This window comes from Stegodyphus dumicola, chromosome X1 (assembly GCF_044657685.1).
Source record: "Stegodyphus dumicola isolate Sdum_Otavi_A_Nest chromosome X1, ASM4465768v1".
Lineage (NCBI taxonomy): Eukaryota > Metazoa > Arthropoda > Arachnida > Araneae > Eresidae > Stegodyphus > Stegodyphus dumicola.
In genome coordinates, this window is record NC_140780.1 from 106,442,027 (window position 1) to 106,514,115 (window position 72,089).

The following is a 72,089-nucleotide window of genomic DNA, read 5'->3' on the forward strand; positions in this document are numbered from 1 at the left end:
CTACAACCAAACTGGGTATCAGCGAAAAAGAAAAATGCTATTCCAAGGGGAAATCCAAACAACTAACGTTAGAACACACATGCCAGTCAGAGGAGGAAGTTACAGAAGGTGCAAATATTGCAGCACAAAAGTAAATCAGAAGCGTACCAAGGTGTTATGTTCAACATGTGGTGTTCCCTTGTGTGCTGCTCCATGTTATAAATAAAAATAAAAATTAAACTCAGTAGAAGTAGTTCATTTGGATATATTTATATCTGTAATTTTATATTATGAATTTTATATTAATCATCGATTTTATATTATATGTATATTTAAATAATCAAGAATAAATAGTTTTCATCAAAAATACATGTTTATTTGTGATATTTTTTGTAATTATGATATTTTTCTTTTGCACAACTCAGTAAAATGTCATTGCTTATACCGGGCGGTGTTAAATATGTTACCGCCCTTATTATAAACAACAACAACAGAATTTCAAAAATAGTATTTTTGGTCATAAACGAGCTACTTTTCCCTAATAGTTGCATAAAATATGAATTTTGAAAATAAATGGCCTGGGCCCGATAAAGGGTTAACTTAGTCGTAATTTAAAATTCGTTACTCAGTGTCTTCTCTTAAACTTTTATTTTAGTTAAATAAAAAAAGGTCTTTTACACCTGTCATACGTGTCGTAATTCAAAGAAATTAATGTTCTGGTCTGTGCTACCAAAGAAGACAAAACTCCAAATCTCTTAAAAATGTATAATTGTACAACATCAGATATATTTGTTAATTCCTCCAAAATTAGGGAAAAGAAAGTACCAGAATGTACAAGGTCTTCCAGTTGCCAGTATGCATTCTGAGAGAGTTTCTCAATCCGTCTCATAATTGTCTGCCTTGATATAGCAATTTCGTCTGCTTTCCTTTCAATATCTATATTACCAAGATGGCGTACAAATATTTGGAGACAAGGCTTAACAATTTCTTGTCCATCAGAAAAGGGTTTCTTTCTTTCGTTACTACTAAAGCAAATCCATATGACGCTTCTATCATTGCTAAGTGTTCACAACTTAATTTAACAAATATACTTCGTTTTCTTCTGATTTCTTCCTTTTTCTTAGTCACGTATTCTTTTCGTAGCTCAAACCCAAGAATAAATTTTTTTTCTTCTATTTAAGTCTGATTCTATTAAGATCCTGTCTTCTATTATATGAAAAAGTACTTTTACAAACAATGCAAAATGGTTTTCCTGGTTGCTATAAATAATAACTCATTTCCCCCTGTTCATTAAATTCACACCTAGTATCACTTTTTGCTCTTCTTTTGGTCATTTTATTTTGAACAGTAATGTATAAAAGGAATATTAAAAGCATTAAAAATGTACAAAACTCTAAAATATGTTGAAGGACAAATATATCACAGTTACATACATCGTATTACACACACACACACACACCAAAAAACAAAAAACAAAACAAAAAAAAAAAAAAAAAAAAAAAAAAAACCCACAAACATGCAGCAGAACGCTGTCGCAAAACCTGCTTTAAAACTCGACAGTAGGATGGGTCACTCTGAAATAATCATCCGATGTGCTGACTGGAGTAATCACCCATTTGTAATCATCCAGTGTGCTGCGTTTGGCGTTTGCGTTGCGGCTTACCCCCTCTTCCGTATAGGGGATTATAAATATACACATGTCTAAACACCGAGGCAAGTGAGCAGAAGCCACTCAGTTTGAAATGAGATATTCCTCTGTGAACAGAACCCACTTTATAAAAAGATCCATTATGAAAGGAGGAAAAATTAATCCACATTGATAAAATTCTGAGAAAAGCATGTGTGAGAAGCTCCAGATATTTATGTTCCCTGCATGGGATGCAACCACGTAGGAAAGTATTGGTAAGGACCTTTCTTTCCTCCGTGGATGCAATTGATTTCGTAGATGTGTTGTAAGGCCAATTTACACCTGTCCGAGCGACACAGCGCGCTCCTCGCTACGACTACTTTGACAATATAAACGCTCACTTCGTCCGAATAGAAAAGTAGGGAAGATGAGTCAGCAAATCCGTTTCTACTTTTAACCAGCTGAAAATCTATCCGGGCAGTAACCCTGAGTTTGCAGAGACGTCGTGCCCAAATTTTCGTCATATCGAAATGCCGAGATAGAGCGATAATCTAACTATGGCATTTTTAATGCATATTCATCTTCTTAAGTATTATGGGATACTTCACTACCTAAATATACGACTATTATTTACTAATACCTAAATATAACGTGGATATGATTAGTGATCAGAATGAATTTAAGTTTTTAATATTGTAGACAAGACATAGAAGAAAACTGCATTAGGGTCTTGGATTCAAAATATTTGTTTTAAACATATTTATTTCTGAATTTTCTTTAATAAAAAAAAACAATTAAATTATATGTATTACTCAATAAGTCAATTCAACTACCCAATAAGTCAATTCAACTGCCCAATAAGCCAATTCAACTACCCAATAAGCCAATTCAACTACCCAATAAGCCAATTCAACTACCCAATAAGTCAATTCAACTACCCAATAAAATACAGTTTTGAATTAAAAAAATAAGTGAAAGGGCAAACATTTATTTTGCTGATATAAATTTCGAAAAATCAATTTCTTGGCCAGTTGCATCTAATGAAATATAATCTAAAATTTTATTTTATGGACTTTCATTTTTATTTGAACCATTTACGAACGATCAGTCGGAAGTATTAAAATAAAAATTGTCGACAGAAGGCGTATGAGGCTATTATTAACATGTTAAAATTTGAGGGTGTTGGAGAGTTCAAGCAAAAGATTAATAATTTTCGCTCAAGCTTCATACACAGAAAATGGCCTCAAACACTTCGGGAATAAATATGCTGATTGTGCATTTTGGCACTCGAAATAAATATTGCAGAAAACTGTACGAGTCATCCGTTTTAATTTTGCTCATCTCGAAAGAACGGTATTTTTTTAATGAGTGACCATTTACAATAAATTTCCAAATTATCCTTCACCTATTCTGATGAAATTTTTTTAACCTTGGATATCCTCGTCCCGAAGTTCATTTAAATGTTGATTTAATGCTCCCAATTTATCCCGGCGAGCTACACAGTCAGTTTTTTTTTTCAAAGTTTTGATTCCTTTTCTTCTTCTTTTTTTAGAACAGAAATTAATTCGTTGGAAACTCTTTCTCAAACTTCAAGCAGACTTCTACGTCGATATCCATTTTGCAAACAAATGGAGGTGAGTTGTCAGTTCGCTCTGATTGGTGTAAACAATCTATCAGAGTACAGGTCCGTTCACTCGGTTCAAGACGCTCGGACGAAGGGCTCGCCGAAAGTCACTCGAGGCTCACCCGGAGAAGTGTAAACCGGTCTTTAGTCTGCGGGAATTGGTTAAGGAAGTTAAGGTTACTTCAGAATTCTCTGGATTCTGAAACGTGTTTGTTATCTACTATACCGCACACTAATCTTATATATTCGCGAATTTTGTACGCAAAAGGTTTTGTATTTAACTAATTAAAGGAATGCTTTATTAATGGTAAATTTTACTTCCCGATAGCGAATTAAAGAATTATATTTTTTAGCATATACAATTCTTCATTTACTAATAATATTTTTTATTATGAAAAGTGTAATTTATTTTAAGAGATCCCGTAACTGGACGTATGCGTAGAGTATCAGCAGATATTTGGAGACTAAGTTAAAAGTTATATGTTGAAACTTGTGGAAATTTGGGAAGAACAGATGCTATTTATTTGGTTAGGTAATCAACAGATAAAAGTGGTTTATTAAGGATTTCTCAGTGTTATATGAAACCACCGAGAATTTATGAGTATGTTTTGATACCATGCTTATCCATTATTGGGGCTAATGGTACACTGGTGTGCAAAACTTAAGCAACAGGTGTTCTTTTTGACATAAATCCACGAGATATCATCTGAGAGACGTGAAATTCAGAAATAAGAGACAGCATTTTGTATTTAAACGATGACGAAAGCATAATTGCGCAAAAATGAATACAATGCATACAGTATGGAATTAAACAAAAGCAGGCTTTATTGAACTCATAGTATCGTTACACATGATTGTCTGTATAAGAGAAAGAACAACAAGCAGTGTTCTTCAATATGGGATATACCCTCCCCTTACTGCAATGGTTGCTTCTCACCGTATCCCCATACTCAGCACCAGATTGTCCAACAGATCTTGAGGTGAGAGTGCCCATTCCTCAATCAGCACCTATTTCAGTGGTTGGGTGTTCGCCGGAGGATGTAATCGTGCCTCAAGGAGTCTCACCAAAGCATCCCACACATACTCTATGGGATTTAAATCAGGGTAGTACGCTGGCCAATCCATTCGAGTGATATCTTCACTTTTCAGTAGCTTCTGAACAGCAGAAGTCCGGTGTGGCCGTGCATTGTCCATAAAAACGAAGTCTGGTCCAATTGCACCTCGGAACAGACGCACATAGGGAAGGATCACCTCCTGACAATAGCGATCTCCGGTTACAGAACTTCTGCCGAAAACGTGGAGCTCTGTCCGCCCGTTCAGCATAATGCCTTCCCAGACGAGATCTCTGGGACACCGTAATGGTCTCTTTCCGTAATGTTACTGAGATTAAACCGTGTCTTTACCTCTCTCCAAATAAGTTGGCGTTGAGAATCGCTTGGAGCACTAAAACGACTCTCATCGGTAAGGAGGACATGACTCCATTAATGAGATGCCTAGTTTTTGCGTTCCTTGCACCACTCTAAAAGGTGGCGCCGATGGCCAACTTTCAAAGGGATGCAGCGTTCAGGACAGCGGGCGAATAGGCCATCTTTGTGAAGGTGTCTGGACACAGTAAACCACGACAATTGTCGCCGGTTGCTGTAGACAGTTGCTGAGCTGTGGAGCTTGCTGAGTGGTTTTGGGCTCTTTTCGCCTGTTGGACGATATATCGGTTATCTGCCGCAGTTGTTGTCCTGAAGCGGCCAACACCAACCTTTCTAATAGCTGTTTCTAATAGCTGTACCTGTGGTTTGGAAGGCTTTCTAAGCGAAACGACGCTTTTGTTGACTTGGAAATCTTCAGCACACTGGTCACACTACGTCCCTCCTCCAGCTTTCCGATCATTCTTCCACTCGTGAAGTCATCCAGATGATTTCTTCTAATTGCGTCTTCGTCCTTCCTTTGATGGTAGTCTCGAGTGGAGCGTACGCATTTTGCGTACGATCACGTAGCCTGTGACGTTTTTTTCCGGACATTTGTATATGCATGACCTTTCTACTGAATTGCGTGTTCATTGTACAGATAGCAAGAACCCATTTTCTGCAACTGCATGGTTATCTGATTAAATTTTGCTTTGCTGCTTAAGTTTTGCACACCAGTGTACGTTGTTATCAGTTTTTTTGTTTGCTAAAAATGGTCGAAGGTAGGGTAAAAATATTAGGAGTTTGAAGATAATCATCAATATCTTTGCATAGAAATATAATACCCAACAACCAAAAATAAATTACACTTATCAAATGAATTTTAGTATGCCATAATAGTTTCATGGGAAAATATAACACACCTCTTAGATAAACAACTAATACAATCATTATATGCAACAGCCATTTCATTAAACAAAAGGCATAAATTAATCAGATAAAATTTGTTGTAAGAGCTTCACTATCTGGTTATAATTCTTAAGCAAACAAGAATTCATTTTAAGTACCATAATATAATTTTCATAAGAGCTATCCCATTCCATCACAGAGTATTAAAAGCATTTTGGTAGAAACAAGAAATTTTATGGTAATTTTCCAACCATATTCTAATATTCAGATTATAGATTTTAAAATTTTATCATTTAAAAAGTACAATTTCATAGAATCCAAATTTTGGATTCTTTGTTATAGGTAAGAGAATTAATGCATATTTGCCCCAGGAATACAACTAACTGAGAATATGTTTGAGATTATAAATATGGTTGCATTTTTAAATAACTATGCAAAATCTTATTTCTTGCAATCTTGCTTTCTGTGTATTCATGTATTATTCTTATTCTACTAAATGTTCTACATTTTCTTATTCTACTAAATAAAAGCTTGTTATAAATAAAATAGGAATGCATAAACAATCTAATAAATTACTGAACTGATCCAAATCCACTGTCCTTGCCTTTATTCGCTAACCTGTATATCTGTATACACATGTCTGTGCACGCTGTTTCATTTACTCCAAAGTTATTTAGTTATATGCAATCATATTTTGAATGATGGCTGAGAAATGAAATTATCTAAAAGTGTCTCTCCCCTATCAATATTTATCACTGAACAAATAATAGGGGGTTTTACATTACAGAACAACATAAGACAAACATTTTTCTCAAGATATATGTGCCCATTTGATACTTCCAGAGAGAAAAAAATACTTTCATCATTAGCTAATTTTCACCATGGAGAAATTTTGGTTAGAGTTGACTTTAAGGTACCTCTTGTATTATGGCGAAGTTGTTTCATTTATCGCCAAGTTGTTGTTTCATTTATGGTACAATGAGTAGTTGAGTGTTATAGAAACCCTATTGTGACGTAATCGGGTGCATAATTCTGAATAATTTTGAATCATGGGATGTTATGCAAGCGCTTTTGTGGTGTGTGTTGGTTTTGTTTTATTGTTTAGACGGTAGAATGGCTGAATGTACTAAGATTAATTTGAAGTTTGTGTACGATTTGGAACGAAATTAAAAAAAAAGGGGGGGCAAGAGCATTAATTGACTGGTGTGTAAATGAAAGTTTACTTAGTAGTCATTATAAGTGTCCTGTATGTAGGAAGGAAATCCGTCTGGTCGAACGTAAAGACTGTTCAGATGGATTTCAACGGGTTTGTAGGAAGAAAGGTTTATATGGTCACTATGTGAAGCGTAATTTATGAGGCGACGCCGATATACGGATTCGAGTTCAAATAATTTTAGGAAGTTTTTGGATGCTGTTAAGGAATTTTGTGTGCTACAGACTGAAGCCGTAGAAATTTCTATATAAGGTAAGTGGATATTTGCTTTGTGTAGTGCTTTAAATCTATAAGAGGTTTTTCCTCTTTTATGTTATTTTATTATTTGGTTTAAAATGTAGTTTGTTGAGATTATGTATTTTTTGTTTGCCTCTACTGTAGAATTGGGTGCTCCTTTGCCTTTTTAAGTGAAGATATATCGATGTGCACATGGACAAAGTGAAGGGAGTGCACAATGTAAGTTTGTGCAACTCTGGTATTTTTTCAAGTGAAAAATTGGTTGATCTGTACATGGATAAAGTCAACGGAGTGCGCAATGCCATTTTTGTGCAATTATGGGATTTTTAAGTCAAAATAGGTTGATGTGTACATGGATACCGAGTTTGTGCAATTGTTTGTCTTGTTATTTTGGCTTTGTGTAGCGGCAATTTTTGGCGCTAAAATCGCCGCTCCGCAAGCCAAAATAACAAGTCAAAGAATCGCGACAAGTCGCGACCCTTTTTTTATCACAGAATTTTTTAGCGCCTCAGGACCTCAAAATATTTACGAAAATTTTGTGGAACCCCATAAGCATTGTAAAAATCCAACACACGCGTAAGTGAAACTGTCAATATTTTCACTTGTAACTGTACGATACTATTGCAGTTTTAGGTCATTAACTTTAATTTCTAATTTTAAGACATAGAACAATGTGAAAATTTTTATTAAGAGATGAAACGACAGCGTCACGTACAAAGCAAGTAAAAGGAACATTTCTATTATAAAAAGAATGCGTCGAAAAGTTTTTGTTTTTCTTTTTGTCTTATCTTAATCTATTTTCAGATACATTGTGTAAAAATATTTGGTAACTGTAAAATTATTATATTAAGTTAAAGAAATACCAGAACTGCTAAAATTTTTTGCGACCTCCTGCTGTAGATGGGGGTCGCGATCCACAATTTAAGAAACTCTGGTCTAAAATAACGTTACAATATTTGACTTATATTTATAACTTATATTAATATTTGACCAATGTTAGAACATTCGATAAATGAGGCCACAGCCAGTGCGGTTATGGCAGATGTGCAAAATTTTGGAATTTACAGAAACATCAAGTAGCAAAATTTTTAGAATTTAGGAGCAGAAAAGTTTTTAGAATTTTCAGTACCCACAGAGATATAGCACAGCAAAATGTACCTGCTGAAGCTAGGACTCCAGTGCATGGTTCTTGTAAGGAGTGTATGCCTGAACGCAGAGATGCATTTTGAGTCATCATCGCTAGGTCACCAGCTTACACAGCATTGTGCGATATGTCATTCATGTAAATAAGGAATAAAATTGATTACACATTAGTTAAATAATCTAACTCATTCCTTGTACGTATTATGCGAGAGTACTGTAATTGTTGAATAAGAATACAACACTTGCTTTCTGTTCATCTGAAATGGGATAGAACTTTTAGCGGTTATTCCAGCAGAAGTTTGAAGGAACGGATCATTCTGTATTTAGTTAGATAATCAAAGTACACAAGCTATGGACATATTAAACTGTAATTCACTTTTCACATTGGACAGCCAATGTTTAGCATTTTCAGATAAGTCGTACTTTCCCGTAATTTTGAAAATACTCTGTTGCATGCTGTTCTGTTTAAGACAAGTCTGAAATCATTTTTACTTCCTTGTACGAAGGAAAAGGAAGTATCGTAATCGCGAAAAGTTTCAGGCAGCATATTTCAACGAAGAACCATTTTGACCGCTATCGAATGCAATTTAACGACGCATTTGCATGACATCTGTACGTAAGGACAGAATAAAAGACTCTATTCGTCCAAAATATTATAAAACTGCTTTAAAATGAATTCTGAAGAGACTTTTTCGTGGCGTCTGTACGTACGTATCTCGCATAACTCAAAAACGAGTAGCCTCAGAACGTTGAAATTTTGTATATAGGACTGCTATATCATATAGATGTGCACCTCGTATTTTGGTTGCAATCGGCCTCATCAAACGTATATAAATATATTTACATATATATCCACTCTGTTACCCGGCTCAGTGAGCTCAGTTTCTTTACGCTTATATGTTTGTAAATTGTGCATTTTTTGCTTTAAAAATGATTGAATTATGTTGTTCTTATCTTCCAGTTAAGGTTTTTATGCTTTTAGTAAATCTGCAAGCAATATTTGTACAATTATCAACAATTTAAAAGCTGTTTAAGTGCGGTTAAGCCTAATTTTTAAATAATATGGCGGACATATTTGTTTACATTTGAAACAGCAGAATAGTAGATTTGTTGCCAATCTAGAGTGGCTAAGCTTCGCAACAACGAAGATAACGCCTTCATTTATTATTGCGAATTAAATCATGCTTAATCCTTTCTGGAATTTTTTCGAGGACATAAGTGTTTAAGATTTACTATAATTTTTAATATATATATTTTGAGTTTTTATGCATTTTTGGCTTGTCGCGAAGTAAGAACTGAGTTAATTGAATGAGAAATACTAAACTGTCTGTGAAAAACTGTTTCTTTTTTGTTTGCTTAATTTCTTTTACACATTATTCTAGATTTATTATAGTATTTGAATAGAACATGTGGCAAAGATTAGATAATTCTTCAAATGATGTAAATTTTGTGCATTCTGAGTTATAATATGAACGAAATATAACGCTGTTAAGTGAACCTAGAGCCAGAGTGTCGCTATGGTAAACAAGTACAGTGAATTTTAAAGAGTGCATTTATTCTATTGTGGTTTATGCGCTATCGACGAAGTAGATTTAATTCAGTTCAATAAGTTTAAATGAAATGTAAGAAAAAAGTGCATATAGTTTAATATTCCGTTCAAGGAAGTCATGTGGTGTACACATCAGAATTTTTTTTTATCAAAATGCAATTGATAACTTGTATTGTTTTTTACAAAATTTAAACTTGGGAGTCATGGACAAATTTGTGGGGGCGGGAGGGTTACCAAATTCAAAGAAATTTATTTGACAATAAAAGATATATGGAATTTGAAGAAAATTTTGGATGTTTTTCAACATTTGCCAGGAATTTTAAATTAAACATTTTCATATTTGGATTTTATTGTTTTACACTTGATTTATGTGTTATGCTTGATGATTTCCAAACAGTTCGTATCGAATTTCAAAGCAATTGCATACGTGCAACTAAGATGTATTTTTTTTTTTTTTTTTTCTTTTTCTTTTTTTCTGCTATCTTAGTAGTGTCTTGCATGCAATTTGTAATTGTAATACGCATCGATTATAAACTATGTTTCTTATTTCTAATCAAATTTGTTACCAAGTAAGCACATAATATTTCCTAAGTATTGGACAATTCAGTAGCTTCTCGAAGATATTAAAAACAATTTTGCTTTAATTGCAACTTTGTTCATAATGGTTAAATGGTTCAAAATAGATACCCTTTGTTCACAAGAGAAATGGGACGAACATCAAATAAACTTGGGAAAAAAACTATTAATGAAAATGCAAACAAAAATGAATCCACTGGTCCTCTTTCTACTTCTAATAAAAATTGAGTAAATATCAAGAAGAGTTTATTTTATACTGTTTTACAAGTTGCATTATCAATGGAAAATGAATATCCATTCTGTGTTAAATGCAGTGAAAACTTGGCACATGGAAAGCATGAAACCTGCGACATTAAAAACACATTTAGAAACTAAACATAATGATTTAGTAAATAAATCTGAAGAATTTTTTAAGAAATGAGCTGAGAGCATGAAAAATTAAAATGTATTTTTGAAAAATGTATAACTGTTCCTGAGAAGGTTTTACGGGCATCCTTAAAAGCTTCATATTTAATTGCAAAAAATTTAAAACCTCATACAATTGGAGAATCGCTCATTCTTACTTCAGCAATTAAAATGACATCATTTATGCACGGAGAAAAATATAGTAATGATTTAAAAATAATAGCATTATCAAAAGATACCGTTTCTCGCCAAATTTCTGTCATATCGGACACTATAGAATACAAAATCCCGTCTTTACTATACAACTTGATGAAACTACCGACATTACTAAAATGTCTCAATTCATTGTTTATCTGAGATACGTTTTTGAAGACGACGCAGTAGAATATTTTTTATGTTGTAATATTTGGGAAAGGAAAGCAGCTGGATAGAAAATATTTGAAATTATTAACATATATTTTGAAATGAATAATCTTACCTAGACTCACTGTGTCGCAGGTCACTGATGATGCTGCAGCATTAACAGGTAATTATAACGGACTAAGATGGTTAATAATGAAAATTGCTCCTCATATAATATTCAACCATTGTATGACATATAGACAAGCTCTTGTTGCAAGAGACATTGATAAAGAATTGCACAAGATATTGCAGAATTATTACTACAATTAATTACATTAAAAGGCAAGATCCTACACAGTTGTCTCTTTTTAATATGCTGTAACGAGACATTATTACCAAAGTCAGTTGGCTTTCACACAGAAAAATACTGCGACATATTTTCGATTTGAGAAATACATTTTACATACTTTTGGAAGAAAAAAAACATACATCAGCAAGTTCATTGATTAATAATGATTGGTTAGGAAAACTCAGTTACATAGTAGACATTTTCTAAAAACCTAAACATTTTAATACTGAGCACCAATATAGAAGCTGTTAAAACTAAGCTAATACTTTGGCAAGGAGAATTGAACAAAAACAACAGAAACATGTTTTTCAGAATTTTTTAAAGAAAATAATACAGATTTCTTGTTTAAAACAACATATGATAAAACTCACAGAAAACTTTTTGAAAAATTTCCAAATAAGGAATTAGGTTGGATCCGTGACTTATTTTCCTTTGGTATTTTCAATTCCAATGTATCTCGAAATGAAAAAGAACAATTAATCGATTTTTAAGTGACGCAATACTCTGTGTTCAAGTTAAGTCCCTAACTTGCCAAAATTTTAGTTATCTACTGGAAACGAATATGCCGATTTTAAACGAATGAAAGTAAATTATTACGTTTCTTACATAAAATTGTTCTGTAAACCTTTAGCTTATATTTTAAAGCTTCCAAAATGCTTATGTTACATTTCTCTGTTATGTAAGCATTGAAAGTGGATTTCTCACTGAAATAGAAATAATTTTGCTATTGAATTAACATGGAGAATTTTTTTATTGAAATATTTTTTCTCTGTGCCATTTAGTTGCATCTACTACAAACTAAAGATTAAAGAACTGTTTTTAAAACATTTTGAATTCGTTGTCATATTGATCTACGAAGCACTAGATTAATGAGCTTTTATTACATTATTGACAAATATAGTTTTTAAACAAACAAAAAAGGTTCAGCGGAGATAATTATTTGTCAAATATAAATGTGTTTTCAAAGCGGAAATAAATAATAAGTAATAAAAAGAAAATTCAGCTAGAATATTCTCATCTCTAACAAAGTAATTTGCTTTGATTTAATCTTTATAATACAATATATTGTACAATGATAAGGCAAAATGTTAAAGGTTATCTGAAGATTACGATAGTACCTACAGCATTCAGCATTTCGTACAATCCTATAACTAGATAATAATATTAAAATAAATTTTATCTGAATGAAGTTTTCTTATTACAGAAACAGTCAAATTATGCAATTACATAAACGAATGCATTTTCAGACTATATACTTAATACAGTTTACAAGTGCAACCCAAAGTTCTGTTTATGTTACCATCCAGGCGAAACTAGTCAATTTTTCCATGACGTCAAAAATTCGAAAAGTGGGGTAGAGTTTGGAAATACGCGGCCAGGATCGAGATGTAAATATTCATCCTTCTTAAACTTCGTTGACCTAAAAGTAGAGAAAGCCAAAAAAGGGGGGTTGACAGTGTACAGTTTTTCTAGCAAGCAAAATTTTGCTGTCCGCTTTCCACCTTGGTTCACGTCCTTACATTCTTAAACAATTAATTCAGAATTAATCCTGAACAAAAATCATTATTCTTAGGACTCCCCCTTTTCTTTCATACTTTTTTGAATGTTGAAAATCATGATGAAGTAGACCCTGATTTTGCGCTCTTTTCTTTTTTCTTCCATTCTTTTTCTTCTTCCTTTCCTTTTTTCTGAGCAAGGAACGAAATCTCTAGTTATGCCACTGAGTGCAAATCACAATCGTGCTCCAGAGAATATCCTAAAAACTTCAAAATACTGTCTGACGACAGTAACAGAGCTCAAAGTCATTGTAACTTAAAAAAAAAAAAAAAAAAAAAAAAAAAATTTAGCATCGCAAAATATAGGACAGAATATCCATTCTATGGTCTATTTTTTTTTACTTAAATTCACAAAACATTTCTAAAATGGATTTTGTGACGAAAATTAGATTTTTTAACAAGTTTAATTTTCTTTTTTAAACTTCGAAAAATTAAAAAAGTTTAAATGTAATCATCGTGTCGGGGAAAACTTTGGGAAGCCGCACTCTGGACAATCCTAATCTATATTGTTATCATTTCTAAAAAAAAAAAAAAAAAAAAAAAAAAAAAAAAAAAAATAAATAAAAATAAAAATTTAAATGAAGATCAAATAAGCAGCTCTATTACTATTATCTCCGTTGTTCTTTTCATTAAAAAAAAATGTTGTTTCTCAAATTAAGAAATACTAGAAATATAGAAGAAGCTGAAAACATCTGCGAGCCAGAAATGTGAAAATGTTACAGAGAGAGATGGAAAGGGAAGAGGGAAGGAGAGAGAAAAATTAAAAGGTGACAAGAGAGAAAGATCTGGACGAAAGGGTGAACTCAACCTGTGTTTCCCTAGGTAGTGCTGCCATCTATTATAGATTTCTGCATTATAAAATAATACTACTTTTCTAATCTATTCGCTCTTCGAAGATTTAAACGGGCATTGTAACTCCTTTCATGCATTAAGTACAATTATCTTACATTTTAATTAAACGAAAAACATTCCAGTTAATGAAACAATTTGTTTATAGTTTGCTATCACTGCGGAGAGTGCTGATATGTACAAGTATGATGTTGAAAACGGAAAAAAAAAATTGTGCTTCACTAATTATGATCCTTAACTATTTTGATCGCTCATTAAATGTTAAGAAAATTTATTTTGATATTAGAACTAACAAGTTTATAAACAATTAAAATAAAGTTGTTCCCATTATGGCAAAAGACCAGATTTGGGGGGGGGGTGTTATAAATTCAAAACTAAACGGAAAGAGTAGACTAAAACATCGTCACAGATTTTGACAGTCGGTTTTAGCCGAGCTTAAAATAAAATGAATTAATAATTTTATACTGAATACACAGGACCGAACGAAACGAATGGGACATCAGAATTTCACGACTTGGTTGCACAAGTTTTGTCCCACCGTACTAAGCATAGCGCTCCCTTCCAATGTTAATAGAAAGCATGCAGGAGGCGGATTTGAGAGTATTCTAGCTTTCTTCCCTTGCCACCAGTCCAGAAGACTTTAGGTTAGTAGTATTTAAAGAACTCACATGCCGCATAGACGCTACACACTGACAAGCATCTAGTATGACTTCTCTTGGATTCGAGCCTTGACCCAACGATACGGCAGCTAGCTTCGTTAACCACTATACTGATCAGAGCAGCTAAGAAATATACAGGACAGGAAGAACTGGGCCAGAGGATTTTTTATGGGAAATCTTTGTGAATGAAATAAAACGCTTATTAAATTCAATGATTTTCCGACCCACCATATGGAATTTTGTACAAGTTAGTGCGTCGTGTGATATCAGTTGGGTAACATTGGATTAAAGACTACATGGATTAAATTTCAGAATACTAAATTGTAAAAAAATCCATACCTCTAGTAGAATTGATAAAAAAAAAAGAGCAATAATTCGAAAAATTGTGTGTGTATGAAAAGCCACCAGCCTGCAGTGTAAATGAAGAATTAAAAAAAAAAAATTAGCACTTTTATGAAAATTGCATTTTTAAAATTAAATTAAGAATAAAAAAATTCACATAGTTACTCCTGATGAATATGATATTGATAAAGACTTCTTCAAACAGCAGAGTAACATCCACATTTTTTAATATACAGCATTTAAAGACTATTTTGGCAACTACAGTGATGCCTTGTATAATGAGCGTAATTCATTCCCTGATGGCGTATGTTTTGCAGGAAATTATTTCTCATAGGTTATAGCGTCTTCGTGTATTCTTTGGGAGCATGCACTCTTAAACCCTATGTCGAAGTAGAGAATTCTCGCTATGTCTTTAAGAATAAATACTGCAGATGAAAGGTTTAAATAACCTTTTTATTAAATCTAAATTAAAACAGATACACTCGCTTCTTGTTCACAAATCACCGCCACTTGTGGCTACGTAACAGAAAACAGGAATGTAACAATTCAATAGTAAATTAAGATAATCTGATGACTGGCTCCTTAGCTTAACTAACGCTAAATCGACTGCGCACAGCAAAGACGAGCTGAGAAATATCAGTATAACCGAAAGGTGTCGAACACCGAACTAGAGAGCTAATTTTAAACTCGCAGCCTAAATATCGAAACTAAGTCCGCTACTACTCTTTTGAACTCTTAAAATGCAGCTTAAATACTGCTTCTAAAACACGTTTAAAATTTACATCTACATCATACAAAATTTACATTAGGGCAGGAAACTGAAATCAGGAGAAACAGGAAAGTCAGACTAAAAATAACTGGTTAGTAAAATCTTACAAGGTTAAAATGGAAATAATTTTAACCCTTTTCTGAAACTGCAGAAGATTATAAAAAGTTCACAGATTGTTAAAAACCATCACAGTTCGAAATGTTAGAAAATTAGTAATTTATTAGCTAATAATAGAAGATCCAGTTTCTTAGATTTTCTTAAACATATGCGTTTTTAAGAGGGGAGAGGGGGCGAGGTCTAGATTTCAAAAAGTTGTCTAAAAGAATTAAAAAGTTACTAAAGCGGTTTCCCTCTTCCTCAAAATGGTTCTGAATTAGTACATAATATTGTCATTGAATAAATAAGTTTCTTGGGATGTGAGTGGCTGTGACTTAGGCCTTTTACCACATTTAATTATATAAATTTTCACTCTAAGATATGTGGAATAAGTCTAATTTCTACTTTTGCAGAAGCTCCTTGATATTTGCTGCAGGTATTGTTGTGTTCTTCACAGAAAACTTCTGTCTGAGCTTCTTTATGTTCCTTGTCAAGGAAGGCTTGCAGTTCCTTAGTTGTCATATACTATTGAGAAACATGTTTATTTACTCCCTGTTTGTTTATTATCTTTGTTTATGTATACCATTTTTTTTTTTTTTTTGTATTTAAACGCTTAATTATTAATGATCGAGTTGAAGCGGTATTCTTCGTTAGCTTTACCAAAAATAAATTTACAGACCCACTGCATATAAGTTTAAAAATCTATAGTTCTCAGAATTAAGCGATAATTGAAATTTCTTGTGAAAAGCATGAAGCCTGTTAATCGTTGCTTTTTCCAACAGCAGCTGCCCTCCATGTGTTGTTCACGGTCTTCTGGACTTTCGTTGTAGTATTGCTGCATATGGTTCTGCATGTAAGGGGTGCATTGGCTGAGACATAGAACATCCTTCCTTTGCGAGTCTGTGTGCCTGTTCGCTTCCTGTGATGTCGCAATGCCCTTGGATCGATTGTGTATGAATATCTGTTGTTTCCTGCAGTTTGAGGAGACTTTTCTGGCACTGGGCTACAAGTTATTCTTCAGGGTGTTCTACCTTGACGATTGCTTGTATTGCAGCCGTTGAGTCCGAGAGGAAGACTACTTTTTGTTTGATGTCTATGTGTTAAAAGGCGTTTGCTGCCTCACTTAGTCATTACCTCTCCTTCAAAGTTTGATATTGATTTGTAGAAAAGCAAAGCTCCTTTGACTAGGAGAGAGTGAAAGCCAGCTCCAATGTTGTTGCTAATAGCTGACCCGTCTGTGTTCATATGAATCCATTCAGGCCTTAGGTATATTTTAGCGATCATTTCTAGTGCAACTGCTTTCAGGACGCATGACCACATGTCTGTCTTTCGTCCATCTGTGCGCGGGAGAGAAATCGAAAACGGTATCGCAGATGTTTCACGGCTGATCGTGGGTCTTTTAAAGACCCACGCAGATTTAAAGAAAAATAAGCTTCGAATTGGAAAAGTATCTACCTGAATCTTCAGAAATCGAAATCACTCTGATTTATCAAATTCAGCCTTAGTGTAGAACAGTCTTCAAAGGGAAGATTTTAATATAAGTAAATGTATTATATATAAAAATAAGATTAAAAATACTTCATTATTTTTCATGCCTTCTCATGAAACTGGTTAAGTTTCTTCTCCCTAACTTACCCATTCGGGACATTTTAAGAAAAAATATTCATTTCTTGTTCATGTTTTGTATACTCAGATAGTAATATTGTTGGAAATCTGACATTTTTTTTCCTTCCATGTTTTACACTCATGTCCATAAATTAAGGATAATTCGGAGTCACGCGGAAATCGAAATCTAAAATAAATATATCACCTGTAAAATCACTACACATATCTTCAAGAATCATATGCAAATTTCAGGAAGTAACCAGATGACACCGATAGTACGTCACAATGACGAGAGCGTAAGAGAGTGATATATAACGAATACAGGCAAAGAAGTAAAATTGTTCGCAGGCGCTTTATAAGCATTTCAGTGCAATAACCGAATAGTTATGACACAAAGGGACGCATTTGGATGGTTTTTTACGTGGTAGAATTATCGGCCGTCTGGAAAGTGGGCGTACCCAACTGGAAGTATCAGACGAACTTGGAATTGCCCAGAGTGTCATCTCCGGGCTTTGGCAACGATTCCAAGATGATGGTAATGTGAGTAGACGTTACAACACAGGTCGCCCCAGAGTTACAACACCGAATGAGGACCGGTATTTGGCAGTTACTGCCAAAAGAAACTGGCGGAGCACAGCCTCAGACCTGTCTCGTCAGCTCTCTTCAGCCACTGGTACGAAAATTTCAAGGCAGACTGTGTACAGACCCTTAGGGCAGATTGGTCTATATGCTCGTAGACCTGTCAGATGCGTTCCACTTACTGCAACTCACTGTCGCCTGCGATTAGCCTGGAGTAGAGAGCATGCATTGTGGACACCGCAACAGTGGGCTTGTGTGATGTTTTCCGACGAGTCCAGGTTTAGCTTGCAGTCTGATTCTCGCCGGACTTTCACATGGAGAGCTCCAGGTACCCGTTACCACCAAGAAAACATCATTGAATGACACCGTTACGGTGGTGCAGGAGTGCTCGTTTGGGGTGGAATTATTCTGGGTTCTAGAACTGACCTGCGTGTTCAAATTGGAACCATGATAAGCCAAATCTATCGGAACTTCATTCTGGAACAACATGTACGTTTGTTTCGGGGCGCCATCGGCGCACAATTTGTGTTTATGGATGACAACGCCCGTCCTCACCGTGCAAACATCGTAAGCGAATGCTTTCAATCGGAGGATATCACCCATATGGACTGGCCAGCATTCTCTCCGGACTTGAATCCAGTAGAGCACGTGTGGGACATGCTTGGCCGACGAGTAGCAGCCCGTCAACCTCCTCCTACATGTCTACCGGAACTTCGGAGAGCATTGCCTTTTGAGTGGTGTAATATTCCCCAAGATCAGATCGATAATTTGATACTCAGCATGCTTAGGCGTTGTACGGACTGTATTGCATCGTCTGGGAGACATACAATGTATTAACAATCATACCAACCATGTAATATTGCTTTTTGTAAATAGGTTTTTTTTTTTTGTAATTTGCTCCAGGGAGAAAAAATCGCTAATTTTTTTAATAATATCAAACATATAGCATCTTTTTTTGCTCTTTACCTTTTGTTTAATAAATAAGCTTTACAAATAAGTGAAATTCATTTTGCTTCTAACTCTTTCTTTGCCTGTTTTTGCATTATCCTGAATTTATGGACATGAGTGTATTTCACTCTTGCTCTTTGGCTTGGGAAGAAGTTTTTCTATGGATATTGCATATCTCTCCTATACGTCTGCGACTGTTCTAATAAATTACATTACCAACTAGTGCTAATAATATCTATAGAAATATAGGTTATCTTGATATTGTGCTTAATCTGAAAACGAAAAATGCAGCCCATGTGCTAATTAGGGCCTTAGGATGTCCTCCACGAATGCATCTTTTCTTGGTCTTTTACATACTTTTCCGTTATTATCAATTAGGTTCATTCCGTTCCTATCTTATCTGAAATTCGTGAAACGTTTCTGTTTGAATACTTGCATTTGAAATTTTTAAAATGAATTTATAGTATGTGCTTCTAAGAATACAGCCGGTTAAAATAGAAAATATGTTGATTACTTTATGGAATATATTTTATTTATATTATGTATTATCTTCAGGAGAAATTAAATGTTATACATACTTTAGAAATTATTTGGCTCCAGTATTTAATTAAAATAATGTGTTTTTTTAGTGTGGTATTTTTTAAATTAAATCACACTAAAATGTATTAAAAATTCATTAAAGTTACTGATCATTTCAACTTCCTTTAAAGCTGAGAAAGATTTTTTTTAAACTTAAAGATGTTCCGCTTTACAGATCTTCTAAATAGAAAATATATTTGATTTATTTCATTGCCTCAATACCATTCTTAAACTATAACTCTTTTTCACAAATTAATACGGAGCACCCATTTTACATAAATGAAAGTACATGCAGTTTGCAGATAAATAGAAAATAAAATAAGGCTTATATATACTAGAAATTGAACTTTATAATGTAATATTTTTACAGGAAATAGTTTAAAAAAGGGAAATCACTTGATGATTATCCATATGAATCAAATCCTTTTCTTGGTAAATAGTTATCCGGTGCATGTTGATGCAGACTTCATTTACAATGAAATCTGTTCATTCTCATCATAATATTCCAAAGGTAATTGTAGTACTTAAAAGTACATTTCAGTATTTTTTTACAGAAATAAGAACTTTTCAATACAAAATTACAGACAAATAATATTCCATTTTCTTATAATTTTACGAGAACTGTAATTTAATTAATGTTACTTTTTTCTGATACGAAAATTTCAAAGACTATTTTATTCATTCAAATTTTCCTACATTACATACTGCTTTAGTAGATAGATTGGGCTATGTTCAGTGTTTTGCAAATTTTATTTTGAGTCATTGAGCTGAAGAGCTGCGCAGATGCAAAATAGTTAAATTTTTTAAGTGAGCGTTTGAAGCTTTAATTGTCAACTTTGGAGTTTCAACTGTCTGTGAGTAATACGTATGTGCACTTTGATCAAGCATGCAATTACAGTGAGCTTAATAAGGTAGAATTTTTGAGTTTTTGGTGTGCTTGGCGAGTCGTCGTCCTTCAACTTACGTGATGTCCGGAAGAAGAAAAACAAATGAATTTTTTTTGAGTTTATGGTGGTGTATTTAATTACGGCAAAGCACACTAGGGCTATCTGCCTAAGGGAGGGATGCCTTCGTGGAGGACTTTCTAAGGGAAACTCTGTTGAGATTATGAGTTTATGATTTATTTAAGGTCTGAGGATTACATAAAGCAAGTCCATACACAGTTCACTAATTGCCAATGGCGTAACAACATGTGTTCATTACCTTACGTAACTGGATGAAATTTTGTTAGTTTTTGTCGTTTTATTATTGCAGCTACAAAATATAATAGCAGTAGAGAAAAGGTAATAATAATAATAATTATTATTATTGTTGATGTCGTTGTTGTTGTTATTACACACAGAGCATCGGGAATGTTGTACCTTAAACAAGATGCTACAAAATTTAGATCAACAGGTGTTAAATTTTCAAGTTATTTATTCTTTTTTTGAGTTAAACGCTAATTAGTCTAAATTTCGAACTGATGAAAAAAAAATAACAGAAAAGCAATAAATCTGTGCATATATACACTGGTGTGCAAAAATTAAGAACGAAGTCGAAAAATTAGCATATCAGCTGAACGAAGAGGCAGAGCGGACAGAAAGATCAATCAGGAGATTAAGTAAGGTGATGTAGGTAGCAAATGCGCAGATATGCAGGTAGACGTAATGGGGGAGTGTCTGAGTAGCATAAAGCATGTTGTCGGTGTAAGATCAGTATTTCTGGCAAAGAGATTGCACGACGTATAGCAGTTAAAAATACACCGAGTTGCTGCCTCAGCGAGAAATGGCGAATAATCAATCTGTTAGACGACATCTGGATGCTTTTACCCGAGGTCGAATCATTGGGAAGTAGGAGGAAGGCCGCAGTGTGACAAGTGTGGCTGCAGAGTTCGGAATTGCTCACAGCACCGTTTCACGACTTTGGAGACAATTTCAAACTACAGGAACAGCTATCCGGGGCTTAGTAGTGGCCGTCCACGAGGAACCACACCCGCAGATGACCGGCATATTGCCTTACAGGCCAGAAGAAACAGGCGGGAAACAGCGGGAGAAATCGCTAGACACACGACACAGGCGACTGGACGACCGATATCGCGTTTTACCGTGGCCAGAAGTCTGCACGGTGGTGGTCTGTTTGCACGACGCCCTGTACGGTGTGTACCTCTAACGCCTGCCCATCGGAGAAGGCGTTCTCTGTGGTGCCGGGAACACCAGAATTGGAGAGACAATGAATGAGACAATGACGAGTACTCTTTACAGATGAGAGTAGATTCAGTCTGAGTTGCGATTCTCATCGCATACTCATCTGGAGAGAGCGGGGAAGCCGCAATCATCCCTCGAACATCATTGAAAGGAACAGGTATGGAGGTGGCGGTGTTCTCGTTTGGGGAGGGATCATGCTTGGTAGTCGTACAGACCTTCACATCTTCGACGCAGGTTCAATCAACGGGACCCGTTATTGTAACGAGATTCTTCTTCCATATGTGCGTTATTTTAGAGGCTCTATGGGTCCACAGTTCCTTTTCATGGACGACAATGCACCATGTCATCGCACAGTAGCTACCGAACAGCTCTTAGAGAGTGAGGATATTGAACGTATGGATTGGCCGGCACGATCTCCGGATCTCAATTCCATCGAGCATGTATGGGATTTTCTAGGCAGACGCTTGGCAGCTCGTACCTTACCACTAGTAACGATTCCGGAGCTTCGATGGGCGCTGCAAGACGAATGGACAGCAATGCCTCAACAACTCACTGACACCCTCATTCTCAGCATGGACAGACGCTGTGAAACCTGCCTAGCAGTCAGGGGAGATCATATGCCCTATTAAAGACCGGATGTTTCTTGCTGGACACCTACCACAGGGATGTTTAGGCCTTCAGTCGCATTGCGCTCCATGCTACTTTTTCAATAAAGCTTCTTTTTATCCCTCTGATTTCTCTTTTAGTAAGTGTTGCTTACATTACTCATGTCCTTACGTATTGGGGATCTTACGGTATTAAATGTGTTGATTTGGAAAGCTTTTGTACAAAGTTATATTGAAAAAACCGTCTCGTCCTTAATTTTTGCACACCAGTGTATATATAAATAATAAACTAAGTTTATTTTTATCATATTATAATAGCGTATGAATTATATAAGTATATTTTAATAAAGAAGTAATGTATTTTAATGAATAGATAATATCTAAGGCCATGTTTCTTTAATGATGGTAATGTTGCTGTTTTCACAGAAATGCTAAGATGTGTAACTTTAAACTAACATCACAGCACTCAATCGTGCTAAATCAATTACAAATGAAATTTAAAAACTGAATGATAAACTGAAAAGAACGAACATTCTTTTCAGCTCCGCCTAATGTCGTATGACCACGGTTGCCACCGGGGATATATTTAAACTTATATTAGAGAAACAAGAAAATAAGTTATTATGGTAGTACAATTTTTGAGACAGCTCGTTAATAATACTAACAATAGAATAAATATTATTATTTTTTGGTTGCTATGGGTTACCAGACTGGCAGCGTTGAGTTGTAGTAGGCAAGTGGCCACAGGACTTCCCCTCCAGTGCTAACGATACCTTACAAATACTTTAGGTTGATGCGAACTCGACGACCCGAGCGTGTTCTTGTCGTAGCATCTAATAAGTCGGAAGTCGTGGTTTCTGTCGAAAGTCGTGGTTTCTGTCGAAAGTTTGGAACAGCTTGCACTGAAGTCCGTTGGAGATAGATAGTTGGTTGTAGATAGACAATACCTGGACCAGGAGCCTGCATTGCGTGTCTTTGCGATGGAATGGCCAGCTCGTGAATTTTATCAGCGATTTCGAGAAGATTTTTAAGTGGTTCGCTACTGGCCGCTAAAATAGCTTGCATGTTAGATGGGAGTCTATTCATCCATAATGTTTTCATAATGTTATGCGTTAGGTTACCGGCGGCTAAGTCTGACATTTTAGACAGCAATTAAGAAGGCCTCATATCACCCAACTGTAAATCGTGTAACAGCTGCTTGATTTTAACTGTCTCGGATTCTTCATAAACAGAAATTATTTTTTTAAAAAAGATTTGTGTTTGTCCGTCGCCGGTGGATTCAAAATTATTTCACGAGCTGATTGCAGTACCTCTGATTCTAACGCGGGAATCGCTGTATAAAATTGAGTTTCGTCGGCAGTAATGTGACTCAATTTAAACTGCGCATCCAACTGAATGAACCATAACGATGGGTTTCGGCGACAAAAAGGCGGTGGCTTAACTGCCACTCGCGCCAATTGTGAAGCAGCATCGTCGTCAACCATTTTAGATCAATCAAATATGCACAATAATAATATATATATAGAATATGTACAATAATAATATGTATAGAATATGCACAATAATAATATGTGTAGAAAAATAATCAATATGTATATAGTGACACAGTTTCTTGGTACTTGAAATAAGAGAAATTGGCGGCTCAAATGCAGCAGACGATACAAATATCCGCTAAAATTATGACAGAAATATATTGACTCACCGGAATGCGGCACAACGCTTGAAATCACAGGTGAAATGTCTTACTTGCATCTCTCAACAAGGGAAAACTTACCCGGCTCGGACACAGGAAGGATTGACAGATTAAGAGCTCTTTCTTGATTCTGTGAGTGGTGGTGCATGACCGTTCTTAGTTGGTGGAGCGATTTGTCTGGTTAATTCCGATAACGAACGAGACTCTAGCCTACTAAATAGACGCTCCGATCCTTCGAGTCGGACGTTCTTTTTAGACAGACAAGCGGCGTTTAGCCGCACGAGACAGAGCAATAATAGGTCTGTGATGCCCTTAGATGTCTGGGACCGCACGTGCGCTACATTGAAGGATTCAGCGTGTGCTTTCCCTGCCCGACAGGACTGAGTAACCCGTTGAGCCTCCTTCGTGCTGGGGATAGGGGCTTGTAATTGTTCCCCTTGAACGAGGAATTCCCAGTAAGCCCGAGTCATAAGCTCCTGTTGATCACGTTCGGGTCACCAATTATGGTAGTACAATTTTTCAGACAGATCATTAATAATACTAACAATAGAATAGATATTATTATATTTTGGTTGCTATGGGTTACCAGACTGGCAGCGTTGAGTTGTAGTAGGCCAGTTGTCACAGTTATATCTTTCTCAGAATTTGTTATTCTTAAAGTTGAAATCGTTCATTATTATATTTAATTAACATCTATTTATATGATTGTTATATATTCAGTAAATTAATAAGATTATTATTTCATTATTAAATTTAAACCATATTTTTATAAATATGAGTAAAAATTAGTTTAACTTTGCTTTTTTGCAATTTTCAAATATGTATTGATGACAGCAACAAAATACAATGGTTAACGGTTGAATAATGTTCTTGCTGATAGGGTTACGGCTAACTTTAGGCATCTATGACTTCGATTGGTGTATGTTACTTTAGCACTTAAATCACTCACGTTAAAGATCGCATTTACTGAACAGAGTTCCAACTGCAACTGCCACAGAGGGTAAGTGAATGAAACGAATTAAATTCTGAGTAATTCTGCTTCAAGTTGCGCAAAAAATATTAAATGGCTGTCAATTCTCTCACCATAATTAGTAAAGGCGACTTATCCAGAAGTTAAATTACGCCGGAGCCCACCGGATACTGGCTCCGGTACGTCTTATTTTTGGGGATAAATCATAATTTTAGCTGGAGAGAATCGGAGCTATGAATAAGAAAGTTCCGGCAATTCTTTTTTGTATGAGCAACAAATTTAGCAGAAATTTGATCACGAAAATACTGTTTCTAATAATGAAATTATATAAAAAATATATTCTAACTTCTGAATACATACCTCTCTTCCTTTGGCAAACAAACCCTTGGAAGGAGGTCGAGACTTTTAAAGAAAGAAAGACATCCACCCACACGGCAAAGACTTATTTTCCAGAAAGGGCAATAAATTTTTCACAGCGGGTAAATTTTTCGTTCCAACGATAATGTCTTCTCACGGAAAAGAGCACCTGCATACTTTTTGAAAAGCTGTAACCAAAGACATGGGATGAAAATTGTCACTTGTTCCTTTTTTTCTCAGCTAACCCTCGGATTAGGAGAAAATTTGTTCCCTTGTCATATTCTGCTTGATAGCTAGTATCATATTGACAGGAAATAGTGGTAAGAAAATATTGGACTTTCACCTTTTGCTTACATACCTATACATCATTTCTCTATATTCTGTTACTGTTTATAGCATTCTCTTGTTCTTCTTAGTGACGCTTTATCCATTTTAGCGTTTCTCATTGGTGTGCTGAAAAAAGTATGGTCTTTATTTCTATCATCCCTTGAAATAGTACATTATACTCAGAGTTAAGTTAAACCGGAGACCGGTTGAGCTATTTCTTAGTTTTTGCTACTTTATTTTAACAATTTACCATTTATTTAATACTAACTTATTTTTATTTATCTCTTTACAATTTATTGAATTTTTATTATTTAATTTTTTAATTATTAATTATTTTATTAATAATTTTTTATGTATTTATTCTTGTTTCTGTTTCCTGATGGTCTTCCATAGCGTTCCGGTACTTCTAATTTTAGAAAGTAAGCACTGTACTTATCTAATCATACATGAAAAATTTGTTAAGTCCGGCGATACAATTAATTTATAAAGCCGGACCCTAGAGATTTGCATTAAAAGCCTGGTCGAAACCGAAGAGGTAATAACCATGTTGTATCTTCGGCTTCGTCTAGAACTTGGTTTAGTCTAGTGGTGCTATATATACTTTGTAGTCAGAGCTAATCTGCCGTGGTAAACTTTATTTTTGAAGTTTTTGATGGGGATATATGCCGATAGATAGCACCACTGAAGGCTGCCCATTAATGCTTGTGCTGAGCGTTTTGTAGTGAGCGAAATCTCCACAGCTGTCTTGAAGCTAAGAGATAGAAATTATATTAAGATTAAAAATCTATTATTAAAGAAATCTGAAACAGACTAACTTCAGCTTTTTTGAATTTCTCTTTTGAGCTCGAAGCCTCTGGCCAGAAGCTTCGACAACTATCTTTAGCAGTCAGAACAATCATATCGCAGTTTACTTGCATTCTTGCAGATATAGAAGAACATAGCTTTTCTTTAATATCTTTTAACTTAAATTCCTAACATAAATTAGTAATTTTGCTTGGATTTTCCTTTGTTCCGTTTAACAGATGACACCATTTTGAAATCACCATACATTTTAAGAGAAAAACTGAATATAATGACAGAAGAGCTTATACGAATTTAACTAACAAAATATAATTAGCAGTGTACATTGTACAGTAATCAGTATCACACATGGTTATTCGAATATTAAATGCACTAATCAGAAAATTTTTCCCTAGACTTTATGTTGAATTTTGACTACTTTGTGGATGTTAATGATACTATTCTAAAAGAAATAAGGTAATTTATATTTTTAAAAGGTATTTAATTTTGCTGCTTTTGCTCTTGATTCACTTTTAGCTGAATTTATGCAATCTAAAATAATTTAATTAAATAGTTTTATAATAATCGCAGGTATCTTTTTGTTAAATTAGTATTTCGGGTTGCATGTACTCTTTTGCAGCAGAATTGTAATTCTCTTATGATTTTAGTAGTAACATTCAAATAGTTAAAAAAAAGTTGACACGTCCTCATAAAAGATAACTCTTAAAGGGGGGAAGTCCTTTAGAAATGGAATAAATTAAACCTAATGAATAAATTTGCAAATGGCAATGTTTAGAAACCGAAGTTTGAATGAATTTGGATAAAGATGAATCCCTGAAATTGATCACTAGTAGAAAAATAAATTTCAGAATTGTAACATTTATTTCAAATTAATAATTTTTATCAGAAATTTGCATTTAGGAATACATTAAAACAGAATAAAAATTAAATGCAGACATGCATACGCATTTTTTTTAAAGATATTCCACTTTTAGAAAAACTGCTTTTTCCACCTCTCTTTTATCACTGATAGATTGTCTGATGGTCAAAAATGCAATGTAAATTATTCATGCTTTTTTCTAAGCATTCTGAACCCTTTTAAAGGCGTTAATGTGTACGGTTACCTCTTTATTTAAACATTTTTAATGCATTTTATTTTCTCAGTCAATGTCTATGATATGAAAGGTGTTCAAGATGCTACTTGTTAAATTTATTGCAACAAGTTTTATACAAGAAACAACTTGGAGACTATTATTTGTTTACTATTTTTTGACACAATTTCAGCTAGTTTTCCTTTTCTGCTGCTAATACAAGAATAATTCTCCATAACCCTTTTAATCTGCGTTGAATTAACATTTTAGTCAAGAATTGGGTGTTTATTAAGCCAATATAGTACATTGTCAAAGCTATTGTTAAACTTAAAATTCTTTTCTTTTATTGTTTGCCAATAGCACATATTCCCAAATACACCTGTGGTTAATTCCTTTCTTGCTTTTATTTTTATTCCCTTCCAATTGTTCAAAAGTTAGAACTTATATGATGAAAAAATAATTACTGATTTTGTGAAGACTTCATTTTTTTCGTACGAATATATCTTGACTTTTGAAATTTACGAATTAACTGTATGAGTTTCTGCATTTTTCTCAAAATCATTAAGCACTTATTATGAATATGTTGAATGAATTCGATGTCAATTTATATTATGTACTGAACATAATATATAATACTGATATATAAAAAAAACATACTAAGCGTTCGTTCACTATATTTTACGTAAAGCTATGCACGTTTTTATATTTTTGAATCAAAATGTTATTCAAGTTATATTTAACAGTTTTTAACAGAATAAAATTATTTAACCATGCTCTCACCAGGGTCGCGCGTAGCTCACCTCATCAATCTCGACATTAGCGATTTGGTCAAACCTAAGAAAATAAAATATCTTCCTTTCTCCCTCCGAAAAAATATTAAAAAAAAAAAAAAAAAAAAAAAAAAAGTAGTTTGGGGAATATAATGCATTTAATTAGGCTAAACTTGCTGAAAAAATGGGATTTCTAACTAAAGCTGTAAGGATCTTAAGTTTTACTAACGTTTATTTTGTTTTAAAACTATACCGTCCTCTCTTATTTTCTACTTCCGGCTAGAATTAAACGCGTTAAATTGTTTATTCAAATTGTACTTGCTAACGCCCAAGTATTTAAGTTGTGGCTTTTTGCCAAGAGTTAGAAAGAGAGAAAGTGAGCCGCCTTGCCACTGCATTCCGCACGAGTTTCCAATCAATCAGTTTCCAATTTTCAATTCAGCTGCTGTCTGTCGGCCTTTAAGGCCAGAGGTTTAGTTCTCTTGATATTTAAAACGTATTGTAGTTTTCGGCAGTTTGCGTACTACATATGTAATAATTTAAAAGGCCAGTCTTAGCGTTAGGCCATTGTGTAAACTAATTCAAAGTTACCTGTTATTTAAAATTTTAGTTAGTAGTTTTATATCTTTACGTTCAGACCACAAGTGGTTGGTCTCTGTATCCCGAAGTAAGGGAGAACCTGTACTATTGTGGAAAATAAAATGTAAAGTTAATCCTCCCTGCTTGTGTCGTCCATTCCGCACACATTTGAACATAGCTTTATAAGGTATTTCTCCCACTTCCCTAGCGTGTCTTCGTGGTGTAACGGTAGCACACTGGGCCGGTATTCCAGATGTCCGTGGTTCGACTCCCGGCGAAGGTGGTTGCATATTTTTCATCTTTTCTGCTTCCAATTAACCTAATGACTCTATAACTTGAGTAAGCTTCTTGTTCCCATTCAGGATACGTCATGTTTCAAAACAGATCAAGAGAAATACAAGTCCTGATAAAGCGAGTGATTTAAGCTAGTAATTAAAGGCATCTAATGCGAAAATCGCTGCAAAGTTAAAATATCGTAGAGATGATTATTATTTTGATTTTACGAAATAACCTTTCAGTGCCAAAATTGTACATTGAAAGCGTTTAGAGCACGTAGATCCCATTAGTGAAGGCTGACAATAAAAATAAGACTGTGTGTTTGGATTTGTAATTTTATGAATAATATTTTTCGAATAATTATAGCGTGTAATAATTAACAATTTTTTTTCTTTGAGCAAAACTGTTGACTTCTTAGATGTCCGTATCTATCAACGGACTAAGTATGCAGCTAAGAAACTAAATGCCTGTAAAGGTTAGTAGGGATTATTTCCTTTCAGATATTCTCTTGCACGGACACATACAACAGCAGACACGCAAATCTAACACCGATTTAAAATCATTCGTTAGTTCTTTCTACCAACTAAGTTAACTCTCATTCTGAAAGTTTCCTTTTGGTCAGAATGCATATACCAGGCGTCGGCAACTTTTTTTGGCTGCGGGTTAAAATCAAATAAAATGTGCATATTAAGAAGACATTTCGGGTCCGTGGTATTGGGGTATGCAAATGATTAGTATTTCAGCACATTTAGACGACGCAGAGAAACGACATCTGAAGCACTGCTTAAAAGAAAAGTTGTGTAGTGAATTTCTCATTTGGAAAGTGCTTTGTAAGGTTCGAGTTTGCTCAGAATATGGTGTTATGTCGAGAATAAGAAGAGGAAATCCTTACCAGCAAGTTTCGAAATTCGTTAGAAGCAGGATCGTTGCCTATCGAAAGTATAGATTATCGTTCCGTGATATCGCCGGTTGCACTGGTCGACATCCAACCGCTGTCTTGCGAATATGTAATTAATGGATTGCTGAGGGTCATACTGAACGGCGGCCCACCAGCGGCCGAGCGGTAAAGTCGCTGAACACTGGTAGTTCGGTCCGAGGTTCGAATCCCGCGAACGGGCTGGCTGCATGGGCGTTTTCGTGGTTTTCCTCATGTGTAACGTGTATACGAGCCAGTTTCCCTTAGAAAGTCCTCCACGAAGGCATCTCTCCTCTTAGGCAGATAGCCCTCGAGGCTTTGCCATAATCACACACACACACACACACACATACTGAACGGCATTCAGGATCTTAACGCCCTCCCATGACCAACGCCCGAGAGGACAGAAATATTGTGAGGTTAGCCCTGCCAAAACATACGACTAAATCACGGACCATTAGTCAGGAAGTGGGTATATTTGCAGCACGCTCAGTATCAGCTAGTAAGGTGCATCGACGTTTGCAGCGGCGTGGACTATTAGCAGGGTAATTATTACTTCGGCTTCCCTTGACAATGCAGCATAGAGAGGGACGGCCATTCTGGGACGCCAAATTACAAAACTGGGTACAGGAGTGGCGCAATGTCACCTTTTCAAATGAATCCCGGTTCTACGTGCTGTATTCTGATGGTCGTATACGTGTCTGGAGTGTCCGAGGAGACCGCACGTCACCTGCTTGCATTCGATATTGGCATAAGAGCCCTGCACCTGGTATGATGCCCTTGGGTACACGATACGCCATCTCTAGTTCAGATCGACGGTAATTTGAACGCAGATGGGTACATTTATGACGTCCAGTGGTTGTGTCTTATCTTTGAGCCCCACAAACGTCATGTTACACTAAGATTACGTTATTTTTCCCTTCGATATCTTTGGCTGTCTCGATGCTGGACTTGTGGCATTAGTTTAGTCAAACCTGGCTTATAGTTAGTCGTCTTAATAGAATTTTTGAATGTTCACATGTTACACGTCGTGTTATGACCTTCCTCGATACACAGGGTATTCGATTGCTGCTCTGACCTGCACGATCTTCAGATCTTTCATCCATTGAAAACATCTGGTTTTGGGTTGCTGAAAGACTGGCCCGCCACCCCTTTCCAGCTAATACGGTTGATGAAGTGTAGCATAGACTTGAAGCAGCATGGGATGAGTTGCCCATTTCTATCATCCAAGCCCAGTTTGACTCCATGCCTAATGAGGTAAGGGCCGTTTTAGCTATCAGGGGTGGCAGATGTTTCTACTAATTGTGCACCCCTGCAAACCTCCAAAATGCTTACAAATTTAATAATTTTTTTTTCATGCCATACTTTTTACGTGCAATAAATATCTTTTTTGTATTTGCTTTCCTTCATGGTGTTGCGATTTTAATGGCCAGCAGAGTACAATATACTTTAAGCTTTAAACATATAAAGTAAAATTAAAATTATTGTAAAAGGAAATATAACTGAATGAACGTTATTTTTCACTTCGATATCTTTGGCTCTTTTGATATTAGACTTGTGGCATTAGTTTAGTCAAACCTGGCTTATAGTTAGTCGTCTTAATAAAATTTTCGAATGTTAAGCTTCTGATCTTATTTAAAATAAACTTCATATGTCAAAATATTTACTTTAGTTCTCTAAGTGGAACCGACTGCGGACAAAATGGCAAAGCCATTTTTTTTTTTTTTTTTTTTTTTTAGAATAATGGGTAATGGATTGGCGTTGGCAAGCTTATCGATATCGCCTTAAAAACGTTACGATTTTATTTTTTTTAATGAAAATGCATGTTCTTTACTATAACTTCGTAATCAAACAAAAATGTTATTGTTATTTAAGTTCATTCCTTTTACGTATTCTTCATGAGTTTGTTTCATATTTATGTTTCATAATTTATTTTTACATATTATACTTTACTTTCGGAACTCAAATGAGCCACTTGAAATTATGAAATGGATCACTTGGTGACCAGCGGATCATAGGTTGCCGACTATATAGACCTCGGCTTTGGTTGAGATTTGAACCCAGGCTTCTTGTGTCACGTTGCATGTGTTTCACTGAGCTATCTAAGCCTTCGAATATTTTATACTTAATATGAAACTGGAAACTACGTCTTTAAAGCCACAATATCTTTAACCAAGCACTGGAAATAACAATAAGTGGGTGCGCCTTTCACGGACTATGTAAGCCTAATGTGTTGTAACGTCTGCTATTTTTTCACGACCACCCAAAATTCTTGGAAAAGTTACTTTCTAACAGCCATTTAGCATTTCTCAGAAAAACTAAACACGACATGTAATCACGTACCGTTCTCAAGTCTTTGTGTTCTTTCATGGTCTCTGAAGGAAACAAGATTGTGTCGTTCCTGACGTAAACTGAAACGGGGGAATTCTTCGTTCAAAATTCCCACTCATCTATTCATAGGTGTATTGTTATATATCGACTGCCTGTTATTGAACAACTAGATGCAGATGAATCCCAGATCACATTCTAAGTTGGAGCCTGAGAATTGTTATGGAAATTTATTCAAGCCTGACAACATTGTGCCCGCAAACTATCAAAGTTCTCTCACCACTCGAGAAACACTGAAAATTTCGGGCAAATGAGAAATCAGAAAGTCTTCCCGACATGCCCAGACCTTGAAAATCGGGAAAATCGCAAGAGGGAAGGGAGTTACTTTTAGTGAAAAAGAGCGAAACCTTCTGTCTTGTCATTACACACATCACATGATCATTCCGCTTATACACGCAGTCAATGCAGGACGTCTGTTGATTTTTCCTAAGATCAGAGAGAAGAAATTGATTTTATTTTTACTACTTGATTTTCTAACTAAAAGTGTTTAACATCATTTATGATCAGATCATTAAGTACCGTAGCTTATCCTTAAGCTTATGCAGAACGTTGCAAATGTGGAGATTACCCGTTTGGAGAGACTCCAAAGGGAAACTAACTTAGTTGCTGATAAAGATAAGATACTCAGCGATCTTATCTAAATGAGAACCATGCTTAGCACCATGTTCCCATCTGATAATACCTAGAATCCTTCAACACCCGCCTCATCTATTTCTGCTGAACCCACTTCAGCTGAGAGCTGTTCTAGCATCGCTGACTTCTATTAGAAAACAAGAACGCAGCTCCTTTCCGGAAACATGCAACAAACTTGCAGTTCTTGATTATAACAGTGACAAAACTGATTAAGTACAGTCTGATGATAATCAGGGAAATTCAGTTTTGCTCAAAAAATCAAAGAAACAACTTATTAAATCCTCAAAAGCTTCCAAATCAAAACCCACAATTTTCCAATCTGAAATCTTAAATTTCTGCTAAATCTACATCACAAGAATTTTAAAATCATTGGTTAGTTCACAAATTTTATCCAAAGAGGAGATGAGGGAAGAGAAACCTGTGCTGCAAGCCCCGCACCCTACTCCAGTGACTCATGAAGAAATTATGGAGGCCGAACTACCAAAATCACGTGATAACGAGTTAGCGTACTTACGTAAAATTAAAAATATTCTCCGATTCTCATTAAAGATTACACCATAGCTTCGAAACAACTGAATGATTTACTAGACGAAAATAAGTTTGATGATGTTAAAGCTAAAATGCTTGCAGATTATGATTTCGAATTGAAAGTGTTTACCAGTGATGTGCATAGACAAGTCACTGAACTTCTTGATTCTAAAGACGCTAAGTACTACTCGTATATTCTTGCCAGACGACGAGCTCTTTAAGTAATTATAGGAAGTATTCCTTACTGTACTGACTCAAAGGAGATTGGATCTGCTCTTGTAGGTTTAAGTTTCTCTGTTAACAGGGAAGTGCAGCTTACCAGGAGACGAGAACCAGAATTTCAAAAGATTCCACTCTTCCTGGTCACATTACTACGCAGAAATAACCCTCGCATAATACATAATTTAAAGTATCTAGACACCTGTATCATTTCCGCCATCAACAGTAAAGGATTTAAAGCTGTCACTGGTAATGAAAAGCTTGTAAGGTTGAGGAATGCGTTATTCTGCGCTCTGCACAATCCTCCTTATAATATTCTCACAGATACTGATCTCAACAATTTTCTGAATAATTCTACTCCTATCATCATCAAGCGAGACTTAAATTCTAAATCCGTTGACTGGGGCTGCAATTTCACTAATAGGAACGGTCACATGATGCAATAATATGTGAAAAATAACTCGATCTACCTTTACATTCCAGACAAGCCTGCCTATCGGCCTAAAATATTAATAGAAGACCAGAAAACCTTGACCTTTTTTCATTACAAATTATAGTATTCCTATTGTCAAGAACTGACTGTGTTCCTTTTATTGTATGCCTAAGTGCATGTAAAATTGATCCTCTCTCCCCAAAGAATATTACTGACTGGAGACTACTGTATGATATTGCCATCACTAGTCCGAAAAATGTCGTAAAACTGTAATACAGCTCAGATATTGATACTGCAGCATGCAACTTCACTTTCCTACTTCAAAATTTCCTGTAACAAGATACTACTGTAGAGACATTAGGTATTTTTGGAAGCAGGCAAGATGAAAAATAAGCAATGCCTTATCCCGGAATCGAACCGCGGACCTCTAGAATACGTGCCCAGCGTGCAGATCACTACATCAGGAAGGCACGCCAAGAAGGCGGGAGAAATTCCTTATATACTTTCCCTTTTAAAGGGCGACTGGAGTTTTTAGGGCACCCAATCGCCAAATCCCGAGTGTGGAGAATCATCATCCACCACCCTTTTTAGTTTGGAAGCAGGCAAGATGAAAAATAAGCAACGCCTTAGCCGTGAATCGAACCGCGGACCTCTGGAATACGCGCCCAGCGTACAGACAATTACACCACGAAGGCGGGAGAAATAACCTTATACTACTACAAATAGCGACTCGCACTGCAATGGATAACTTCCGCGCAATCTCAGAGAAGTAATTAAACATCAAAGACTTACAAAGCATTTTAACCGTACTTGGAATCCAACTCTCAAAATAGAAATTAATTGTGTTGCAAGACAGATTCGTAGCCTTATCGACAAATATCGTGCTGAAATTTGAAAGTATAAAGCTGATAATATTAATCTCGAGGAGGGTACATTTTGGAACTATTTCCGAAAACTCAAAAATGCCAGCTCCTACTTCATCAAGATGACCGACCATTCAAACGTCAAAATGAAGTTGCGTACACTAATAACGAAAAGGCGGAGGTATTTGCAACCCGTTTGACTCAACAATACACTCCAAATGCATTTTCTACAGATACGGCCTCGGAATCCATAATTACAATCTCAGTAGAAGGGTGGTTCAGTGAACAAAGTCTTCATCATATTCTTCAGCTTACCTCACCTAAGGAAGTTTTCAGAATCAAGAAAACCATCTGGTAATGACCTTATCACAAACAAGCTCCTTAAATCGCTTCCGCACAGTGTTATTTGTAAGCTTGTGAATATCTACAATGCCTACTTAGGTAACTTTCATTTCCTACAGATCTGGAGCCCACCAGCGGCCGAGCGGTAAAGTCGCTGAACACTGGTAGTTCGGTCCGAGGTTCGAATCCCGCGAACGGGCTGCTCATAGGCGTTTTCGTGGCTTTCCCCAGTTTCCCTTAGAAAGTCCTCCACGAAGCCATCCCTCCCCTTAGGCAGATAGCCCTCGAGGCTTTGCCATAATCACACGCACACCTACAGATCTGGAAACATATATATATTTTCCTTATCCGAAAGGAAGGCAAACCTCCGGACAATGTTTCTAATTTTCGCCCCATCAGCTTATTTTCTTTACTAAGAAAAAGGGAGTGTATTAATTATAACAGCATTAAAATTCATATCACTCTGTTTCTAAATGAACGGTATAGATAAGGCCTTTCCACCATAAAAGGCCTTTTCACCACTCATCAGCGTCTGAGAATCTTTGAATTCACTGGAACTGCTTTCCATAATAAACCCAGTATCGCAATACTGATGCTAGACATAGCCTTTGACCACTTCTGGCACAAATGGGCTACTTCCCAAATTACTCAAGTTATAAGATCTGGGCTTCTTGGGAAGCGTACAGTCACCAAAACTAAAAAGACAGCTAGTGGCGTTTCATTGTAACTTTTAAATATCACAGGAAGAGGAGAATGTTGTAAAGGACCTATTATTAATCCAGGTAAAATTTAACAGATGGTACCAACTCGTACTTACAGAAGCTGACACTTTTGCCTTAAATCAAAGATAGAGTTTGGTAAAGCTTTTTGATTTGAAGCTCGGTTAAGCTCGAGCTCGAGCTTGATTGTTTTTTCGGGCTTTTGAGCATTTGTAGTTGACATACTTACATTATCAAAAGACTTATAATGGACTTATAATTAGAATAATATTTTTAGAAATTAAAAAAACTTTTTCTTTACTTATACATTTATTTATGCATTTATATTAATGAAAAAATATTTTAAAAACACCAGTGCATATAGTGATTTATCTGATAGCTTCGACCTAATTTTGGTGCAAAAATTGTTGGCCACGGAAAATGCCCTCTCAGAATCAAACGACGTTTGTTTTATACTGTAAATAGCGTCAAGTAACCGCTTTAAATTTACAGTCAATTCACCATTACTTTTTGACAAAGTAAATTCTTGACTTAATTTATTTTAAAGCGGTCACCTAAGTTGTTCTTCAAGAGAAACACCAACTTTGGTAGTTGTTTCTGTTTCACTGCTTGATTTTTCATTTGATGAATCTGGTGACGGAAATAAACGCTTCATCAAAGCAGCTGCTAGTTCTATAGAATTTTTTTGATGGCGTTTTATTTAAGTTGTTTAGTGAATTCACCAAATCTATGATATTTTTGTTGATCCTGCTATTGATGTAAAAATCGATATTTTCAGAAAGAGAACTACTTATTTCAGGTTCTTGTTCAGTTAACTTCTCTCGGATAAAGTTGAAAGAAATATAATGCTGTTCGTAAAGTGGCTTGTTTTTCACCCATAGCGTTAAGTGCCACTTCAATTAGTTTTATTGCCAAGACTATCGATTTTATTAATTACAGGTTTAAATTTGTTAAAAGACGTTCAGATCCAAGTTCAATGAGTACATCCTTTGTAACATCATACAATTTTACAAATGTTTCAAGCATTTTCAGCAGTGAATTCCATCTGGTTTTACAATCCAGAGAGAGTTGTTGCTCTACCTGTAATTTTTCTCTACATTTAGACTTGAACAAATCTGAACGCACAACAGAATTTTTGAAAAAAATTACCAACTTGTCTCACAATATTTATGTTTTCCTTGAACGATTCATTCTGTAATTCAGTTTCATTAATACTCAAACCATTATCAACATCATCAAAATCATCAGTCTCTCCTGAACTTTCGTCTATACTTTCTTCTGTCCCCGATTTTGCTTTATAAAAAGTTTTTGTAACAGCCAAATGCAAGGCATGCGCAAGACATGTTTGATAAAAAGCAGGTGATTCTTTTCCGAACTTGATCATAACACTTGCTCCATCCCTAGTAGTGGATACAATATCGTGCTTAAATGATAGACCAAACGATTCGAAGTGCTCTTCTACGAGTTCTTGCATTTTTTTTTTTTTTTTTTTTTTTTTTTTTTTTTTTTTGCATCGCAACTTTCAAAAATTCTTACCATTCCAAGATTGATGCTTTTTTGGCAGGCAGTATGCAGATTTATATTCAGGAATCACCGGCTGCCGATGCTGGTCCATTCATCCATGCTAATGGAGAATTTCTTTGATTGGGCAATATCGTTCTTAATATCATTTTTGCTTTTTTGTTTCACAGTTTCCATATGGTTATGAACAAGAGCCATAAAAGATTTTTCATTGGTTGGAAGCTTCATACCTCTTAAGTACCTCTAAGCTTCATACCTCTAAGCTTCAAAGGCCAATGATTGTCAAATAAACTCTGACGGAGTGATTTGACGAATTGATAAACCATCTAGTGCAGCCATTTTTGCAACAATCTCTTCAATTGATGTTTTGATTACGAAATTATCCAAAATTTTTGTTTTTTTTAGCTGTCGTTTCTGCCTCTGCTTTGTCAACGTCAATGTTATGAACGCTGCTTAGATGACGACGCATTGCTGACGTATTTCCATTTAAAACGGAAATTCTTTTATTGCATTCATTGCAGCATGCATAATTTTGGTCTGCCTTGGCGAAATGACTCTAAACGGTTGAGCTGAGCTTTTGTTTTTCGGCATGATTACTATTCTAGAAAAAATAGAAAATACTATTCTAGAATATGCGTGTATTCACGGCTGTAACTCCAATAATAACCATTTTTACCACAATATTGCTAAAATTTCGACTAAATTTGTGTTGAGATATTAGTAATCGCATTCTTATTGGTTAAAAGAAAGTATAGCTTTCTGTCACGTCCGATGCATTAGCCTTCAGTCAGGTCCGAAGTATTCCGAAACTGAATCCCATTCTATTTGTTTATGATTTGTTAAAACATGATCTGCTTGTATCTCTGTTTGTATTTCTGTTTGCGTCTCTGCGTATTACTCTGTAATAAATGTTTGTTTTGCGAAACACGGCATTCTCAATGTTCAACAATTTGTAATTTTGTTTTTTACTGATACTAAGAAAATCATTATTTAATATTACATACACGTTACTACTTACAATTAAAAGTATATTGTTTCTATCGGTAAAGATTAAAAGGCCTTGCATTTCTATGTACTGTACTATATGTACTGTAGAGAGCAACAAATTCATCTCTTTACCAAAACAAGTTTCAACACTGTTCTGGTAAAAGTAAAAGCATTATTTTACTGTATATATTTATAATCCTTTTATTGTTTAACTTTACTTATCCGTAATACAATTACAAAAGTTTTAGTTTTTATGTACTTAAAAAGAAGCAGTTTTATGACGCCAATAAAATGTCTTTAAGGATTCTTAAGAAATATGTTGACAAATAAATTAAAAATAAAATGCAGAACGAAAAACATTTTGTATGTACAAAGCTCGAAAGCCCATCGGGCTTTGATTCGAGTATCGAGTACTCGAAAATGACCAAGAATTATCGAGCATCAAGCTCGAGCCTAAGCTCATTCCAAACTCTACTCAAAGATAATGGATAAACTGAAATTACTGACGTTTATAGCAAAGCAGCTTCACAGTATAACAAGCGCGCAAGCTGCGCCAACCGAAGTGGGCGTAAACACGCCTAATGGCAAGAATTACTCAACATCACAGAATTCTGATTGAGAGAATCAACGTTAGTAACCTAACATTCATGCAGGAAGAACATGCTCTGATTCCCTCCTACGAAACTTTCTTTAAGTACTTTCATTCTATCTAATTTTAATATCGTGCGGAAATTTACATTCCGGCGGGAAAATGAACCGAGGCTTGACAGAAAAGTCAATCCATAACTGGCTAGAAAATTAAAGTGATACCTTATAAAGTTCAATATTCCCAGTAATCTCATCCTAATGCTCAAGTCGTTCATTGAAAATAGGATTTGTTTTGTGAAAAAAGAGGTTCCATTACTGCTCCTCATCATATATAATATAAGGTGGTATTCCACAGTGTTCTATCCTTGGACCCATACTCTATCTGATTTATGTGCACGATTTTTCGAATATTGAATATGATCACAACTTCATGCTCTCGTGTTACTCAGATGACACTGCTCTGTTCCAAAATTTCAGATATCCAGCTCACACCCTTGTGCTCCTCCAGAGAAACATTCCTGAATAGGAACTGCTGCAAGACCTGTGAAAAAATATTAATCTAAATAAATCCCACATTCTACTTATGAGACGATTTAAGACCACAGAGAACCGATAGTAAAAGCGGTATCTATCTTTGGAAAGAACATCTCACTTGTCAACACTGCAAAATAACTCGGTATTACTTTTAACCGTTCTTATACTTAGTCTATCCATACAAACTGTGTTAGGGGCAAAATTTATGGGATCATGTCAAAAACTCTACTTTCTGCTATCTACGTTCTCTGGACTTAGTATCACACACACACACACACACACACACAAAAAAAAAAAAAAAAAAAAAACCCGCAGAATCTCTCTTTCCATTATTCGTCCTATTTTCTCCTATGCTTCTCCAGTTTGGGTGAACGCAGAAAAAGAGAGAAATTTACAAATTACAAGCATTAGAAAATACGTTTCTCGGGATTATCACCGATGCTCCTCATTTCATTCGGAGTAAAAGCTTTCATGACGACTGCAAGATTGATCTCGTCAAAGATTATCTTAATCTTAGCAAGCTAAATTCAAACGAAGATCACTGCCAATTTCGCAGATGTGTTTAATTACGAAATTCTCGAAGAAAACTACTTTTGCTGACCTTTTCAGCTCATATTCTCACTATTACCGCAAATCAGTCTTAATTATTCGTTTTCTCACTTCAGCAGTTCCCATCTAGGGTCATACGTTACCCATGGAAATCATTACTCTTCCTACATTCTTAGATTTCCTACGGTTTCTTGTAAGCCAGGCAACGCGATCTCCTACGACATGAAGGTTGGGAGTTCGATCGTAACAATTTGTAAAATCTTGCTGTTATTGCCTATGTTGGTTTTGTGTTATGCCACTCCTTCCACTTATTTACAACTACTTAACTGCATGCAACTGCCTTATTTTTACGCACCTACTTCAGTGTTTTATGTATTTCTGAAATTACCTCAACTTATCCTTGCGTGGTATATTTACACTGCCTTCATCTTGTATATGGAAACCTGTATCATAGTATCATGTATGGAAATCTGTATCCTGTATGGAAACCTGTATGTAATTTTTCTAACGACAATCATCCTTTTTGTTGATCATCTATACAGTGTACTATACATTTACTTGTTTTTTCGCTTACAGCAACAGTAATGTAAATCTACATCTGAAATGGACCACCTGTAAAATGCACATTCATGAATGTGCATTTTATTTTACTTTTCATTATTATTTTACTTTACTTACTGCATCGCATCGTGTTCTATACCGACTGTGTATCGTGCATATCATCTTTTCATCATTACTATACATCTGTTGTATTTTAAATGCGAAATTATTTAAATACTTGCAACTATAACAGTGAATTCTTTTTAATGTGAATTATGCAAAATCGAGTGTTGCAAATATTCTACCCGAAACATTGCGTCTTATTTATACATGCTTTTATCATCTGCATCTACCAAGATTAGAAATTTTCACTTTGTGAAACACTTTACTATTTAACGAAATTTTGATTTGACAACCCTTAAAGATGAAATGCAGCACGATCGCTAAATATGAATAAATTGGATTAAATAGCGGATGAATTTTCTGATTCGCTTCCGAGATCATGACTTTGTTTACAAGCAATTTGAGAACTTCTCAAAGCATGCACATTTTATTCTATTTTATTTTTCTTTACTATCTTATAATACTCAAGATAACACAATATTTTCATTATTTCAAAACTGTGCTTCTGTTGTTACTTGCAAAAATAGAATAGTAGTGACTTTCATTTACGCACGTACTATTCCACACTCATCCCACCGTGACGTAATTCTTCAGAACTAAATTTACTGTAGATTTACTGTGTACTTACTCAATATTTTCAACATTTTTATTATCTAAGAACTATGTTTATCAGCTCGTCTTGACAAAATGCAGTAAAATCCAGCAATAGTGAATGCGTTTCCACCCATCTTGTTTACAACATCGTTTCATTTTATTGTGCCAGGATATCTTTAGCCCTGGTTTCATTAATGTTATGCTTAATTATTACTAACTGCATTTCCATTAATTCCCTATAGAACTTTTTTCTAAAATAACTCAATATCTTCCAGCCGTAACATTTGCCCGAGCAGTCCATAGATGGCGCCAGCAGCACATATATCTCTACTTCAAAACATAGTTTCCATTTCGACCGCTTGACTCTCATCCTGGCCAAGTCATATTTTCCGGCTTACAGGGGTCCAGCTCCTCTTCTTTTTCAATCAAGATCCCTCGTCGAGAGTACTACCTCATGAGCTTTCATCACCATACCCACTGCAGAATTACCTCAGATTACAGGGAAGAATTTCTCATGCAGTAGAAATCTTGTGTAAGGTATCACTTGTGTTTTCAGGCCTCTTAAGAGCAATTTTTTTTGTTCGCTCAATCAAGAGCATTCTTATCTTTGCGGAGAGATCCAGCCTGTAGCCAGATTTTCTGCTACCATTTTCCGGAGCAACTTGCTTGGAACGGCCAGGAGAGTCAACAAGGCTGTTTGCCTTACAAAAAAAATTTCATCTTGAGTCAAAAAGAAAAACTCTCTGAGAACTTTAATATACAACTAACTGACAGGAACTTCATATGACTTTGTTTATCATCTGTTTTTTTTTTTTTTAAATCATTTTTGTTTTTTCGGGAAAGAACTAATAAACATTATCTTGCAAATTATTTGCGCGTAGCAGAGGTCGTCAACCCTTAGAACTTCACGGACCACTACATATATAATTTTATATTTGGTGGATCACTAACATGAATTAAAAAAAAGAGGGTAAATGCATTTATACAATAATAATCAGCAAACTACACATATTTCGTTCACATTGAAAAATTATATGAAAAGTACAAAAATCTTACCTTCTTGTACAGAAAGCTTCACATTTCCATATCACTGAAAAGGAACTTCAAGAAAAGCAAGAACAAACCGGCAAACGCAAAGCAATATCAATAAACTAACAGCGTTATGCCGCCAAATTTTTAATTATTGTAAACATAATAATCATCGCTTACTCAGCAATGGCGCTATCGATCAATAGTTAGACAAAACGGAAACTTCCAGTGATGCAATTATAAACAAGAATGCAGATAGTTCTCATAAAAATCCATCAAGATGGCTATTGACACGGAGAAAAACTGTGTTATTAACGACCATAATGGCATATGTAATTCAAAAAGAAAGTCGCTGAACACTGGTAGTTCGAATCCCGCGAACGGACTGGCTTCATGGGCGTTTCCGTAGTTTTCCCCATATGTAACGTGTATACGAGCCAGTTTCCCTTAGAAAGTCCTCCACGAAGGCACCCCCCTCCTTAGGCAGATAGCCCTCGAGGCTTTGCCATAATCACACACACACAGTAATTCAAAAGGAATCCTTTTCGCACTATTATTGATGACAGCAGCATATCCACGGATGCCAACTCTCACTTTCAAATGTCGCTAGGTACACCTGCAAAAGTAGCTAAAATGTCGCTAAATTCAGAAGGAATTTCGCTAAAAGTAGTAGCTAAAATTTACAAAAAAAGTATAATCCATATTCCATAATAGGTTTTATTATTCGTCATTTTTTAAACTGAATCTTCATAAAAATATAAATAATGTCCCAATTTTTCTGCGGCCCATCGAAAAGTTTTCACGAACCACCCCACCGGCTGGCGAACTCTGGCCTACAATGTTAAATGAATTAAATACGCTATCTCCTTCCTTCGTGTCAACTCGCTACAGTGTGTGTGTGGGGGGGGGTGTAACATAATTGACGCTTGGAAGCACTAAGCGGGCTCATTTTTATACAGCAATTTTTTTGGAAGCATTTGATACAAATCTTTTCAAAAAAGTGCTTTCTAACCAGTATTTTGCGACACACTGCTAAGTAAAAAAGCCTTAGGAGTTGTGCTACAAAATTTTCAAATTTAAACATACATTTCATGTAGTTGAAAATGTTCTGCACGAAAACCTTTAGCATATTACCTGGAAAGACACAGCACGTTTCATTTTTTGCGACTGACATTTTCTAATTGTTAACACCTGCAGTATGATGCTAAGTTTATTATTTCTCTTCGCCTATGAATGGCATGATTAAAAATGATCAGCAACAGGAAGAATATTTAATAATTTGTTTTTCCACCTTGACTGTAAATCGAGAGATTCTACCAATAAGAAAAGATTTCTTAACACTTCTGTACCGCCAGTAACGCGAATGAGGCAATTAGAATCGTAGATAGGAAGATAAAAATTTCGTTCCCATTCGTAATTTCATACTTATCTTAAACAATAAATTGTGTTACAAAAATAGTGAAACCAAAATGACTAGAACGTCTTCAAGTTGAGTTATGGGCTGGACTATTAATTATTAAGACCATTTCATACAAATGACAAATTTCGCATTATTTGGGAACTGTGAATATGATGATAATTCATGCTACAAATTACCTTGCTGCAAAATTACGAGTGTCAAATGTGTGAGCAAAAAAATGTTCCGAATCATTACCTTAAAATACTAAAGATGAATTAAAGTTCAGTGGTTTACATAGTAGTAATAATTGAAATAAAAACTGCCAGCAATAGGGTCATCAACAAAATTATAAAAATACAAGAGGATTCCTCGTTTTTACTGATAGTTCGCTCTAACATTATCAAATTTGTAGCAGGATAGGAATGTAACTGCAAATTTCTTATTTTGTTACTTTTTTTTAATTTATAAAAAGTCATTTTTAAATCATCAATTAAATCGTTCTCATATTTTCCTTGCACAAATGAAAGCTAAATCAATTATTAACTGGTAAAGTTCAACATTTGTTTGCTTTTGACTTTAGTTGTAAAGCTTCCTTTCTTTCGAGACGCAAAAGATTTGGTTATTCCTCTAAAGATGAAAGATCGTGGCTTTCACCATATATGTGTGCATGTAGGAAAAGAAGAAATTTTGATAACTTATTGAGTAAATTGGAAAGCATTGGACATTATTCACAACAATTTATAAGCTTCCAGTTACAGAAGAATTTCAACCTCTCCTAATTTTGTATTATGAGTCTCTACATTTAGTAGCGAAAAGCAGTTTCCTTGTTCTGGTATTTGCAAACGAGATCACTTCCACCATTACCTTTTAATTTGAAAAGTAACATGTCGATGAAAGAAATTGTATGAATTTAGAAATTCGACAGCTGCCATTTGTTTAAAAAAATTGCTACTTAATATCAAGTAAACACAGACTGAATCAGCATCATACCTATTTCCAACAACTAATACATGTACAAGGGTTCACTGTGTGTTTACTAGTAATGTAATACTTATTATATTATTAGCATTTACGGCAAAAGGAAAGCCTCCTCGATTGCTTCTCTTATGAAACTGCACCACTTTCTATTATATTATTAGTGTTCACGGCAAGAGAAAAGCTTTTTTTCATTGCTTATCTTATGCAATTGGAGCATTTTCTTTTATCTGTGCCTAGTGTAAGCCAGCAAATTGGCTTATAATTTCTTCATTTTCTTTTCAGCCCTTGCGTGCTTCGGCATAATCAATTAAACAAACGTCGTTTTCTTTCTTCAACTTACCAAAATATTAGTAGTAATGTTCTTTATATTTACGTGTAGACACTATCAGTAGTTTTTCACTTAGTCTTTAGAGCCTTTATTTTCAATGCTCACTGTGTTTGAAATTTCTCGATATTTTTCATTTCTAGGAAAACTGCTGTATTTCTTGCAATTTTTCTAGAATCGTCGAAAACGTTTTCGATAATATTGAATTAAGTTCTTTTTTTTTTTTTTTTTTCATTACAAGGGATGTTTAAAACATCAGATTTCAATTTATTATTATTTATTGTACTTTGATGTGCTTTTCTTATTTGATTAAATAAAGTATTACTGTATGCTGAGCATTTAATGAAAGGAAAATATCTAAGCGAACTATCACCACCAGTCGCCTGGTGATTTAAGATCACTAAAGGCTTGGTGGTGCATTTAATGGTTCAACCTAGTCGAATAGGTAATTGAGTTCAAACCCAGTTGAACGAGCTGGCAGCATAAAAAATAAATTTCACATATAGACTGTGAAAGGCATGGGGAGATAAACTATGCCCCCTCCAAAAAATAGTACCAAAAGTCGTCATAGGAGAGATTGTGGAGCTGCTGTCACGCAAGTACTAGGAAATTTGCACAATATAGGTAGATTATGTAAATTTACTAGTGTGTACGGAACAGGAGCGCCAGTAATTCCTTTTAAAAAGAGAGGAGATAGCAGTTCTTTTATTAGTCAATATTTTCCGATAGAATGGCTGCCTAGTTCCCCGGATATCATTTTTGTCTGTGTGGGTAATTTTTTATCCTGAATTCATCTCCTCCCAGGGTCTTCGACAGTTTATATGTTTATTTATTTATTTATTTATACAAATGCCAGACATTTGATCACTAAGATATTAGCCTTCATCTTGCTTCCAAATAATTAAGAACAATGGAATTGAAAGATAACACTACAGTATATTCTTCAATATATTCCTTATCCGTAGGCTCTCCAGAGATACAAAGAGTACAGACAGAAGACTTCGTAAGTTGAATTTTAAAAAGATGGACATTCAAACAATCGTGCCCAAGCAGAAGACGAAATAACGCCTCGGCTACAGGACGAGGAAAATCTGGGATAACTGGATTTGAATTAGTGAGACACTCTCAAGCCTTTCCCTTAGCTTCATTTGATAGGCAGGAAGGAAACCTCTTAAATTCTCTTTTAATTATGAGTTTTCCAGAATGAAAGGTCATATGGTTATTAGTGGTTTGTAGAATAGTCATTCCTTTACCAGAAAATCAGCTCTTTCATTTCCCTCGATGCCACAAGGAGCAGAACTCCATTGCAAGACAATGGAGTCAGCCAGAGTGTTGAGAATCTTCCTACATTCGTAAATTCGTTCGGAAGGTCAAAATTTATTGTTGGAAATAGCCCGCAAAGCGACTTTGCTATCGGACAGAAGAATAGCAGCAAGAGGGAAATTACTCTTCCGATCGCTTAATTGATTCAGAGCAATAAATACAGCCTCAACTTCGACATCAAAATTGGTAGTATATCTTCCCACTGCCTTATAGAATGCAAAATGGTTACAATAGATTCCTGCACCAGCTCCAGTACCTCACTCAATCATGGATCCATCGGTGTAAACATGGGTCTAGAGATTACTGGGATATCTTTTCTGAGTTGTTTCATAAGCAATTGCTCTGATCGGGGCAGAGACCCCCAGTCAATTTTCTCGTCAAGATCAAGATATATACAGAAGTCACCGTATTCAAGAGGACGCAAAGATACAGTCATTACATTCATTTCTCCAACAAGGTCTAGGTCTTCTGCTAATTGATAACCAATTTGATTGAAACCCACTTGTATCCTTAAAATTTTATCATTGTTAAAATTGTATTTCCTCAAATATTTATAATTTGGGAGCCTAAAAAATTTTTGAAACAAAATTGCAGAATTTTTACGAATGTCATGCATGACAGGAGAATTTATTGGTTAACGCTATCATAGCCACTATGGGGGTGGATTTAACGGCACCTGTTATTAGGCGAAGAGACTGGTTTTGTAATCTTGCCAAACGTTATCACTAATACAGGTTACTTCGCCATGAGAAAGAAGGTGTGGTAAAAAGTGCTGTCTATTCAAGGTAAAAAAACTGGCAATTTGTTTTGTTTAGATTAAAACTCATCTTATTATTCCTGCACCAAAGATCCAATCTCCCCAAGGCATCATTGAGATTAACATTCAGGCTTTGCTTTCGATTCTTTGGAGTACAGCTTCAGAAGACTAGACCTTTAGCAAGCAGTGTAGTCTTAACTGCAGAATCAGACATCAGAATATCAGGCAACTCGTTTAAATAAATATTAAATAATAAGGGGCTCATTACAGCTCCCTAAGGGAGACCAGTTTTTGTCTGTCTAAAATGGGACATTCTCTAGCCATTCTAGTCATAGCGAACCCTAATAAATCCTTGGTTAAAAGATTTTTTTGTCCAGGCACGCATTTTGCCTTCTACACCAAGGGAGGGGAGTTTTCCAATAAGATTTAAGCGATAGACTCTGTCATCGGCGGATTTAGAGTCCACAAAAGCTGCCAGGGTGGACATAGTTTATCTAGGGAGTCCTTTACGTCTTGGCTAAAGTAGATAACTTGCTGAGCTGTACAGTTATAAGTTACTAAAACCAGCCTGCGTAGGAGAAAATAAATTATTATGCTCCAAAAGCCAACTCAATCTTGATGTAATTATGAGCTCCATGACCTTGGCTTCACCATGAGCTCCATGACCTCACTAGGTTTATTCTTCTTTAATATAGAAATGGCAGTTGCTTTAAGCCAAGTAGAGGGAACACCGCTGTGTCAGCTCCTGTTCAGTAGCGCAAGAAGAGCCAAACGAGCAGTAGGCCCCATATTCTTCAAAAAGTTGGCATAGATGTTATCCGGTCTTGGGCTTTCGCTACACTTTAAGAGACAAATAGCCTCATTGAGTTCTGCCATAGTAAAATTATAGAAGAAGACCGAATATCTTGGATTATTTTCATATAGGAGAGACTTTACATTTTGTCTAGTATGGCTTTGGTTCTTTTTTAATCAGTTTATAATCTTTGAGAGACAGCATAAAACTTCGTAAAAGAATTATCAATATCTTTGTCATTAGAGACACTCTTATTAAAGATCATCATGGGCTGTTTTACTGGTTTAAGGGCAGAGTATTTTAATTTGTTTAGAAAAGAATGTACTCTCTTTCCATCTCTTTTAAAATCAATGCTGTTGATAAAATTATTAATTATTAAACGCTTTGCCAGTAACGCTTTGCTACATTAATTTCCCTTTTGTACAGTGCGATGCTTTATCTCCAATATTGAATATGGGCAGCGTCTTTAATTTCTTCCACCAGATGACGAGCCCTTATAGATTGTTTCTTAAGATTTTCCAGCTCATGGGTATAGAAGGGCTTAAATCCTTATATTTTGCCTCTTGGGATCCACTTTTTTTGCTGATTCCATAATAGTGGAACAAAAGCAAAAAGTGGCGGAATCAATACTTTAATCTCCACAGGGATCAATATTGCGAAGATTTTGTTCCAGATCGTTTCTATAATTCTTTCTAAAAGTTCCACTTCCTCTTAAAATTTCCATTGCTTAAATTTTAGGTTTGTTCCTTCCACATATGGAAGTATTTGTAATGATTTTTTGATGGCCGAGCAAGGATCATATAAGACATTTCTAAAAGTGTTCGCAGTAATGTCTTCAGATACAATGACTAAATGAGGATTAGTTTGAGTATCATTATAGATATAAGATATATAAATAAGAGGCAGGTTCTGATGTAAGATAAATATAAGTTCTAATTTCTCAAAGATCCTCTGTGACCATACCTGCGGCATTACTATCATTATAACCCCATTTTTTTTTGCTGTGTGCATTAAAATCTGCAATGGGAAAGCATTTTCTAGGAAAGAAAACGCCGCTAAAATTCAACTTCTTATTACCTGGAGGACTATGGCATATAAAGACAGTAAAGGTATTCTTGTGTTTCCAGACATTAAGTTTGGTCAATTTAGCTCCGATAGTAGGTTGTAGATCACTAATCACAGAAAAAGATAATGTTAGGTTTTGCCATACGCCTATGAGGATTCCACTGGGAATTCTTCTTGATTATGTCAGCAGATGCAAATAAAAACCAGGGAATGAGTATCTATCTACAAAAATCATCAAAGAACAGGTCTGCTTGGATAATGAAAAATAAGTCAACATCTTGAGAATGAGTGGCGTTCATAATGCGGGTTTTCTTATTCTGGGAAGGCCACCGGCATTCCGCTGCAAGATTCGCAGCCCATTCTTTGCCATAATGTAATACAATCTAAATGCTCAAAAGAACAAGCAAGCTAGGCAACGCTGCGACAGATTTAGCTTTAAACCAATTCTCAACATTTTCTTCTAGGCTAGGCTATTTCGTTACTACTTTATGCAAAGCATTCTTGCTGCAGTATGTTTACATTTTCTTTCACACATTGAATGACTTACATTTGAAACCAGCAATATGTTTGCTTCGTAATAATAAAATATTAGTAAACAAATAGATATAATCAATTAAATCATCTGATAATTATAATTTAATTCCCAATTCTAAGAAGACATATGTTATTAATAACTCAAAGAAGTGTATTCAAATATTATTAAACTGTTTAATAGTACATAAAAGAAAACGAGCGCTTCAAAATTTTTCGCGTTCTATAAAATTTGTCTCTTCTTGCACCATGTACATCCATGTACGCATTTTGGTAACTGCTGACATACAGCAAAAAGCAAACGAGTGGTCTCTCTGCAGCCCCTTTCTAGATTTTATTGAAAGCACCTCTGCTGCTAAGCTCTTTGTAAAATTAAGAAGAAAAATATCAGGCAAGAAAATATTTCATGTCTTTCATAATATACGGATATTCAACGTCACCTAAAAACGAAAAATATTTCTCCTTATGATGTATAGCACACTCGTTTACTTTTCCCTTTGTAATTAACATCATCCTTCCCGTCTTGACCGCATCTGAGACGACACCCTTCCTCGTTATCCCAGAAGACAATATTGTTCTCGAAGCTGCTCTCGGATTAAATTTAGTTCTATAAAATATTCTCCTTAACAGTACAGAGTAAATAAGAGTATTTTATATCATAGTATTATTACTAAATTCAATAAACATACTAAAACATTCTAAAATTTTAATTTATTTGAACATTACCCACCAATTTAAAGCATTTCACGAAATAATTTGGGATTATACGATGCTTCTTTAAGTTTTTGATAACAATTTCTGCATTCCGTTATAATGATGAACACTTTTAAAAATGTCAAAGATATAACTTTCTATTGAGGCAAAATTTCAAATTTCAGCAATTTAAACGGTATTCGTAAAGACAGTCCTCTTCTAATTCTGATGAATTTTCCTGAATGGAGTTAAATAAATAGTTTTCCAATTCAGTTCTGAATAATTCTGGATGCGGCTCGTTTTCAAGTGAAACCTATGGAAAATTCCGAGGTCCAAAGGAATCCAAAGGAAAAGAAATTCTTGACTTCCTAATTCATGTTCAAGAGTTTTAAACAAAATCAATGTATTGGTCTCGTAAAATGATTTTTTTAAGCGAGTGACTGATTGAGATATTAAAAAAATTTTACATTTTTCTAATCAAATGTTTCTTTATTTCCTTCTCAATAAGTATTTAAAATATCCATTCCCGAAATGTTATTCTGCACTAAACACGTTTGACATTAAAAAGAGAAATGATGCGAGTGAAAAGTAATGCCCAGTTTTTGCATGAAACTAACCGCTATTTTATGTATTCATTGATGTTATTATACTTATTTAACTATTACCATAAGGAATTAACAAGCTCTTTTGACAACTGTTATGATCTAAAATTGTATATTCTATGTAACTGAATAAATGTCTAAGTTAAGATTAAAATTATTATGTTCGAAGTATTAAAATATTTATGCTAAAAAAAGCTTTTTTTCAGCTATAATACGTTACAAAAAAAAAGTTTCAAAAATGCATCTTCAAAAGCTACGATATGAACGAACAAATTTTTTTTTCTTTTAAACTTTATTCAACATTTTAACATCTAAGCTTCTAAATGAATGTGGCCCACCAGCGGCCGAGCGGTAAGTCGTTGAACACTGGTAGTTCGGTCCGAGGTTCGAATCCCGCGAACGGGCTGGCTGCATGGGCGTTTTCGTGGTTTTCCCCATGTGTAACGTGTATACGAGCTAGTTTTCCTTAGAAAGTCCTCCACGAAAGGCATCCCTCCCCTTAGGCAGATAGCCCTAGTGTGCTTTGCCATGATTAAATACACATACACATTCTAAATGAATGTAGTAGGTTGCAACATCGACAGAATTTCCAAATAAAATTCCGCTGCTTAATCTCAAAATTCTTCTCGGAATTTCTTGTAAAATTTTTAACTTTTCATTAAATGTTCTATATTTTAACAACGATGTCCATAGATTATTGCTGAAACTTAGTATAAAGCATGACAGATTTATTTTCTGCTTGGTCTTGCTTTAGGAGCTTTTTCCCCCATTTGGTTTTACACGGAAAGGGAGGTATGCCACGGCCAACTGGAAGGAGTAAGTTTAGTATTTCCATTTAATATAGTTTTACATACTCCCATTTCAACAGCTTCTTGTCCAAGAGACACTGCTGTATTCATATGACGTGACAATTAGATACATTTCCCAACTTTAGGCTGTAGATTAAAACTGAGCAATAAAATATAATTTCCATCAGCAGATTTTATGTCAAATTAAATCCGAATCATCTGAAATGTTTAGCTTATAATGAAGAAGAAAAATCCTTAAAAGATGCAATTTTGTCCTTTTTCAAAAATTGATTAACAATATGCTTATCCGTATTGGCTCTTTTTTCCTCTGTGCTCATTATCGAAGATGTCGGATTATCAGATAAGTATTTTGGACAATCAGAAAAAATGCATGGATAAGTATCGTTTATAATTTAGGGTGTCCTTTACAAACTTAAACAACAATGCCTTCATCTTTTGATAAATAATCGTACCAAATGATATCATCTTCTCAAAAATATTTCTCACATACAACGGTCACTCGCACTCGGAATTTTTTTAATCTAGAAATCCCGTTTTAATGTATCTTTTATCTGTATATATTCGCTGGTTTTAACGTAATTCGATTTGCAGACTGAAACGCAACACCGTGCAGGCATGAAAGTAGACTTAACTCATTTTAGCTCTACATAGAAGTCGATAGCTATATTTATTAACAAATACTAAAGAAATAAGTAAACTTAACTGCCAGAGTGAACTTAAAAACCAAAACAGCATAACTGTTTTACTTAAATTACTTAACTTAAATTTAGTAATAAAAAATATATGAACAATGAAAAAAAAAAAAAAAAAAAAAAAAAAAAACACACACTGCAACGTTAATGAACAGCACACAAACTAACTTAGGAATTCTTCGCTTAGTGTCCACAGAGAAGCGCAAAGGGTGAAAGTTCAGACGCCTTTCGTGAAGTCAAATCAAGTGACTTTGAAGCTGACCAGGCCATCTATTCACGAAGGTCACGGGTATGCCCCGTGGAGGAATGTTTTAGGGAAACTGCTCGTATCCACACTACACATAGGGAAAAACACAAAAACGAAAATGCAGTCCGTTCGCCGGAACCCGTATCTCGGACCAAACTATCAAGGTTCATCTGCTTTTACTGCTCGACCGCTGGTGCAGTAGAATCTGAAACAATGAAAATACGCTTAAGTGGGGAGCTGGCAGCGTTTTTATTTAACTTGGATTGGCGCCCTTCAGTGTGATTATTAGTTCTGTCTCCATCGTTTGAGAAGCGATTCCAAATATTTTTGAAAAAGAAAATGTTCAAATCTTAGAAATAAAATAACGTAATTTTTGTTATAAAATAATTGTACTATTTTTTAGTTAATGTAAATAATTTTAATGAATAAAAGATATTTCTAACGCTATATAATATTACTCATCATGACACAGAATAAACATTTAAGCGATACTTATCAATAAATTCTTAATAGTAGAAGCGTTGAAACACGTTGAAAAGAGAGACATTTATAAAACAAGACAATTTTCTGAAGTTCAGTACATTATTTTTAATGATAACTGAATAAAAATTAGGTGATATGTATGTTTCTAGCATCTGGCACGTGGGGCTGAGATTAGGAGAAAAGTGGAGGAACTGACGAAAAGACACTCGTTCACAGATGGTAAGGAAGAATTTGAGCGAAAAAGACATATAAACAGTCGAGTTAACAGAGTAAAAAAAATGAATGATAATAATTTAGTAATAATAATAGCTTTCAATAATTAAATTAAAGTTTCTTAAGAAGAAAAATGCAAATTTCTGATTGTTGTTTAACTTTAATACGAACAGTTTTATATATTTGTTTGTTTGCTAACATGAAATCACACACTGAATGAGTATTTTGGAGGTGCATAATTGCATCTGAACTTGTTTATAATAAAGTTTTTTTGTTAAACATGTTGTTAAACCTCATCAATAGTAAATTATATTCGTTTTTCATAGAAGACAAATTATATTTAACATTACAAAAGATTTTCAAAGCTACTTTTTCTTTGTCTTAAATTAAGAAGAATCAAGAATTGTAGCTACAGCTAGTAAGCAAGCCTCTTAACCTCTTTATGAGTATGGATGCCAAGTTCGTCTTCTGAATATTACTTTAAGAGTCAATACGTACTTACTATTTATTTTACTTTATTACCTTTGTAGTATCGAAATAATAATAAAATACCAGGTAATGTTCAAATTCCGAATCTTCGCTTTCAAAATTAATGTCAATAACTTCGTTTTCTTGGAAAATGCAACATGAGTAGATTTTATTGAAAAGAAGACGAATTTATGTTGATTTAAGCAGATACCTGTCTTAAGAGGTTACGTTAGAGGAATATCTATTAGTAACATACATCGAAACGAATGAAATCTTAAGAAATGTAGGGTTATCCGGAATGTCAACTTACTTTAGTATTGAGACTGCGAAGCTTTTCTGCATCGCAAAAAAAATATTCAGACACCTTTAAACACTAATGCTTCAAAAAAAGTTAAGTTCAAGATTATGATACAAATTATAACTAACAACTTACTTAAGAAATGTTGCTAAATTTATATGTAAGAATTTTTAATACACCTGAGCCAAAACCTCAATTTCATTAAGTGCAGTTGTGAGTACCACAAAAAGAAACATAGGAACTTTCCAAGCATTTATTAAAAATTAGCTTTAAAACTAATTTTGAATTTTTAAAGTTAAATCTTACAAGAGCAGATGGGTATATGTAAATAAACTGGATCAGTTTTTTAACATTTATTTTAATGCTGAAGACGAAAACTTGTATCGAAAATTATATCATAGATATAAACAAGTTTCATACCTTCAATATAATAATCCCTTTAATTGGTTATTTCTTAAAAGGCAACAGTCAGATTCACTGTCATATTTACGATACTCATCGTCAAGAATTTTAACTGGATTCAATTGTTAAAGAGGTTGAGAAAGTAGAAACTAAGTGAAATTCAACTAGAAACTACGTGAAATTCAACTTTATTTTATCAAAAGAGTAACGCACATAATTTTTCGAAAGAAATATTATAAAATAGAAATTCAATTATGTAATTTGATATGAAACAATTTGAGTACTTATGGGAACCACTTAAAGTTTTAATTAATTTCTATGCAGACAATATCGTGTAAAGTAATTTTGCTTAAAGGAAAGTGTTCATTGTAAATACTAAGCCATAACATTGTGACAAATTTCATTGATATAAAGCCTGAATAAATGATATTGTTTGAAATTAATCAATTTCTTTTAACTTCGGACGAATGGTAATATATTTAGCAGAGAAAACCTTTTTAATAAACAACGAATTATTTTATTTAGCATTCTAAACATTACAAAGGGAACAACATTCCATGCGTTATCACGCTCAACGTAATATATAAAAAACATCACTATTGCCACAAAAAATCTACACTATAACGAACATATTAAATTATTGTGTATTAACTGAGTTCGTGCACGTTCCTTAACATCCTCCCACCTTGCAATTTTAGGAAATTGCAACATATTCTTTACTCAGTTCATCAGTTTCTAGTTCTGACTCTTCAGAGAGAGGCCATTTATCCGGATCTTGTTCAAGCCAATCCGGCCCCTCCCACCATCTGCTCTGTCGCAACAGTTTGGCATCGCACCCTCTTAGAGGGAAGATCAGCTGGATTGCTTGAGCTTGGTACATAATGCCAGTCTTCCGGATTTGTGCATCTCCTTATTTCAGCTACACGATTGGCCACCAAAACACTCCAGTGGGAGTCTTTTTTTATCTATGTCAGAACTACAGACGAGTCTCTCCAAAGGTACACTTGGCACTTTGTCAATTTAAGAGCGTCAGTGACTTGACGGTACAGCCGAGTAACTATAAGTGCTCCAAACAACTCTAATTTGGGAATAGTTACTTCTTTGGCAGGCGCTACTCTTGATTTACATAATACCAATTGTAGTGAAGTTTTACCCTCAACATATGCACGTAAGAAAATGCATGCTGCATAAGATACCTTACTAGCATCACTAAACCAATGTAGAGAGATACGTAGATCAGTCATCGAAGGGTCCAATCACAAGTCTTCTTGAAATTTTACAATAATTCAAGAAGTGTAGTCTTTTGAGCCAAGCCTGAAATTATCTTTCTATACCTTGTGGAAGATTTTCATCCCAGGAAAGTTTCATCTTCCATGTTTTTTGCAGAATGAGTTTTGGAATTAACGTGGTTGGACTTGTAAATCCGATGGGGTCGAATATCCTCTGTGAGACTGACAGAAGAGATCGTTTCGTGTGGGCACTCTCCGAAAATGTCAAAGGGGTTAAATTGCAATAGATTTCATCATTATCGGTGTCCCATGAGAGTCCCAGAATTGGAATGATCTTCTGATAGGAAGTCATGCTTCTATCTTTGAATGGTGCAGCAGTCCACCCTATAAGGTCAAAACCTCCTGAAAACATTAGAGTTTGGGACTCTTCTTTGAGGAACTACTTCTTCTTCGGTTTCGAAACTAGCTATACAATTGTCGACATAAACGGATTTCTTCAATCTAAGTGCCGTTCCTCTTAAATATTGTGGAGCATTATCCACATGGTAAGAAATCGTTGCTCCCAACAGGAATGGACTCGAAGAAATGCCGAACACGACACGACAGTGTCTGTAGGTAACAATCGCGGTTTTGTTTGAATCTTTCCACCCAGGAATTTCAAAAAGTCTCTGTCTCTGGCACACAAGCTGATTTGTAAGAAATCTTTCCTTATATCAGCAGTAACACCAATTGCACGTTGCCGGAACTGTATCAAAAGTTTTGGAAGCATTTCTATTAAATTCGGCCCCTTTTCGAGGCAAGCATTCAAGGAATTCCCATTTTCATCCTTCAATGATGCATCGAATGCAGGTTGCACTTTAGTAGTCAGACTGGAATCCTTATTACTACTTGATGAGATAAATAGTGACTAGAATCACTATTATTTGGAGCTATTTCAATTATACCTTCCTCGTGCCAGCCTTTAATAATACCATAATATTCTTCGAAAAATTCCATCTTCTGCAGTCTTCGTGTATTGGCGAAAAGTCTTTTTTTTTTTTTGCTTTATCTCTATTATCTCCAAGAATCCGATGACTATCCTTCCAAGGCAAACAGACTTCATACTTATTGCCCTCGATTACTTTAATGTTCTCTAGGAAAAATTTGATCGTTTCATTGTCTAAATTCTCCTTAGTCTTCACTTCCGCCGGATCTTTTATGCCAATTGTCTCTAAATTCCATAGTTCTGTGAGATCCAAATAACAAAGTCCGACGGTATCAAGCAAGGTGTTATGACTTTGCACTGGGCCTTGTAGGGTCCAACCCAATTTTGTTTCAATGGCAATAAGGGTTTTGTCAATTGGAATGATATTATTCGTCATCAACTGTCCTGAATAGTCGGCTCCTATTAACAATCCGATATCTGGTGTATCTCTCCCAGAATCACTGATTTTGATTTTATGTTCTCGAAGTGAGGAACATATATATTTGAGTTTCATTCTAGGAATGTATCCACAAATTTTGTCTTTATATAAAACCCACAATTAGTATTTGAATTTATTTTCCGTTCCTTGTATTTTGATATCAAAAATACCATGGACCTGAGATTCAGTTTCAACTCCACCAAACAAATTGTAGTTCAAAGTCCCTTGATCTAATGGGACTAAATCTAGTCTCTTTATTACGTCTTTCCGTAAGTAAGATCTTTGTGACCCACTGTCAAAAGGCGTTCTCACAAGTTCTTTTTTTCCATTATGAACGATCTTCACCATAATACACTCATGTCCATAAATTAAGGATAATTGAGTCACGCGGAAATCGAACTCTAAAATAAATATATCACCTGTAAAATCACTACACACATCTTCAAGAATCATATGCAAATTTCAGGAAATAAGCAGATGACACCGATGGTACGTCACAATGACGAGAGTGTAAGACAGTGATATATAAGGAATACAGGCAAAGAAGTAAAATTGTTCGCAGGCGCTTTATAAGCATTTCAGTGCAATAACCAAACAGTTATGACGCAAAGGACGCATTTGGATGATTTTTTACGTGGTAGAATTATCGGCCGTCTGGAATGTGGGCGTACCCAACTGAAGTTGTAAGGATCTTAAGTTTTACTAACGTTTATTTTATTTTAAATCTTTACTATCACTTCTTATTTTCTACTTCCGGCCAGAATTATAAGCGTGAAGGAGTTTATGCAAAGTTGTCTGGCGAACGCCAAGTATTTAAGTGTGGCCTTTTTGCCAAGCAGAGAGAGGAAGCCGTGAGTTCGAAGCAGGCCGCTTACCTTAGAAGTTACGCAGTTGCTACTTTGCCTTCCAGGCCAGAGGTTTTAATCCTCTTGATAAATTAAACGTATTGTAGTGTTCACAGTCTCTGTGCTACATACGCTTTCTGTTATTATAAGGCCAATCTTATTCTAAAGTTAAATTAGAGTTTAGTTTTATTTTGATATCTTTTAAGTTAGACCCCGAGTGGAGGGTCATTGTATTCCGAAGTACGGAAGTCATTGTATATAAAGAAAAAAAATAAAGGGTTTTGTATACCCTTCGTCTGTATCCTGTCTACTTACTACAATTAGTGAACATAGCTTTAGTAAGCTCTCTGTTCTAGTCAGGTCATTGTATGTTTCCGAAGAAGGTAAGAAGAAACATTGAACCTGATAGTGGCGCCCGACGAAGAATAACCATGGCCGAGTTTCAAGAAGAACCTGTGCTGCCTGCAGAAACAGCTCAGAATCCAGAAATGCCAGCTGCCGCCCTGGAAGGATTTGGGTATATTGTCCAGACCATGCGCGCTTCGATGAAACCAGAAGCAACGTTTAATGGAAACTCACAGGTAACCAGTTTTTTGGAAAAATTGGATGACCACTTCATGCTCTACCCCGTGCACGAGTTTCAAAAAGTTACCTTAGCTACCAGCGCTTTGAGGGGCCAAGCGCTTAACTGGTTCAAATGTATCGGCAGAAGTCTCTTGGGTCAAGCAGGAAGTCCCACCTATACCTACGAAAATTTCAAGACTGCCCTACTAAAAGCCTTCCCTGTTGTAAGGGATCGTGCGAAATTAGAAACAGAACTTTTCAGTATATATCAACAAAGAATCGAAAACCTCTCGAGCTTTATTTTAAGAAAAATTCACGTTTTCAAGCTCTTGTATGGAAACCGTCCGGATCCTGAAATAATTCAAGTGATTTTGCCGAGGTTACTACCCCAAGTGCAAGACTTTATTGAATTGAGAAATCCGACTACACTGGAAAAATTATTTGAGCTAGCAATCCAGTTTGAAAGTAGAAGAACGGCGGACGTCGAAAGAAGACGCCAATATCAACAGCGAAACCAATTTGGTACGCCAAGACTACAGCAAACTCAAGCACATGGCTACGGAGAAAAAGCGAATCAGTGGGCAAGGAAACCCGAGCATTCAAAAACAGCCGGCGAACGTCGACAGTTCAATAGCAACCCAGGAAAAAAGTCTCAAGGCCAGTGGAGAAAGAAGGAAAGCACCGAAAGAAAAAATAATTTAAACTAAAACGGATTTCTGCTGACGAGAGGGTGCGGAAATCCGAAGGCCACGAAAACCCCTCTTCCTACAAGTTAAATACAGTAATGGTGAAAAATTTAACTCTTCCGAAGATTGAAGTCTTGGTAAATAATATCCCGGCCACCGCACTCCTGGATACCGGCGCGCAGTGTTCCTGTGTGGCAGAAGTTTTTTTTAGAAAGTATTTTCGCAAATACCGCATATATAATGCGGATAATACAACAGTATTAGCGGCGCAAGGAGAACAATGTAAGTGCGTAGGTAAAGTACCTTTGTACATCCGTATCAAGGACGAACAAGTAAAGGTGATGTTTTTTATAGTAAAGAATTTGCAAGCACACTTAATACTAGGAATAGACTTTCTTTCAGACGCACAAGCTACACTGGATTTTAATGAAGCGTCTCTTAAACTGACGATGAAACCAGTGCGTGTAGAAAAGGTTGAACCGCCAAGGGTAAATCTCGACCACCTGCCTAATGACGAGCAAGATAGAATCCGACAAGTGGTAAGTGAATTTGCTTCCTTATTTAGTGATATTCCAGGATTTACCCAGGTTACTAACCATAGTATTGACACCGGAGATGCATTGCCGGTTCGTCAAAAACCATACCGGTATGATAAGAATAAGGAAAAAATTATAGAATGGCATATTACCGATATGCTACGTAAAAAGATCGTAACGCCTATCTCAAGTAGTTATGCTAGTCCGGTGGTTTTATGTAAGAAAAATAATGATTATCCTTTGGAGCATCCAAAAAGGTGGAGATTCGCTATTGATTACCGTAAATTAAATTCCATAACGAAATATCCGGTATATCCGTTACCGATTATAGAAGAAATTTTATGGAACATAAAATCAACCAAATTTATGACAACTTTAGACTTAACGAATGGTTATTTTCAAATAGGGATCAGGCCTGAGGACGTGCCTAAGACTGCTTTTATAACCAAGTCTGGCACTTATGCATTTTTGCGAATGCCGTTTGGCCTTTCAGGCGCCCCAGCAACATTTCAGCGATGCATGGACATTGTGTTAAGACCTGTTCTCGGAAAGTCCACATTTATCTATTTAGACGATATCATTATTACTAGTGATAATCTAGACCAACATGTACAGGATTTAAGACAGGTGTTTTCTTTATTAAATGAGGCCGGTCTAAAAGTTAATGTCGAAAAATGCAAATTTGCAGCCCCTGAATTAAAATATTTAGGTTACAAAATATCGCAAAAAGGGATCGAGACAGATGAATCAAAAATAATCGCTGTACAAAAGTATCCGACTCCAAACACGGCAAAGAAGCTCTCTTCTTTTCTAGGACTTTGTTCATATTATAGGTCCTTTATAAAAGATTTTGCGGCTATCGCTGAGCCATTGTTAAAATTAAAAAGGAAAAAGGCAAGATTCTCGTGGACGGCCGAAGCCAATAGTGCTTTCGAAAAATTAAAACAAGCATTAACGCAAGCCCCTGTGTTGAAATTTCCTGAAAAGGATGAAAATTTAGAAATTTCAGCGGATGCTTCGGATTATGCGGTAGGAGCGGTACTTTCGCAAAATCAGCAGCCAGTAGCATTTTTTAGCCGAACTTTAAATCAAACACAAAGAAACTATTCCGCGACCGAGAGAGAGGCACTTGCAGTTCTGTTAGCAGTGCAAAAGTTCCGAGTCTATTTTGGAAAGGCGCCGATAACAGTATATTCTGATCATGCGGCGGTAACTAGATTGTACTCTGGAAAAAATTTATCCCCAAGGTTAATAAGATGGGCACTCAAGCTGCAAGAATATAATCTGGTAATCAAGCATACCCCCGGAAAGGAAAATATCGTAGCAGATGCCCTGTCACGAATTAAATTAGACGAACAGGGTAATACCGTAAAAGTTGCAATGCTGACAGCGTGTACAATAAATTTCCGAGAAACTGTAATAACCGAACTGGGTAAGGATCCTGAGTTTGGAAGTATTTATGAGTATTTGAAGGATCCTGAAAATTTTAGCCACCAAGATATTGTGGCGATAAGAAATAGGGCGGCCCATTACGAACTAATAGATGGTCTATTATTTTATACAAAAACTACGAATTCCAACAACGAATTTCGACCTGTTATCCCAGCTAGTCTTAGATTAAATATCCTGCAAGAGCTCCATGACAGCCCTTTAGCTTCTCATGCTGGTATTCGAAAAACTACTCAACGCGAGGCAGTCTACTTTCCTGAACTGCAAAAGTTAACAAGGGCGTATGTCCAGTCCTGCCCAACATGTCAAGCCGTTAATTATATTAATTTCCGCCCGGCCGGGTTTCTAAATAGTATTAAATCCGAATTTCCAAATGAAATAATCGGCATCGATTTATTGGGCCCTTTCCCAAAAAGTCAGTTAAACAAAAGTCGCTATCTCCTTGTTATAGTTGATCATTTTAGTAAATGGACCGAAATTGTTCCCTTAAAACGAGCCTCCGCGAAATTAGTTACCGATTCTATTTTAAATAAATATATTTTAAAATACGGGGCGCCCTTAAAAGTTATATCGGATAATGGTCCTCAATTTGTAAGTAATATATTTGAAGACATGTGCCAAAAACTGGGCATACGTCATTTAAAAATGGTCCCGTATCGGCCGCAATCAAATATAGCGGAACGGGTCAACAGAAATATAGTGAAAATTATCCGTAGTTATGTTAAAAATTTTCATAAAAGCTGGGATAACTATGTCAATGAATTTGCTTTCGCCCTTAGGACCGCAAAACATGATACAACGGGAAAAACTCCTGCTGAGTTATTTCTAGGCAGAAAGATTATAACACCGTTAGATAAACTATTTTATGTGCAACAAAGAGCCCCAGAATTTAAAATGGGTGATATAGAAAAACTAATAAAAGAAGCAAAAAAGAATACAGAAGTAGCACAAAGAAAACAAAAATTGTATTATGACTTGAAACGACGGGGAGTAACTTATAAAGTAGGGGATGAAGTACTAAAAATTAAGCATTCACTTTCTTCAGCACCAGAAGATAAAACTGCCAAATTTTTCCCACGCTTTGAAGGACCATATGTTATAGAAAAAATAACTCACGCTGTTGTAGTATTAAAGGCAAGAAATGGTGAAACCTGTTCCGCAAACATTGACCAGATAAAACCATTCTATGACCGTAATAAAATGCAAATCTTTTCAGATCTTTTGCAGGATCCGGTACGGCAGACACCGCAGGTACAAGTTCCAGAGGTGGGAAAACGACAAGTACAAGGGCAAGCCAATGAGAGACAGAAGCAAGTGAAAAGAAAATTGCCCCGCGGAAAAATTGAAGGTACAAAGAAAAAGAAGCCGTTCCACCGTCCAAAAAACAGAGTTCACGAACACCCCCAGAATGAAGAAGGGAGAAGGACGACGTATGTGGAAAAGACCGGGAGAAAGGACGGCAACTATAACCCGGCTGTGAAACGGAAGATTGACTCATCCGACAGAACTCTCCGCAGCAAAAGTCGCCGAACTGCGGAAGGGCCATCAGCGGCGGAGGAAAAAGTACAAGAAAAATTTGAACGGCCAACAACGAGGTCCAAGCAGGATCACGACAGAAGTTTCCCGGTTCCACCAAGACCAGCTGCCTTCAAACGGCCAAGACCACAAGCAGAGGACAGAAGGAAGATGTTCAAGGGTGGCCGTAGTGGTGAAAAACGGAAGCTTCCAGAGGAAAGCACTGAAGGGCGAGCCCGTACAAGAAGGAGGATCAACCAAGCTACGGTTTGCAGCACCTTTAAAGACTGGGCCCAGAAAAGGATGTCTGAATATTACAAAGATAAGTAAAATTTTGTGTTACTTTACAAACTTAAGTTAATCTTTCATTCTTACTGCAAGTGGCAGATTTGAAGAAGTTTTACCTCATGCGAGGTCTACCTTTATCGCCAAAAGGGCGAGAAATGAGTTGTGACCGATTTTCTTATTATGTTTTTCAATTACTCGCGCGTAAAACTAAAGTTGATGTATAATAGCGTTGTCTAAAGACTTAAATATTGTAAAAAGTTATTGTATAAATTTTATTTAAAACATTCTAACAAGAAAGAAGTTTTAGTCTGAAAGACTTTCTGAAATGTAGTATTATTTCAATGTAGAAAGAATTGGCACTTGCTTTGAAAAGAATAGAAGTTAACAATGTACTACTAATGTATGTTTTCAAATGTGTAAAATTAACGGCATCTTGATATGTTCTTGTATACATGTGAACTGTTATTTTGAATGTTTAGAAATAACGTGATATGGTAAAAGTGAAAGTAATGTTAAAAAATTTGTTATTCGTGTGACTGTAAAGATTAAATCATGGTGAATATGTGTTAAAGGTTGAATGATGTAGTTAGGCTCTCTGATGCTACACTTTAGAGTTAGCCACTTTCAGAATAGTACCTCAGGGTCTAGAGTTGAAATTAGGGTGTGTTAAGAGGTCTCGTATGTTGAATTTTAACACGTTAGTGTTTTGATTGTAGGAGGAAGTGTTGAACACATAGACAGAAACACATTCGTGTTTGGTGTTTTTACAACACATGTCAGAGAGCACGGGGAGAGATAATTAAAATAGTCATGAATGAAATAAGAATGTTAAGAAAAGTATATTCTATATGTTATTTGCAATGTCATTCTGTAACATTTCATTAAACTAGTTTTCCTTCCAGATCTCTGGAAGGAACCAGAATTGAATAAAGCTCCTGTTTTGATGCAGTACAGATGAAAAAGAAAAAAGATTGTTGTATATTCCGGGAGCTGCTATTGTAACAAATTTCTTTCTTTTAAAATTTTCTAGTTTCTAGCTAAGTTATGTTTGTAAAAGTTTGGCCTCGCGTTAGTTTCTAGAGCTAAAAGTTTTCAACAAGGTCGTTTTAGACCTCAGTTTCAAACTAATTAACTCTGGCGGGAAGTATGTAAGGATCTTAAGTTTTACTAACGTTTATTTTATTTTAAATCTTTACTATCACTTCTTATTTTCTACTTCCGGCCAGAATTATAAGCGTGAAGGAGTTTATGCAAAGTTGTCTGGCGAACGCCAAGTATTTAAGTGTGGCCTTTTTGCCAAGCAGAGAGAGGAAGCCGTGAGTTCGAAGCAGGCCGCTTACCTTAGAAGTTACGCAGTTGCTACTTTGCCTTCCAGGCCAGAGGTTTTAATCCTCTTGATAAATTAAACGTATTGTAGTGTTCACAGTCTCTGTGCTACATACGCTTTCTGTTATTATAAGGCCAATCTTATTCTAAAGTTAAATTAGAGTTTAGTTTTATTTTGATATCTTTTAAGTTAGACCCCGAGTGGAGGGTCATTGTATTCCGAAGTACGGAAGTCATTGTATATAAAGAAAAAAAATAAAGGGTTTTGTATACCCTTCGTCTGTATCCTGTCTACTTACTACAATTAGTGAACATAGCTTTAGTAAGCTCTCTGTTCTAGTCAGGTCATTGTATGTTTCCGAAGAAGGTAAGAAGAAACATTGAACCTGATAAAGTATCAGACGAACTTGGAATTTCCCAGAGTGAATCTCCAGGCTTCGGCAACGATTCCAAGATGATGGTAATGTGACTAGGTGTTACAGCACAGGTCGCCCCAGAGTTACAACACCGAATGAGGACCGGTATTTGGCAGTTACTGCCAAAAGAAACTGGCGGAGCACAGCCTCAGACCTGTCTCGTCAGCTCTCTTCAGCCACTGGTACGAAAATTTCAAGGCAGACTGTGTACAGACCCTTAGGGCAGATTGGTCTATATGCTCGTAGACCTGTCAGATGCGTTCCACTTACTGCAACTCACTGTCGCCTGCGATTAGCCTGGAGTAGAGAGCATGCATTGTGGACACCGCAACAGTGGGCTCGTGTTATGTTTTCCGACGAGTCCAGGTTTAGCTTGCAGTCTGATTCTCGCCGGACTTTCATATGGAGAGATCCAGGTACCCGTTACCACCAAGAAAACATCATTGAACGACATCGTTACGGTTGTGCAGGAGTGCTCGTTTGGGGTGGAATTATTCTGCGTTCCAGAACTGACCTGCATGTTCAAATTGGAACTATGACAAGCCAAATCTATCCGGACGTCATTCTGGAACAACATGTACGTTTGTTTCGGGGCGCCATGGGCGCACAATTTGTGTTTATGGATGAAAACGCCCGTCCTCACCCTGTAAACATCGTAGGCGAATGCCTTCAATCGCAGGATATCACCCGTATGGACTCACCAGCATTCTCACTGGACTTGAATCCAGTAGAGCACGTGTGGGACATGCTTGGCCGACGAGTTGCAGCCCGTCAACCTCTTCCTACATGTCTACCGGAACTTCGGAGAGCATTGCTTTTTGAGTGGTGTAATATCCCCCAAGATCATATCAATAATTTGATACTCAGCATGCCTAGGTGTTGTACGGACTGTATTGCATCGTCTGGGAGACATACAATGTATTAACAATCATACCAACCATGTAATATTGGTTTTTTGTAAATAGGTGTTTTTTTGTAATTTGCTCCAGGGAGAAAGAAACGCTATTTTTTTTTAATAATATCAAACATATAGCATCTTTTTTTGCTCTTTACCTTTTGTTTAATAAATAAGCTTTACAAATAAGTCAAATTTGTTTTGCTTCTAACTCTTCCTTTGCCTGATTTTCCATTATCCTTTATTTATGAACATGAGTGTAGTTTGGAGAAGAGTTGTTTGCAGTTTTTGGTTAGGCAATAAAGTCTCACTCGTTTCGTTAGCTACTTTAGGTGCTTCTTTTTTTGAACTTCCAGAACCTTTTAGTTCTCTGCACATCACCGTTACATGACGTTTGTTGCAAAATAGGCATTTCACAGAACTTTTACACTTTGGCACTCTTACATTTCGGAGAAAATGCAATAAATTTTCCAAAGTTTCAGTGTGTGCAACACTTTTCCTACGCTGGCGAGATCGCTCCCATGCCGTCAGAATTTCTTCAGGTAGTGTGAAGACTCTACAAGGGGATACAGCATAGCTGCATAAATCTCACTTTTTACCCCCAACGTCTCCAAAGCTCTGAGTTGCGTCTCTAACTTAGCATGTAAGTTGGATAGAATCATATTTCCTTTTTTGCTAGCTTGAGCCAAAACCAACTGTAATAATTCGCGAACATAGATTTCTACCAGTAATTCGACTCGTGCAAATCGAGATTTTAGCTGCTTGATAGCTTCTTTATGATTCACGCCTGAGGGAGGATAACTATCTATCAGCTCTCTCGCTGGAGATCTAAAGACCGTTGCTTGTAATAGGTATTGAAATTTGTCATCGTCATCTATATTTACATCTTCGTCGATCTTCATAAACTGTCCCCAAAATCCTAACCAATTTCGGGTCTCTCCATTGAATATTTGAAGCTCTAACTTTGGTAATTTAAAGTTCCTTTTCGTGGAATTTTCTAAAGTTCCAGGTGTAATTACAGGAATCGAATTCATCATTTTATTTTCTACTTTTGTTTTTAAATTGATATACTTATCGCGATATGTTTCATTAGCCTCAAAATCAGCCAAATATTCACTTTCGTTTTCACTTTCCAACAAAAGTTCGGAAATTTGTGATTGAACTTCATCTAATCTGTTGAATTTTCCTTTCAACTGTGAGTTCAATACTTGGAGTTGATTAACCTCCACGCCAGGCTTTAGAATTTCAGCATCTAAAGCATTAGCAGTAATCGTAAACGATTGCCTTAGTGGCTTACGCTTTTTTAATAAAATTTTCATGATTTTAAATTCAATATGTCCAATATAATCAAATAATAAAGGATATAATCAAATAAATGATAAGCTTACTTGATAAATTCCAATACGAAATCGATGTTTCGTTTTCAAACCGTTGTTTCGTTTTCTTCAAATAGCCATTCCGTCCTGTCACCAGACGCCAGTTGTTTGAAATTAATCAATTTCTTGACTTATTTAATAACTTCGGACGAATGGTAATATATTTAGCAGAGAAAACCTTTTTAATTAACAACGAATTATTTTATTTAGCATTCTAAACATTACGAAAGGAATAACATTCCATGCGTTATCACTCTAACCGTAATATATAAAAAACATCACTATTGCCACAAAAAATCTACACTATAACGAACATATTAAATTACTGAGTTCGTGCACGTTCCTTAACAGATATAAAGCCATGACAATGTAACAAATAACTGCGTACTTACATCCATTTTTAAGTATTTGAGTTTATTGATAAATTGAAATTCTAGTCATATCTTTGTAATTGAGGTTTCATTTAACTGAGGTTTATTTAAGGCAGGCAAATTAAATTTTTAAAAAATAAAGAAATAAATGTTTATATACACTCATGTCCATAAATCAAGGATAATTCAGAGTCACGCGGAAATCGAACTCTAAAATCAATATATCACCTGCAAAATCACTACACACATCTCCAAGAATCATATGCAAATTTCAGGAAGTAACCAGATGACACAGATGGTACGTCACAATGACGAGAGTGTAAAAGAGTGATATATAAGGAATACAGGCAAAGAAGTAAAATTGTTCGCAGGCGCTTTATAAGCATTTCAGTGCAATAACCGAATAGTTATGACACAAAGGACGCATTTGGATGATTTTTTACGTGGTAGAATTATCGGCCGTCTGGAATGTAGGCGTACCCAACTGAAAGTATCAGACGAACTTGGAATTGCCCAGAGTGTCATCTCCAGGCTTTGGCAATGATTCCAGGATGATGGTAATGTGAGTAGACGTTACAGTACAGGTCGCCGCAGAGTTACAACGCCGAATGAGGACCAGTATTTGGCAGTTACTGCCAAAAGAAACTGGCGGAGCACAGCCTCAGACCTGTCTCGTCAGCTCTCTTCAGCCACTGGTACGACAATTTCAAGGCAGACCGTGTACAGACGCTTAAGGCAGATTGGTCTGTATGCTCGTAGACCTGTCAGATGCTTTCCACTTACTGCAACTCACTGTCGCCTGCGATTAGCCTGGAGTAGAGAGCATGCATTGTGGACACCGCAAGAGTGGGCTCGTGTTATGTTTTCTGGCGAGTCCAGGTTTAGCTTGCAGTCTGATTCTCGCCGGACTTTCATATGGAGAGATCCAGGTACCTGTTACCACCAAGAAAACATCATTGAACGACATCGTTACGGTTGTGCAGGAGTGCTCGTTTGGGATGGAATTATTCTGGGTTCCAGAATTGACCTGCATGTTCAAAATGGATGGCAACGCCCGTCCTCATCGTGCAAACATAGTAAGCGAATGCCTTCCATCGGAGGATATCACCCATATAGACTGGCCAGCATTCTCACCGGACTTGAATCCAGTAGAGCACGTGTGGGACATGCTTGGCCGACGAGTTGCAGCCCGTCAACCTTCTCCTACATGTCTACCGGAACTTCGGAGAGCATTGCTTTTTGAGTGGTGTAATATCCCCCAAGATCAGATCGATAATTTGATACTCAGCATGCCTAGGCGTTGTACGGACTGTATTGCATCGTCTGGAAGACATACAATGTATTAACAATTATACCAAACATGTAATATTGGTTTTTTGTAAATAGGTTTTTTTGTAATTTGCTCCAAGGAGAAAAAATCGCTAATTTTTTTAATAATATCAAACATATAGCATCTTTTTTTTTTCTCTTTACCTTTTGTTTAATAAATAAGCTTTACAAATAAGTCAATTTTTTTTCCTTCTAACTTTTCCTTTGCCTGATTTTGCATTATTCTTAATTTATGGACATGATTGTAAGTTACTAAATGTGTGCCAAGCAAAGGCGTACCGTAATACGGCAAAATACGACTGCTCGAATTTTTGCGGTAACGTCTTTCCATGGAAATAACAAATAAAGGGACAAATAAGAATACATGATTTAAACCGACATTTCGTACCTTTGATGGAAAAACATGAGTTTTGTTGTTCTGTCATCTCTTGAAACTATAAAATACACGAGCAGTATTTTTTGTATAATATTATAAAGTAGTGGTTCATTATTTTTTTATCTATCTATGGTCTCTCCTGGGTTAGAAAAGTACAGAAAAGATCTTAATTTTTCTTGTTTGCAGAACATAAAGAAGAAAGGTACATTTTCAATGTATAAACAACACAACACACGTGATTATTTATTTACTTAGAATGAGAAGTTTTTTAATTAGAGTAGTTTATTGATACCATAGATTACTATGTTTCATAAATTATAACTTGCATAATCATGTATTAGTACTTTTGTTTGCAGTTTCACCTAACTCCGAGCGTATAGCTGAAGATAAGGGGACACTTTTATACTGTGAAATTATTTAAAACAAGCAAATAAATAAAGAATGGATAATTTACAGTGAATGTTAGACGAATCAGAGTTTTAAAAGACAAGTTAAAACTGGTGTCGGCGAGAGAATAACTTACGGGTAATTCAAATGGACAATATTTTTATTCATCGTGCTTAAACATTTCTGTATGGAACAATCTGGAGCTCCTAAGCGTGTATTTTAACGCTAAGTCAATGAATAATTTTCATGGTTAGTATATAGCACAAAATGAAAATTATGCTCATTCTTTAAACAACAGAAATAAATAAATTTGATTTCTTTTGATTAAAAAAGTATCATGATTTCATTATTTTTGCTCTATACATCATTTGTTACAAAGATACATTCATTATTTGTTACAAGGATGCAAGTTACAAATAATGATACAACTTTCATTCTCATTAATATGCACAACTGACAAAGAATGTAGCTGCATATTATTATAAGGTACTGCTAAGTAATAATGTCAGTATTGTAAGCCTTTAGTAAGCTTTTAGTATATTGTAATTTTCATTCAGTAGTTTTATTATTAAATTTATGCTATAAAGCAGAAATTTAATAATAAAACTACTGAATTAAAGATAATGCCCATTTTAAAGATTATAAACAATGGAAAATGATGAAATATTAGTGCATTATTCTGAGGAAACACATCAATTACAAAACCGGTTGATGTGTTTCCTGAGAATAACGTTATACTCTTCAACTCGCATATATCATTATAATTATAAAGAAAAACATCAGTCAAAACTTTAATAAATAAATGAGCTCTATTCTTAACGAGTTTTCAAAAATCTTCGTGTTTTAATACACTTTTAAAAATACCTTACCAAATACCAAAATAATAGTAGTTTTTTTAATACCTCTACAAGAACTCGGCGCTGGTTTACTCAAGAAATTGACTAAGCAATGATAATCTTTTAATGAAAATTTAAAATCGAATGCCACAAAGCCCAAAGCTAAGTTGACGAGGTATTTACAAATGAATTAATAGCCAATATGATTACATGTTCCATCATGATGAAGTAACAATACATTAAAAGTAGGTGTCGTTATTCCAAGGCTGTAGAATGCGTTTTTATTAAGATTTCTGTTGGAGTTTAATTAAATCAAAGTTTGTTAATCTTAACCACAGTAGATGCGGATTGATAATATTATCAATAAACTGATGGAAAATTAAGGCTATATTCTAGTAACTGTGGATTTGATCATATATAGTTCAAGAAAATATAAGGGGAGCGTTGCCCCTTTTACACGAGGAAATGTCAGTCTGTTATCTAATAATCATTCATTATTATCTATCAACTGTTACCTAGTACTAACTAACACTTGGGTGGTATCAGCCACTTCCTTAACACCTTAAAATAGCATTTTCCCTATATTTAAGTAACAACAACGTCTTCAAAGCGTTTCATTAGTAATACAGAATGCAATAATCAGGATATACAGATTTAAATTTTTTCATGTGAACTATTCTTTATGAATTATAAGTTCTTGAATTTCGTAGCTACATCGATTTATCATTTCTTAACAAATAACCTTAAAATTACTGATTTCTAAATGTGAAATCCAAATTCATACCACAAAGAACTGGTATTGCTTGGCTTGAGTAACAACCAGCCTAATTAAAAAACAAAAGTGTTTATTTCAGAAGTCGGTAGGAAGCAAGGTTTATTTTCATTCCTTGAATAAACCCGTGTTAGCTCTTCCTCATTTAATCCACTAACCCTAGATATACGTAAAAGAAGAAAGATATAACGTGTTAAGAAAAGACGTGAGTAATGAAAGATTGACTAAAGTGCGTCACTGTGATTTAAATTTTAGCGACAGAGCTTGCGCTGTAATAATATTAGCAGTAAAAGTTCGGTTTGTAATTATGGCTAAGGAATGTAGAGTCCTTTGAGGTTTAATTTTCGGAGAGAAGTTTGAGTTGACATTAAGTGGAGAGGCTAGAATAATGTGAGTACAAGTTAGGCTTCTCTCCAGGTTTATTAATTTTTCAGTGTTATTGGAAATAATCCTGTGAAGCTGTAAACAGAGCTTTTCGGTTGCGTGAGTAGTAGTAACTATTTTGGAACATTTAAATATGCAAGTCCACGTTGAGATCATAATGAGCTGAGTTTGCTTGCTACTTTTAAAATCTTTTAAATTTATTTAGACTTTTTTATTTAGTTAATTGGCTATATCTACACCTACAATTGACCTTACTAAATAATACGTTAACAAGAGTATTATTAGACATGTAACTCAAATGTTTGTGCTTCAAAATTTAGTCAAGTTCGTATCTAAACTCTGACGTTTTTATTTGCAGTTATTTTTCTAAGGCATCATTGAAATGCGAAGTAAATTCGGAATCATATAATGATTACATCGTCAGACTTGAGAGGTACTGATTTCTTTGAGCATTTTCTACCAGTTAAAAGACAATGATCTATACATTCAATCTACATGTGATCTATATTGAGATGGGTTTTGTATAGATCTTCTGATCAACCATACAACTGAAGCC